Genomic DNA, 63,923 nt, shown 5'->3' with positions numbered 1-63,923 from the left:
TCTTAAAAAGCCATCATTTTTCATCTTTGTACAACTTACTACATTCCTGTACGCCTTTGTCCGCGATATTTCTTCGTTTCCGCCATATTTAAAGCTGACATGAATTCTTAACAAGTTTGGCTTTCCAGAAAGCCTGAAATGTCATCTCTTTGGTATCAATAATGTCAAAGAAATAAAACAGAAAGGAAGATATTTTAATGCAATGTATATATGGATTATTACGCCTGAAGTTCCCAAATGACTTATTCAGCAAACTCCACAGTAAAGTACGCAGTTTCTTTTTGCCGCAGTATAATATGGGAAGCATGGACGTCTGCGAGAGCACCCAAGGCTATTTTTGGTGAAATTTTATTCTAGCGATCTTTGTGGTTCTGGGTGTTTACAATTTACTTTAATTCAAATACTTTCCTTGAACTGTATTTTCTTAACACAATACGGAATTATCAACAATAATTATAATTCATTTAAAAGCAGCTAATCATTAAAGTTTGACAGGAATTAATTTAATAAATCCAATTACAGACTAAAAAATTAACATAAAATTAGCGTTGACCACTCTTCATTCATTTTTTTTGCAGAATCTAATTGTGATTTTGTTCTTTGTGCGAGAACCAGTTTTCCCTTCCTGTCAACAAATCTATATATAGAAATCACGTCATTGTCAATTCTCCTTGTGTGGCTTACCCATTTAATAAGGCATAGTATTGAGGATCAATATATATACGACACACCAAAACTAGAGATATTTATAAGCATCGTACTTCTTTTCTAAATTTTCCTTGGCTTTCAAATAGGCCTAAACCGAAAGTAGGTCACACACTCCTAAGCTAGTTCTTCTAAAAGAAAACCAGTTTGCAGGCTACTTGGATCTCGGTAAAACATCGCGGACTCCCGAAAGATTAATGGAGGCTTACACTAGGACTTCACTTCCGGCATACAATCTTAATGTGTCATCTCCCGAGGGAGATGACAAAAACGCAACATTTTCATCTATGTACGACTTGTTTCATACCAACTATAGCCGTATTCCGCTATATTTCTTTCAGATACCTTGTCTCATTGTAACGATATATACCCCAAAGCGCTCGTTACAGTTGAATGATTTTTAGCTCACCTGAGCCGAAGGCTCAAGTGAGCTTTTCTGATCACATTTTGTCCGTCGTCCGTCTGTCTAGCTGTCCGTCTGTCCGTCCGTCCGTCTGTAAACTTTTCACATTTTCGACTTCTTCTCAAGAACCACTGGGCCAATTTTGACCAAACTTGGTACAAAGCATCCTTGGGTGAAGGGGAATTTAAATTGTTAAAACGAAGGGACATATCCCCTCGCAAGGGGAGATAATCAAAAAAAGACAAAAATAGGGTTGGGTCATTAAAAAATCTTCTCAAGAACCACTGGGCCAGTAAAGCTGAAACTTATGTTGAATCATCCTGGGGTAGTGTAGATTTTAAATTGTTCAAATCATAACCCCCGTTTGTAGGGCGGGGCCACAATAGGGAATCCAAGTTTTACATAGAAATATATAGAACAAATCTTTAAAAATCTTCTTCTCAAGAACCACTGAGCTAGAGAAGATGAAACTTATTTGGAAGCATCCTGGGGTAGTGTAGATTCTAAATTGTTCAAATCATGACCCCCGGGGGTGGGCGGGGCCACAATGGGGAATCAGTGTTTTACATAGAAATATATAGAAAAAATCTGAAAATCAAAGCTGAAACTTATGTGGAAGCATCCTGTGGTAGTGTAGATTCTAAATTGTTCAAATCATGACTCCCGGGGGTAGGCGGGGCCACAATAGGGAATCCAAGTTTTAGATTGAAATATATAGGGAAAAATTTTAAAATCTCCTACTAAAGAACCACTGGGTCAGAAAAGTTGAAACTTATGTGGAAGCATCCTAGGGTAGTGTAGATTCTAAATTGTTCAAATCATGACCCCCGGGGGTAGGGCGGGGCCACAATGGGGAATCAGTGTTTTTCATAGAAATATATAGGAAAAATCTTTGAAAATCTTCTTCGCAAGAACCACTGGGTCAGAAAAGCTGAAACTTATGTGGAATCATTCTAGGGTAGTGTAAATTCTAAATTGTTCAAATCATGACCCCCGGGGGTAGGGCGGGGCCACAATGGGGAATCAAAGTTTTACATAGAAATATATAGGAAAAATCTTTGAAAATCTTCTTCTCAAGAGCCACTGAGCCAGAGAAGATGAAATTTATTTGGAAGCATCCTGGGGGTAGTGTAGATTCTAAATTGTTCAAATCATGACCCCCGGGGGTGGGCGGGGCCACAATGGGGAATCGATGTTTTACATAGAAATATATAGAAAAAATCTGAAAATCAAAGCTGAAACTTATTTGGAAGCATACTGGGGTAGTGTAGATTTCAAATTGTTTGAATTATGATAAGTGGGGTAGGGTGGGGTCACAATATGGCCAAAGCTTCTCAGGTGAGCGATGTGGCCCATGGGCCTCTTGTTTGGTTTGGGTATAGACTTGTGCACATCTCCGGTGGTAAAGCATATGAGAACACAAGACATTTCAAAACCACAATAAACAACATAATAATCATATTTCTGAATAATTATTGATTTGAATCAAAAGAAAAAAATGCAAGTTTGGTGAGAAATTTAGATGCACGTCACGCGTATGTATTTTTACAGTGCGCCAATTTATGCAGAATAAACTTGAAATAAAAAGCAGTAAAATCTGCAAACATATTTTGAAATTATATCATCTGAATGGAACAAAACAACCAACGTCTTTGATTTGCACCCCTATGCAATTGGTGCATATCGAGAAAACGCCTCGAACGCTGTAAACGTACCCATACCTGGTAATAAGATACTGCATCGGTTCGAAGATGTGCACAAGTCAAGTGATATACACCCTGAATTCCATTTATTGAAATATGCATCACAAAAAAAATAAACTCCGTAAAAGCTCAAAAATAAACACACTGTCATTACTCCCTACAGACTAGCAGGCCGATACACTTAGTCCGTGCTGATCAGATTTTGGTCAGGGAAAATATCACAAGTGGAAAGAGAAGTTATTTGGTATTTGCGCGGCTGAAAGGGGGGTGGTATTATAAATGATGTTCATATGCTATAATTGTGAAATGTCTATCTACATGTAGTTCTAATATACATTCTATACAAAGTCATGTACAAAATGTATGTAGTCTGTAGTTGGTTTGCGTCGCAAAATTCATTTGTCAATTATAACTGATTATTTTAGAACTAATCTCAAATCTAAACCAAGTAATTTGATGTACGGTAAATATTCACTTCAAATCTTAAAAGCAATTAACCAGAATACAATTTTTTCTATACGTTCTTTAATACACAAACACACGAAGAAATGCCATCCCCTGTTCAGATTGACATCTAGGCATTTGATTTTTAGACGGGGGGGGGGGGGAGCGTGCAAAAATAATTGACATGGCCGTTATCTAAATATTTTTGGAAGACAGACATCTCTGCCGAATTCAATTTTGAATTTTTTTTTAAATGTGTCACTCCTACCGCAAAGTATGTGCATTTTGAGGAATGTATAAATGTTTTATAATTATGTTGTTATAGAGAGTCTATCGAGATTTCAGTATCCCTGCCTGATAGTCTCGCTATTTTTTTTAATATAAAAATAATTTCTGTAGGAGTATTTAGGAGATAATTTTTTAAAGCTAGGGTAGGGATTCTTAACACTGGTTGAATACGAATAATTTTTATTTACTCTTTTGTATATTGAACTAACTCTCTCTCTCTCCCTCTCTCTCACACTCTGTAACCATGCATCCCTTAGGGCAATAATAGGTATAAGATCCTACGCACTTTCTGCTGTACCATTTATTCAGCCTTAGGACAGATCAAGGATTTTTTTTCAGGCGGGATGTCGAAACTTCATAAATTAAATAATAATTTAAATTTGGACAAGAAGTTAACCCAAACGGCCAAATTGAAAGAGAAACTAGAGGTATTGTGAGCAATGAGCTCACTAAATGATACCCCCGCCTCCCATATGGTTATAATGGCAAAGTCCATATTTTGCTGTTGTCGCTAAACCCAAAATACGTGTCGGATCAAAAAGTAAAATAGGAGGTGCACAATGGTAATATGTTATAAACCTAAGATTCTGTTAAAGTTTTAGTAAATTTCACTAAGTGGTTTAAGAGGATTTGCGGATAAGAGATTTGTATCCCAAAGCGTAACAGACCGACAGACGGACATAACTATTACTATATACCCTCCCACTTTTCAAGCGGGGGATATAATAAACGTGAAATATACATCACAGGAATGGGTACATTGGGAACTTTCTCAAATACCTTCTCAAACGCATTGGCGTCGGAAGCAATTTGAAAGTGGGGGTGGGGGGGGGGCTAAGTGCAAAGAATTTTTTTTATACATTCGAAAAATCTGAGAAGCTTAAAAAAAGGGGAAATGTCCTTTTCCAAAACACGAATATCATATCTCGTGTGGGGGAAAGGGGGGAAGGTAGGTTCGAACTTCAATAACAAAATTTTTCTCCTTACACCAACATTTTCCTCTTTTTTAACCTATACTGCGACTTGTCTGTGGAAAGTGGGGGGGGGGGCTAAACTTACGCAGCAATGTTCAATGTCTATACTAAGTATATATTTGTAAAAAAAAACCATCCCCCGGTTCCGACACCTATGCTCAAACGTACGAGTCGAACCTGAACCTGGACAACAGACAAGAGAATTTTTTAAAAGCTAATTTTAGGTAGAATGTGAAATTCTCTCGGGGGGTGTGGGTGCTCTCTCTTTCTATCTGCTTTTTCTAGTAAACATTAATTATTTATGTCTAGAAATTTAATTCACATTAAATTCTGGTCAGCGCAACTTCTTATAAACCACTGAACAGAGTTTTGTCAAACTTTCGAGATATTTATAGGAGTCAATGTGTGTTTAGATTTGCACATCACCAGAAAATTACGAATTATATATTTTTTCGGGAATTTCCACACTTTTACATTTAGATTTTGGCCATATCTTGAATATAAAAATGAGCAGTTTGTCAGCGCAATTCCTCATAAACTGCTGCACACAATTTCGTTAAACTTTGCAGATATTTAGGACACAATGTGCATAGATGTGCATATAACAAGAAAATTACGATTCCTTTTTTGTTTTCTGGAATTTCAGCACTTCGACTTTTGGGGGAGCGTGGGGTATGTTTTCATTCATTGTGCATAAAATTATAAATAACTTTAAATCAAATTATATTAGGTCTAATAAAGCCATACACTGTGCAGTATTTATTTGATAATAATTAATCATAAAGAAATCAATCTATTTCAGACGTTTTCTTAAATTATTTTTGTGAGAGTGTTAATATGCATGTTTTATTACACCACTCACAGGAAAATATCTTCAAAAGGTGAATGATTCGTAATAATGCATGCTTTATTATAAATTTAATGAAGTTAAACCATGTCCGTCCGAGCATCTTTTACTGTTGAGTTAGCAATGGATTACTGAGATGCATTTTTCATTAAAAGTAAAATAGGACAATTCTTTCGACATGTGCATATCCCTGTAACGATAGCAGTATATTCATGTAAATGTTTTATCACTGCGTTTGACGCGTTTTCTTGACCTGCATGGATTTTTGCTGTACATGAATGTATTCCGTGTAAGTGTATTTTCTATATTGCAGCAAATGCATTCAAAAATAATTTAATTCTCGGTATAGTTCTATTGTTTGGTTGAATTCTTACTTTTCAAACATGTATTTTGTCAGTTTATTCAGTTTACGGACATGTAAAAACTATGCTATCGGAGATGTGTACATGTCGAGAGCCAGGCTAGAAAATCACTCAAGTGAAACAATTCCACAAGGCTATATATAGCAGGTGGCCAAAAATCTTCGATTATATGGCGGAATTGAAGAAATATGGCGGACAAGGGCGTACAGGAATGTAGTAAGTCGTACAAAGATGAAAACTGATGCCTTTTTAAGAGTTCATGTCAGCTTTAATTGAAAATTTTTGGTCACCTGTACCTGCTATATATAGCCTTGTACGATTGCTTCACTTGAGTGATTTTCTAGCCTGACTGTCGACATGTACACATCTCCGATAACAAAGTTTTTAGAAGTCCACAAACTGACCAAATACATGTTTGAAAAGTAAAAATTCAACAGAAAATAGAACTATACTGAGAATTAAATTATTTTTGAATGCATTTGCTGCAATATAGAAAATAAACTAACACGGAATACATACATGTACATCAAACACCCATGCAGGTCGAGAAAACGCGCCAAACGCAGTGATAAAAACATTTACCTGACTACTGCTATCGTTACAGGGATGTGCACATGTCGAAAGAATTGTCCTATTTTACTTTTATTGAAAAATGCATCTCAGAAGTCATGTAATCCATTGCTAACACGTGGCCCATGCCGATCATTTTATTTGGTCAGGGAAAATATCAAAGGTTGAAAGCTCAGTGGGGTTGATTGAAAAAAAAATGCAAGTAATTTTTTCAAAAATAAACATTACTCTTGTCTGTACATGTTGTAAATAAAATTACGATTAAGTACATGGTTTAACTTCATCAAATTCATAAAAAGAAAGCAGGCATTATTACGAATCATTCACCTTTTGAAGAAATTTTCCCGTGATATGGGGGGGGGGGGGTTGTTGTAATAAAACATGCATAACACTCTCATAAAAATTATAAAAGAAAAACGTCTGAAAAAGATTGGATTTCTTTATGATAAATTATTATCAAATAAATACTGTGTATTGGCTTTATTAGGCCTAATATAATTTGATTTAAAGTTATTTATAATTTTATGCACTATGAAAGAAAAAGTGAGCACTTTCACATACCCCACGCACACCCAAAAGTCGAAGTGCTGAAATTCCCAGAAAAAAAAATAAAGGAATCGTAATTTCCTTGTAATATGCACATCTATGCATATTGTGTCCTAAATATCTGCAAAGTTTGACGAAATTGGAGCATTGGTTTATGAGGAGTTGCGCTGACAAACTGCTCACCTCTATATTCAAGATATGGCCAAAATCTAACTGTAAAAGTGCGGAAATTCCCAAAAATAAAGAATTCGGAATTTCCTGGTGATGTGCAAATATACATACACATCGTCTCCTATAAATATCTGCAAAGTTCGACAAAACTCTGTACAGTGGTTTATGAGAAGTTTGCGCCAACCAAAAAAAAAAAAAAGACTGACTGACGGTTCAAAAAGATTATACCTCACGCGTGGGGTATAATAAACGAGTTTTCTTTGGTACAATGATAATGAAAAGAGAATTTAATGTGAATTAAATTTCTAGACATAAATAATTAATGATTATTAGAAAAAGCATATAAGAAGAGAGAGTAATCTCCTCGTGAGAATTCCACATTCTACCTAAAACTAGCTTTTTAAAAATTCTCTTCTGTTGTTCAAGTTCGACGCATATACGTTTGAGAAGGTATTCGAGAAAGTTTCCAATGTTCCCATTCCTGTGATTTATATTTCACGTTTATTATATCCCCCGCCTGATAAGTGGGAGGTAATCGCTATATCCGTTCGTCTGTCTGTTACGCTTTGGGGTAACCATCTTACACCACTTAGAGAAATTTAATGAAACTTTCAAAGAATCCTAAGTTTATTACATATTACCATTATGCACCTGCTATTTTTCTTTTTGATCTGACACATATGGGTTTAGCGAAATGTGGACTTTGCCATTATAACCATATGGGAGGCAGGGGGTATCATTTAGTGAGTTCATTGCTCATAATACATGTACGTCTAGTTTCTCTTTCAATTTTGGCGATTGGGTTAATTTCCTGTCCAAAGTAAAATTATTATTCAATTTATGAAGTTTCGACATCCCGTCTGAAAAAAAACTCCTTGATCCGTCCTAAGGCATACAGGGTTCTCCATCATTTGAAATGTTACTGTGTTGCGGACTTAACGCGAAGAACTAAAATTTCGCGGTATTTTCGCGATCAAATTCTCAACTGAATCACTATTTGTGAAAATTGCAAAAGAATATATGCACACACTTATTAAAAAATCACTAATTAGTTATACAAATGATATGGTCGTACATATTGGTAAAAGTAAAAAACACGTTCTGAACGGCAGAGGAAATTCTGACCGATACAGTCGTACAACTTAACTGTTAACATTTTTGAAAGTAAAATTGCCGTGATTATTTATCAGTTTTCTTGATCGAGTTATTGCATTACATAAAAAAAGAAACTTCAGAACAGTAAAATATTTTAAGACTGTACGTTGAACATGTTCAAAATTTTAAGTAATTCATTTACATCAATTAAATGACTGATGAAATCAATACAATGTTATGTCTGACTTATAGTGCTAAAATTATTCTAGAGCCGTGGCTTAATAGAAAAGACATATTTAAATGTTGTTTTTTTTTTACATAATACAGTGTATTTTATTGCAACTACCAATTAACCCTTATATGGAAGTGCAAAAACAAATTATTTGTGCTTGTTCCGTCATGCGTAAAGTCCGGCGAGGGTCTAGGAGAGAATTGATTTTGCAAGGCTGGTTTAAGTGCTCTAACTTTTATAATTGAAAGACGATATAATTGTTTGATTTAGTTTCAGTTAGAGAGAATTTGTGTGTTTAGATTTTCTAATTATCACAGATCTTATACTGTGTCGGCAAAATTTTACTGTGTTGCATGCATAAAATTTGAATCGTTACTGTGTCGGAGAAAATTTTACTGTGTCGGGAGCAACACAGTAAAACAGCTCATGGAGAACCCTGGCATAATAAATGGTACAGCTCAAAGTGCGTAGGATTTTATACCTATCATTGCCCCAACGGGTGGTTACAGAGAGAGAGAGAGAGAGAGAGAGAGAGAGAGAGAGAGAGAGAGAGAGAGAGAGAGAGAGAGAGAGAGAGAGAGAGAGAGAGAATATACAAAAGAATAAGTAATAATTATCCGTATTCAACCAGTGTCAAGTATCCCTACCCTAGCTTTTAAAATCATCTCCCAAATTCACCTACAGAAATTATTTATATATATATATATATATATATATATATATATATATATAAAGCACAAATTACAACAACTCTTAAACTAATATAACTGCCCTAAGTGAAGGAATATTATTATAGAAAGCACAGAGAAATTCACTTTTACAAGGATACTCACTTCCGCCCCAGCCCGGGGTTGAACTCTCGACCTACGGAATCTGTCTCCTAGCAGTACAGAACAGCGCGTTAGACCGCTCGGCTATCTAGGCAAGTTAAAAAACTTGCTTTCGATGCCGATGGAATTCTCACAACGCTGCCCTACACTACACGGTCATTGAGAATGGAAGTGAGATACAGTTATTTGGACATTAGTTTTTAGAGGATCGTTACCAATACATGTTGTGATGAAATTAATTTTTATTTATAAAGCACAAATTACAACAACTCTTAAACTAATATAACTGCCCTAAGTGAAGGAATATTATTATAGAAAGCACAGAAAAATTCACTTTTACAAGGATACTCACTTCCGCCCCAGCCCGGGGTTGAACTCTCGACCTACGGAATCTGTCTCCTAGCAGTACAGAACAGCGCGTTAGACCGCTCGGCTATCTAGGCAAGTTAAAAAACTTGCTTTCGATGCCGATGGAATTCTCACAACGCTGCCCTACACTACACGGTCATTGAGAATGGAAGTGAGATACAGTTATTTGGACATTAGTTTTTAGAGGATCGTTACCAATACATGTTGTGATGAAATTAATTTTTATTTATAAAGCACAAATTACAACAACTCTTAAACTAATATAACTGCCCTAAGTGAAGGAATATTATTATAGAAAGCACAGAAAAATTCACTTTTACAAGGATACTCACTTCCGCCCCAGCCCGGGGTTGAACTCTCGACCTACGGAATCTGTCTCCTAGCAGTACAGAACAGCGCGTTAGACCGCTCGGCTATCTAGGCAAGTTAAAAAACTTGCTTTCGATGCCGATGGAATTCTCACAACGCTGCCCTACACTACACGGTCATTGAGAATGGAAGTGAGATACAGTTATTTGGACATTAGTTTTTAGAGGATCGTTACCAATACATGTTGTGATGAAATTAATTTTTATTTATAAAGCACAAATTACAACAACTCTTAAACTAATATAACTGCCCTAAGTGAAGGAATATTATTATAGAAAGCACAGAGAAATTCACTTTTACAAGTGCTGCTAGGAGACAGATTCCGTAGGTCGAGAGTTCAACCCCGGGCTGGGGCGGAAGTGAGTCTTTTGTTAAAAGTGTGGGTTTTCTGTACATAACCCACACTTTTCTATAACTCCGCCCATCGAGTCGGGACAAAAGAACTATTTATAAAACGACCATGCACGGTTTTTAAATGAAACAATCATACGGGCTTGTTAAAAGGAGCCTCTAAAAATTTTCAATTGTATACATCATTTTGTAATAAATAACAGTTAAAAACGGCCATTAATACTTTAATTATAGTTCAAAGTTAAGAAAAAAAAACTTCAGAAATCGCTTGATTTTTTAAACATTTTTTTAAATAGTGTAATGACCAGGGTGACGTTAGCTTAGTAGATTCCAATATATCGTTCTCGTGAGACAGGATTTTTTGATATTTTCACTCGTGCTTCGCACTCGTGAAAATATCAAAAATCCTGTCCCTCTCGGGAAATAAATTCCATATTCAACTACAAAACATTGAATATCCTCTATATATACTTGACGTAAAAACAAGTGTACACTACTGTACTTAAATAACCTTTTCGATTGCGGATGTAGCCGATCAAAGATCTAATTTTCATTAAATTGAAATATACATAATCCATAAAAAAAAAACATTTCAATCAACGTACCACTGTGCACGGCAAAGTTTGTATCAGGTTTACAAAAATTTAATTTAAACCAAGTTTACTAGTATGTAATTTTGACGATTGAAATTTACGAGAAAAAAATCATATCAAATTAGCATTATATCATTGAAACAAAACTCGTTATTTTTTCAATTACATAAATCAAACTTTTTAAACGGCCTAGATATGTTTAATTTTTATGTCGCTTGCGTGGCCCAGTGGTAAACCCTGCCCTAGAGTCACGAAGTAAGGAGTTGAATCCCACTGTGGGACGTAGAGACCTATAAAGTATAAACAGAGGTGTTGACAGTAAGAAGATCCCTCACTGCTCAATGACCCTACTTGGCGAGTATAGGGCAAAATTTGAAGCAAAATTTGAAAAGTATTGTATACAAATCACTTACCCTATATTCGATGGACATGGTCAGAAGGACAGGAAGGAGCGTAAAGTCATATAAAATCCAAATGCATCTTTGAAACCAAACACTTAATGTTTCAATCGCGAACTAGTCCGACCGATTCCTAAGCTGACTTACATATGAATGATTTTTGAAAACTATGGTACAAGTCATTTACCCCATATCACACTGTTGATTATGTGTAGATACCCGATGGGCGTGGTCATAATGACAACTCGGGAGCTACGCTCCCTCGTGTCATTATGACCACGCCCAGCGGGTATCTACACATAACCAACAGTATGATATGGGGTAACTACTACAAAGTGAATTTCTCTGTGCTTTCTATATATATATATATATATATATATATATATATATATATATATATATATATATATATATATATATATATATATATATATATATATAATACCTAGACTATCAGGCAGGGTTACTGAAATCTCGAAATACTTCCTGTAACAACATAATTATAAAACAGTAACATTCCTCATAATGCACAGACTTTGTGGTCGGAGTGACACATTTTAAAAAAATCTCAAAACTGAATTCGGCAGAAATGTGTGTCTTCCGAGAATATTTAAATAACTGTTTTGTCAATTATTTTTGTATGCCCCCCCCCGTCCAAAAAATCAAATGCTTAAATGTCAATCTGAACAGGGGATGGCCTTTCTCCGTGTGTGTATGTGTTAAATAATGTATAGATGTACACATAAAAATTTGTATTCTGGTTCATTGCTTTTAAGATTTGAAGTAAATTATAGCCGTACATAAAATTACTTTCTTTAGATTTGAGATTAGTACTAAAATAATCAGTTATAATTATATAATTAAAATGAATTTTGCGACGAAAAGCAGCTGCAGACTATATACATGACTTGGTATAGAATGTGTATTAGAACTACATGTAGATAAACAATTCACAATTATAGCTTATGAACATCAGTTATAATATCCCCCCCCCCTTTCAGCCGCGCAAATACAAAGTAACTTCTCTTTTCACTTGTGATATTTTCCCTGACCAAAATCTGATCAGCACGGACTAAGTGTATCGTCTTGCTAGTGTGTACGGAGTAATGACAGTGTGTTTACTATTGAGCTTTTATGGAGTTTATTTCTTTTTTGTGATTTTAATAAATGGAATTCAGGGTGTATTTCACTTGACTTGTGCACATCTTCGAACCGATGCAGTAACCTTATTACCAGGTATGGGTACGTTTACAGCGTTCGAGGCGTTTTCTCGATATGCATCAGTTGCATGGGACCTGCAAATCAAAGACGTTGGTTGTTTTGTTCCATTCAAATGATAATAATTTCAAAATGTGTTCGCAAATTTTACTGCTTTTTATTTGAAGTTTATTCTGTATAAATTTTCGCACTGTAAAAATACGTATTCATGCATCTAAATTTCTCTTCCAAACTTTTTTTTCTTTTGATTCAAATCAATAATCATTCAAAAATATGATTATTATGTTGTTTATTTTGTTTTTGAAATGTCTTGATCACCTTATGTGTTCTCATATGCTTTACCATCGGAGATGTGAACAAGTCGATACCCAATCCAAAAAATCATTCAAGTGTAACGAGCGCATATGAATATACATCGTTACAATGAGACAAGGTATCTGAAAGAAATATGGCGGAATACGGCTCTAGTTGGTATGAAACAAGTCGTGCATAGATGAAAATGTTGCGTTTTTAAGAATTCATGTGAGCTTTAAGTTAAAAAAAATGTCTTAGATGCTGAATTTTTTAGAGGTTAAGCAGCCCGAAATGAAAATGCTTTCCGGTTTTGTATCATCAAACTGCTGTCATATGCAAATTAAGAGTTTCCTTTAACAAGTTTTTAAGATTTTATAGATGTTAGAAATTTTGACTTAAGTTTAAGTCTGTTACATGATCCTGGGGCCAGAGATATACTCCCTGGGACCACTCCCTCATGAATATTTATTAGTAATTTTAACCAATCAAAGTGTTCAGTGGGCGGAGCGTTCAAGGAATCGCGAGTCTGTGACGTCATGTTATTAGCAATGTAACTATGACGTCAAAACATTTCGACATGCGATGTCAAATCATACTTGAATTCTAGCAAAATAAAGACAACGATAATTCTTCGAAATGTAAGTGAAAATACTTTTTAAAAATAACTGAACTGTTCTGTTTTAGAACACGATGGATTACTTATCATACAAGCTGTAATTTCACAGCATGCATTTGTAATCATGCATACGTTTATAGTGTTTTTTAATGTCGAAATATCTCATAAAATTAAATCGCCTATGATTGTTTCTGTATAATAAAACAGTTATGGAATGGGAACTCGGGAAATAGCAAATTTATGGTGCTTCGCCGCCTCAGGAAATAGTTTCCTTCCTCGGGGAACCATAAATTTGCTATTTCCTTCGTACCCATTCCGTTATACATATATCATATGACTTCCAGGGTTACATACCAGAATATTTGCCCCTCGGTGACAGGAAAGCCCTGGAGTGTTATGTCACCCGATGCCGGAGGCAGAGGGTGACATAACACTCCAGGGCTTTCCTGTCACCGAGGGGCAAATATTCTGGTAAAGTCGCCCGAGAAGCCACGTGGTATATGTTATATATGACATTTTTAAAATTAAAAGAAAATTTAAAATCATTCAAAATCGACAAAATTTACACAAATAATCCAAAAATGCCTCCTTGTCGTTAAGAAATACACTGTGCTGTTTACTTTTGCTAAGCAACCGACGTCATAGAATCTCGAACCCGAACTAAAATGCGTAACGTAAAAACACGTGAAGGTGATCGAAAGGCTGACATAACTGTTTCCGTCGGGGGTGACATAACTGTTTCCGACGCGACATAACTGTTTCCGGTGTGACTCAGCATTTTTCAGGGTTTATAGCGAAGCTTATTACATTTGTGATATAATAAGAAAACTTATTCAAAAATGTTATATTATACATATATCACATGGCTTCCAGGATGACATACCAGAATATTTGCCCCTCGGTGACAGGAAAGCCCTGGAGTGTTATGTCACCCGATGCCGGAGGCAGAGGGTGTCATAACACTCCAGGGCTTTCCTGTCACCGAGGGGCAAATATTCTGGTATAGTCGCCCGAGAAGCCATGTGGTATATGTTATATATGACATTTTTAAAATTAAAAGAAAATTTAAAATCATTCAAAATCGACAAAATTTACATAAATAATCCAAAAATGCCTTCTTGACGTTAAGAAATACACTGTGCTGTTTACTTTTGCTTAGCAACCGACTTCATAGAATCTCGAACCCGAACTAAAATGCGTAACGTAAAAACACGTGAAGGTGATCGAAAGGCTGACATAACTGTTTCCGTCGGGGGTGACATAACTGTTTCCGACGTGACATAACTGTTTCCGGTGTGACTCAGCATTTTTCAGGGTTTATAGCGAAACTTATTACATTTGTGATATAATAAGAAAACTTATTCAAAAATGTTATACAACTGTATATTACAGCAGGTCTAGAGGGTAACATATACCTTGACAACATGGATAAAAGAATTGAAAAATTAATATTTAGATCTCGGTAAGTTATTGCATTTAGATCCAGCTTGTTTTGAAGATGGAGAAATTAAAAATCCCTCCCACGATAAAAATCCCTCCCTGCTCAAAGGCCGTAAGTGCCGAGCATAGGCCTAAATTTGCAGCCCTTCACCGGCAATGGTGACGTCTCCATATCAGTGGTATATTCTGGAGAGGGACGTTAAACAGTATACAATCAAGCAGGCAAACTGTTGGCATGAATGTAATGAGCATTGAGTCCTCTACTTAAATTGTGAAATTCATGGCCCCAGGGTCCGGGGTTCTAGTGCTAGGGCGGTGCTATATAGATTATATAGTGAAAATGCATGATTTCTTTGAAAATCTTCTTCTCTGCTCCTGGGTATTAAATTAACTAACCAAGCACATAGTTATGATGAGTATGAGTGCCTCTTCCAAAATTATGAATTTTATGACCCCAGGGTCAGGGGTTCTGGTGTTAGGGCGGGGCTCTATTGGTTATGTAGTGAAAATGCTTTTATTCTTTGAAAATCTTCTCTACTTCTTAGTATTAAAAAAAACTAAAGAAGTACATAGTTATGATAAGCAAGAGTGCCTCTTCCAAAATTGTGAATTTTATGACCCCAGGGTCAGGGATTCTGGTGTTAGGGCGGGGCTCTATTGGTTATATAGTGAAAATGCATTTATTCTTTGAAAATCTTCTTCTCTGCTTCTGGGTATTAAATAAACTAACTAAGCACATAGTTATGATGAGCAAGAGTGCCTCTTCCAAAATTGTGAATTTTGTGGCCCCAGGGTCAGGGGTTCTGATGTTAAGGTGGGACACTTTTGATTATATACTAGTATTGAAAATGCATTAATTCTTTGAAAATCTTCTTGTCTGCTTCTGGGTATTAAATAAACTATGTAAGCAAATAGTTATGTTGATCAAAAGTGCCTCTGTCAAAATTGTGAATTTAAAGCCCCAGGGTAAGGGCTTCTGGTGTTAGGGCGGGGCTCTATTGATCATATAGTGAAAATGCATTAATTCTTTGAAAATCTTCTTCTCTGCTTCTGGGTATTAAATAAACTTAGTACATAGTTATGATAAGCAAGAGTGCCTTTTCCAAAATTGTGAATTTTATGGCCCCAGGTTCAGGGGTTCTGGTGTTAGGACGGGGCTTTATTGATTATATAGTGAAAATACATTAATTCTTTGAAAATCTTTCTTTTGTTCCTGGGTTTTATGCCAATGATCCGAATATATATATTTATGCTGAAGAAATGTGCACCTAGCAAAATGGTTATTTTTTATGCCCCCCCCCCTTTCTTGGGTCGGGGGTGAGGGGGGGGGGTACAAAATCTGAAAATAAATTAATGCTTTGAAATCTGCTCTTTGGTGCTAATCAACCATTTTCTGATAAAACTTGCAAAATTTTGAAATATGTGGCCCAGGATCAGTGGTTCCTTTGGGATGAAGTGCACAACTGGATATAAAGTGGAAGTGCATTTTCTCTTAATATTACTCTGATCTACCTCTGGGTATTAAGTAAATAGAGTAAGCATGCTAAGTCTATAATTATGATAAGCAATGGTACCTCTTTCAAAATTGTGAATTGCGAATTTCATGGTCTCTGGTTTAAAACATGAACCAAATTTAATTGTTTGAAAGTTGTTGCACAATACTCAGGTGACCTATAAGGCCCGTGGGCCCCTTGTATATGAAAGTCAATACTTGCACAAGTTTTGTCTGAGAGTAATGTTTTCGAACATCTAAGTAGTTAGATACCTTAAAATCAAAACAAATAAACTCATCTAAATCAAGAGAGAGAGAGAGAGAGAGAGAGAGAGAGAGAGAGAGAGAGAGAGAGTACTCAAAAAATACCTGTAAGAGTCAGTGCTTGTAATTCAAGAGAGAGTGTTTGTGTGTTACCATGATTGGTCTACTTCTTTGCATCTCTTCTTGTTTTTGTAGATGATGATTACAGTGTTTCCAACAGTAAGTGATAATACTGTTACTAATGCGGCAAAGTACTAAATAATGCTCTACAACGATTGTCGAATGATAAACCAACAATTAACAAAAATTCGCAGAAAAACAAAGGTTTTGGGAGACATGGTGTCTTTGAAAACGGAAGAATATACAAAAATATTCTGGAATTAGATAAGATAAAGCTTAAAATCATACTAGTATGTCAATGGAAAAATTGAACAAAGAAAATCATTCCAGTTTCATAGCAAGACTAGAGAATAGCATTCTTAGGTTAGAGAACGAGCTGTTAAGAATGAAACAAAGCTTCCATTATATGAAAATTGAAAATGACAAAAACTCAACGAAAATACTTAGAACTAGACAAATCACTGAAAGTTACTCTATACAGAAACTAAATCACGACCAACGTCTGACAGAACAACAGCAAACAATTATGAAACTGTCAGAGAAGTTACAAAACCAATCAAACCTAATAGATAAATTAAAGAATCGGTCCGAGGGTCTTGATGACCAACACAGAATTTTGTATGCGATGGTCATGAACCAAATTGTTTTGATATCACAAATTATGGCAAAAGTACAATCTCTCACTGAACAAACTCTACAACAACATGAAACAGCAGAAAAAATGAAGCAAAAGTTAGAAATTGGTTAAGAAGACGTCAGAGAATTTAAAAAAAGTCAGGCAAGTCAGTAGGGCTGGGTATTGGCCAGAGATTTCGTATTGCGATGTATTGCAATATTCTAACTGTATTGCGATATGTATTGCAATATTTTCTATAAAAATTACAATGGCATTTTCTTATTATATTAACTTTAATTTTCATCCAGAATGTACATAACTATGAAAAGTTGCCAAGAGGAGAAAGATCTCGTTGATTTTATTAAAGTTATGCCTGAAATACTTCCATAAAACAGCTTTTATCTTACTGTTTGGCCTAATAACAAACCTTCCTTGATTTAATTTTCATATTTGATGATAAAAGTCCTTAGTCTAAGCATTTTCCCGATATATCGATATTACAAAAACGTATTGCAATACGATATATTTTGTCAGTATATTGCAGTATACCTAAATATTGATATTTTTGCCCAGCCCTTCAAATCAGGGACTGGTAGATTCACCAGCCACAAACTCAAAAGAATCATATCTTGATGATCTCTCAAACCAACTGCTACAGCAACTAGACGATCTAGTGTCAGATAAAAAACTAGAAAGCGGTGAAATAATTGAACAATCGTCTTTTGTTGGACAACTAAAAGACCAAGACGATGAAATCGATGAACAGTTAAAGGAGTATTTACATTACACCTCAATCACATCATCTGTCAAACTTCAGGAATGGTGTGACTCTAGTGCACATTGTTTCAAGGGCTTTATTATTATATCCGAGTGTGCACCGTACTCACCTTTTATTTTTGCTAATTGTGAATCAGAAAGCCTGATGTCATACTCTGAATCTGACAATGAACCGGAAAGTTTAGAAATCATTACAAAAATTGAACGAAAGGAATCAAACAAAACAAAAGATTCTGAAACATCACAAAATGTACAGCCGCCTGATCCTGATGATGGGACGAGTGTTCAAAAGGAAGACAAAAATATCCTCCATGTTGACCAATACAATAAAACCATAGAAGAGGAGGTTTTAAAGGCTATGGAAAAGACAATAGAAGAACTTGATATAAAGCAAACTTTAACAGCAAAAAATGTGCAAAACGAAGAAAACGGTATGACAAAAGAACAAAAAAATATGAATGCATGGAAATCTGACTCTGGTAAAGAAAGCGATGACAATATCAATAAAATGAAAAGCGAGGTACACCCAAATTCTGTCGCAAAGCATCTGATAGAAGATACAAAGGGTAGAAACGAAAGTGATAACAGCGGTTCACATAAGAACGAAAAATATGTAGATGATTCTGGTAATGAAGCCAAGTTACAAGAATTACAGAAGACGAAGAATAAAGAAAGCAGTAATGAAAGTACGAATCTAGAAAATAGAGAGCATAAAACTGATATAGCAAAAGGAAAAAAACACATCAATAAAGTATCTTGCAGATGGACAAAGTGACTCGAAAGGTCTGTATCAAATTATGATACTAGTTTAATCAGATTATGCATGTTCATCAACGTAACTTGTATTTATCTTCTGTATTTTTTCAACTTTTTTTTTACAGATTGTTGCGATTACTTTCTCAAAGGAAACATGAGAAATGGGGTCTATAAGATTCGACCATATGGTACCAACAGACTAATTCAAGTATATTGCGACATGAAGAAGGGTGGTTGGACGTTGATTCAGAAGCGACAGGATGGCACCACCAATTTCTATAGGGACTGGGAGGATTACAGAGAGGGATTCGGAGGTACGCCGTACAATCCATTGTCATTATAAAATCTCACTACACAGTAAACAGTAACCGGTCGAAAAGGAGGGCTTACTCAAAAGTAGCTGATACCACCTTTGGTTTCCCATGTCGTTGCTTTTTCACGATTGGTTTTATAAATGTCTTTGCCTGTTCACAGTTTGTTTGATGAATGTCTTTGCCTGTTCACAAATTGTTTGATGAATGACTTTGTCTGTTTACGATTCGTAATGTCAATGTCTTTGTCTGTTCACGGTTTGTTTTGTCCATGTCTTTGTTTTTTTCAAGTTTTGTTTTGTCCACGTCTTTGTCTGTTCGTGATTTGTTTTATTCATGTCTTTGCCTGTTCACGATTTCTTTTATCCATCTCTTTGTTCACTATTGGTCTAGTCCATGTCTTTGTCTAATCACAATTTGTTTTATTCATGTCTTTTCCTGTTCACGATTTGTTTTGTCCATGTCTTTGCCTTTTCACGATTTGTTTTATTCATGTCTTTTTCTGTTCACAATTCGTTTTATTCATGTCTTTTCCTGTTCACGATTTGTTTTGTCCATGTCTTTGCCTGTTCACGATTTGTTTTATTCATGTCTTTGTCTGTTCACAATTTGTTTTATTCATGTCTTTTCTTGTTCACGATTTGTTTTGTCCATGTCTTTGCCTGTTCACAATTTGTTTTATTCATGTCTTTGTCTGTTCACAATTCGTTTTATTCATGTCTTTTCCTGTTCACGATTTGTTTTGTCCATGTCTTTGCCTGTTCACGATTTGTTTTATTCATGTCTTTGTTCACAATTCGTTTTATTCATGTCTTTTCCTGTTCACGATTTGTTTTGTCCATGTCTTTGCCTGTTCACAATTCGTTTTATTCATGTCTTTTCCTGTTTACGATTTGTTTTATTCATGTCTGTGTCTGTTCACGATTTGTTTTGTCCATGTCTTTGTCTGTTCACGATTCGTTTTGTTCAGGATTTTTTTTTTATCCATGTCTTTGTTCACTATTGGTCTTGTCCATGTCTTTATCTGTTCACGATTTGTTTTGTACATGTCTTTGTCTGTTCATAATTCGTTTTGTCCATTTCTTTGTCTGTTCACAATTCGTTTTATTCATGTTTTTTCCTATTCACGATTCGTTTTGACCATGCCTTTGCCTGTTCACAATTTGTTTTGTTCATGTCTTTGTCTGTCCAAGATTTGTTTTATTCATGTCTGTGTCTGTTCACGATTTGTTTTGTCCATGGCTTTTTTTGTTCACGATTTATTTTGTCCATTTTTTTGTCTGTTCACAATTCGTTCTGTCCATGTCTTTGTCTGTTCATAATTCGTTTCGTCCATTTCTTTGTCTGTTCACAATTCGTTTTATTCATGTTTTTTCCTATTCACGATTCGTTTTGACCATGCCTTTGCCTGTTCACAATTTGTTTTGTTCATGTCTTTGTCTGTTCCAAGATTTGTTTTATTCATGTCTGTGTCTGTTCACGATTTGTTTTGTCCATGGCTTTTTCTGTTCACTATTTATTTTGTCCATTTTTTTGTCTGTTCACAATTCGTTCTGTCCATGTCTTTATCTGTTTAAGATCTGTTTTATCTATGTCTTTTGTCTGTTCACGGTTGATTTTATCCATATATTTGTTCACGATTCTTTTTGTCCACGTCTTTATCTGTTCACGATTTGTTTTGTCCATGTCTTTCTTTTTTCACTATTGGTCTTGACCATGTCTTTATCTGTTCACGATTCGTTTTGTTTACGTCTATGTTTGTTCATAATTCGTTTTGTCCATTTCTTTGTCTGTTCACAATTTGTTTTATTCATGTCTTTTTCTGTTCACGATTTGTAATTTCAATGTCTTTGTCTGTTCATGATTTGTTTTGTCCATGTCTTTGCCTGTCCAAGGTTTGTTTTATTCATGTTTGTCTGTTCACGATTTGTTTTGTTCATGTCTTTGTCTGTTCACGATTTGTTTTGTTCATGTCTTTGTCTGTTCACGATTCGTTTTATCCATGTCTTTGTTTGATCACTGTTGGTCTTGTCTATTTCTTTATCTGTTCACGATTTGTTTGTTTACGTCTTTTTCCGTTCGCGATTTTAATCCATGTCTTTGTTCATAATTCGTTTTGTCCATTTCTTTGTCTGTTCACAATTTGTTTTATTCATGTTTTTTCCTATTCACGATTCGTTTTGTCCATGTCTTTGCCTATTTACGGTTTGTTTTGTCCATGTCTTTGTCTGTCCAAGATTTGTTTTATTCATGTCTGTGTCTGTTCATGATTAGTTTTGTTCATGGCTTTTTTTGTTCACGATTTATTTTGTTCACGTCTTTGTCTGTTCACGATTCGTTCTGTCCATGTCTTTATCTGTTTAAGATCTGTTTTATCCATGTCTTTTGTCTGTTTACGGTTGATTTTATCCATATATTTGTCTGTTCACAATTTTTTTTGTCCACGTCTTAATCTGTTCACGTTTTTGTTTCATGTCTTTGTCTGTTCACGATTCGTTTTATCCATGTCTTTGTTTGTTCACTATTGGACTTGTCCATGTTTTTATCTGTTCACGATTTGTTTTGTCCACGTCTTTGTCTGTTCACGATTTGTTTTGTCCATGTCTTTATCCGTTCACGATTCGTTTTATCCATGTCTTTGTTCACTATTAGACTTGTCCATATCTTTATCTGTTCACGATTTGTTTTGTCCACGTCTTTGTCTGTTCGCGATTTGTTTTGTCCATGTCTTTGCCTGTTCACAATTTGATTTTTCCACGTCTTTGCTTGTTCACAATTTGATTATGTCTTTTTTTTTCTGTTCCAAAAATTGCTTTCTTTATTGGATTTATGAGATAGAACATAGTTTGTTATCATCACCTTCTACAAACTAGTACGCCATATGAAAACTGGGAGTGTATAAATAAATATCAATTTTGTCTGTCAATTCCCTGCTTTATAATATTTTTTGAATTATATTATGGAGGAAATTTTCAAATGGCTTTTGTGTTTTGTTTTTCAAACTATTCAGGTCAAAGATGTATTTAAAGTAATTGTTTTGTTTAACTCTTCGAATATTATTTTGTAGGAGTATATGGAGAACATTGGCTCGGGAACAACGTGATACACCGACTCACAAATCAGGATCACTACACACTTAGAGTTGAGATGACGGACTGGGATAAAAACCATAAATACGCTGAATATAACACGTTTGTAGTTGATGATGAAGATGAAGGTTATAAATTACATATCGGGGGTTACGAGGGAGACGCCGGTGATGGAATGATTAAACATAACAATAAAAAATTCTCCACTCGAGATGTTGACAATGATCAAGTTGTAAAGGAATTTGGAGGAAGTTGCGCAAAGAGATTCCACGCAGCATGGTGGTTTTATAAGTGCTATCAGAGCAATTTAAATGGAAAATATTATAGAAATGGGAAAATTGACGATAAAAAATATGATGGTGTAACATGGAAACCCTGGACTGGCACAAACTATTCACTTAAACATGTGGAGATGAAAATAAGACCGAATTTAGAGCGTAAAATGACATAAATATCAGAAAGTATTACAACATTCAATAAAAGAACTATCCACATTGCATAACAGTTTTTAATTTCATATCAACGTTTCATGAAATGCTCAAGTTATAAATACATGTATATATCACCTAAGATTTGGTCCGATAATCCATATGAACAATAAGAATTTATTTTATGGAGTGAAACATATGGAGATACCAAACAGTACATGTATTAAATATTTAAAATCCATAAAACAATACTCAATAGGAGCAGATCAAACATAGACCTCTAAAAAATCGGAGTTGGAGTAGGTGCTATGGAGAGTGATCATACCCTGCCGATCGATCGGTCACACCTGCTGTGTGCTCCTAGCCGCTCCTAGATCGGGAAATAACGGAAAAATTCGAACTTACGGACGGAAGACTTTATACGAGACTGCTTATATTCTTATTTCAGCAATTTATCAATAATTACCTCGTTTTAGAGATTGGTCATACATAAAACACTCTCTTGCACATCGAATCAACTGGGAGACATAAACTTGGAAAATAAAGCTTGGTAGTTACACAACCATTGTCATTTTCAAGTTTAATATCTAAATATGAAAAAAGACTCCGTGATATCTTTTATTTCAAGCTCACCGAAATATGTTATATCAACATAAGAATGGAAATAAGCATTGTTAATTGATATACTTTGTCGATACATATAAATGTTGAGTTGAAGGCAACAGAAGTGTTTTTTATGTTTTCAACCCGACAATTAGATATACTGACGAACAATTTTAACTTAACAATAGTTATAGTTCCATTCATATATATGTTGACATGATATATCACTGTGAGCTTCAAATTAAAGGTATAACAGAGTCTATTTCATATTTAGATATTTTACTTGAAAAATACGTAAATGTTAACCCAGTAACTAAGCTTTACGATAAACCTCACAATTGAAACTTTTCAATTGTCAACCTACCTTACTTACTAGTTTGTTAATGTAGCAACATGCCCCTTTTACCTGTGTACGGAGTTTATATTTCACAGTTGATCAGATATGCAGGAGCATGCTTCGTATACGTATGAATAATTTTTAAAACAGGATAAGTTATTGACAAACAAGTTGATGAAACAAGAATACCAACAGTCTCGTTTAAAGTCTATTTGTAAGTTCCAAGGTCGATGGATATAATGAAATTTTAAACAAATACAATCACCTTTAATTAAAATGCTGAATGATGTTTTTCATACTTAATGTTAGGTCATTATTAATGTACTGAAATTTTGTAAACATATTTCTTTTTATTTTCGGATATGACAAGGAGCACATGGTGGGTGTGACTGGTCGGTAGGGTATGGTCATTCATCAATGGCACTTAATTCCATCTCAGATGTCTTAGCATTCTAATAATTGTTTGCTCTTCTTCTATTTGTATTGTTTGAATGGAATTTTAAACTTAAATGCTGTTTGTTATCTCCATACATTTCATTTATTAGAATTTTTTGAAGGACGTTTTACAGTGAAATCTTGTAATGTGAAGCTCTTATGTAGGTAGCCTATTACTGATACATAATGAAACATTCTTCTAGAGATCCACTGATAATCATCCTAGGTGATTTAAGAGTTCTACTGATGAAATCTTCCACCCACCGATTTCTGTAGTATCCAATCCATAAAGATGCTGTCAAATAGCAGTATTAAGAAATCATATTTGATATGTAAATTGAGTGTTTAAATTTACTTCTCATTATCAAAATTTATGAAATTATGAGAAAAAAAAATTCTGAGAAAAATTTCTTTTGATAATGTCATTTATAAAAATATTAGAAGGTATACATGGGATTTAAATTCCTGCAATAAAATACTGAAGTATCATGATGATACTGCTTTGAGACTAACGCGCTAACCCCAATGCTACATTGCTCATGATGACTAGGGGCATTTAAGGATATCCGATCCTCAGCCAGGAAATGAAAATGAAGCTTGAAAATGAATTTTTTTCATGAAACAATTTTTATTATATTCATCTTTATAAGATTCAAGGTTTTTGGAAGTCTTAGAAAAGGTTTTATAAAGGTTGACATTTGTACTCTAATAAAAGGAAAAAAAATTAATACAGTTTTGGAGAAATAAGATTTTCTTGAATCCAGCCTTAGATACCAATGATTATTTACATGATATGAACTAAGAAGTTATTTGTGGTGTCTTGCAATGATAGCAAACGCCTTTTACACTATGTATTATAGAATACATGACAGAAATAGAAGTCAAAAAATACCAAATACGTATAAAAAGTATGACAATTTCTCTGAATGCCTGGATACCTATCATTTGTTAACCTAAAATATATTTGTTGATCAGTTTGCAATTAGAAAATGCATAGCTGATATTCCTATTAATTCGCTTTTTCTGCAAAAATATTGGAGATTTGACGATTTTTCCTATATAATATGATTAAACTTAATCTTGAACTTTAAAGAAACACTGTGGATAAATTTACATAACTTTGTGGATTCAGAGATACATTTATGAGTACTTTTGATTACTTAACTGCTAATTTAATAAACCTGAGGATCAGACTACCTTAAATCATGTTTGTGATATGACCCTTGACTTACTGAACTTAAAGTATTTCTCAGAAAGGTGCGAATTTTTTGTCATAAAAGTGTACTTTTAAGGTATAGTAGGTCTTCGCGCCATTTTTTTGTAAACCAAAAATTATTTATTTTATCGCAATCTTTTGGGATTATCTTTCATGAAAAAAAAATGTTAAAGTATGAAAAAAATGATCGTTTATGTTCTTTTAAGTCTGTGTATGCTTTTTCATAGGCAAACAGTTTCAGTCTTTGTGAGATTTTTGTTATTATAGAGATTTTACATAAAGTATACCTAAATATTAGATGAAATATCACATAAAATTTGGATATAATTGAGTTAAACTTTTCACTTCACATATGTCTCGCAATTGGTATTCTGTCCACCTTATCCCCCACTCTTCTTTGCTTAGGAGATGCACTCAAATCTTGACTAAGTGAAATGGAATATTTGTATTGGAGGCAGATCCAATGTAAATTTGCGGCCTCATGAAATTAAAAACGAGACAGTTTATCGTTTAAAGTTAATTTTCAATATTTGCTTTGTTTGACCAAAATTTGATGGGTTATTAAAATGGTACCCCTACTCTTCCAAATTAAAATTCTCTTTTGGGTAAAAGTAGTACGTTATCCATTAGGGTATACATATCAGTGATTTAAGTGAAATTCAGGCATTTATTTTTTTTATTTACTGGGGACCGTATGACACTACATCCTTTTGGGCTTACTCGTCACTCAGTTTCATTGAGCAGTGACGAATCTTTACTGTGTCAAAGACTCGGATCTTTGAAGTCTTATCTGATTGACCCCTTTTCTTTTTTAAGAAATGGTGTAAATCAGATGTGGATACTCTAGGAAAAACCCAAGCGATACTTAAAAATTTCCTTTTAAAGGTGCATAGACACAAATTTGAAGTTATATATTTTCTGTATAATATCACGACTTATATATTGTAATAGCATTTCACACAAAAATAAATGAAAAATCTTTCTTAATCTTAAATTTATTGAAACTTATTATGAATATTAAATTAAGTTATGATAATAATAGTAATAATAAGTTTAAATAAGTTTTTTTTTACCACTTCTTTAAGAGCATCAAGTTATGAAACGTCAAAAAACACACTATTACGATGTCAATCTACCTATCACTTAAATAACGTTTTTAAAATCATTTATTCGAAATTGTAATAAAAATTTTCATCCTCTTATTTCTCAACTTTGTTTAGTTGTATTAATTAAGTGAAAAAGTTGCTTTAAAATAGCAAATACGTTTCATTTTACTATAATGCTCGAAATTTTGCGCAGTGGAAACCCCAGTCGGCTTCCTTAAATTTGCAAAATTTTGCCAAAACCAATGACATCAAATTGTTTGACATTTCAATTTTTTTTTACAACCATTCCCTAAGAAAAATAAATTCAAGTTCAGGCTTTTGAAGTCATAGACAAATGTAATGAATGGAAAAAGAAACGCATAGGGACATAAAATGCGTCATTTTTATTTTTACTATGTGGTCGAGAATTATGAAAATTGGTTAGTTGTGTATTAAAGTTATTTTTTTCACTAAAATCGCTTGTCAAAACTACTAAACCATGAAATGCATGGTGTCACGTAGGGAAAGTAAAAAAAAAGCCAAGAACACGCGCATATTGATGACGACAATTTTGTAATCAAATTTTGTAGTGCTTACTGATGCATTAGAGTTCTAGACATCGTTTTTGCATATTTGCAGTCAGAAAAAAATTCTTGCAATCATGGTATGGCTGATGGAAGTTACTGTATAGTGGGTTATTTTAGCGGGGTGTTAATTTTGGCTAATTTTAAGGTTTTGATGGTAGCCCGCTAAACTTACAATCGCTTAAATATTCAATACTCCTCTTAGTTTTCATTTGCAAAGGACTGAAACTCTGTGTCCACTAAAACAAATTACGGCAAAATTATTTGCATACGTTTAAGGAGGCAAAACGCTAAATTTTACACCCGCCAAGAAAACCTGTTATACGTTACATTGGGTCTAGTAATTGAATTGCATTTTAAGGGAATAAAAAGGCAAAAATATGTTGCAGTGCAAATTGTTTTTAAATTTCAACTAAATTTTTTTTCTTCGGTCGTCAGAGAGTAACTTAAAAGGTTTCCAACGTACCATGACGGTGACGTTGGCGCGTAACAACGTCACAAGAAGATAGGTTTTTCATCATGCCACCTCGGTTATCGTCAATGCATTACTAGTGAAATCGATATTTAAACAACAGACAATCATACTAAAATTTTTCACCATAAAACTGACAGAAACTCTCTGCTCTAATTTGGCCCGAGACCTTGGCAACTTGACGTCGAGTCTCACACGTGCACATACGCATCGTGTTCTTTTATGCTTTTATTATGTTCACACTGGAAAAATGTAGCCAGTGTTTGCCGAGACTTTCGTACAAATATTCAAGTGGAAAAAAAGAAGCTTGATTTTGTAAATTCTATCTTAAAACGATAATTCGCTGGATTCATTGGGAGGGGGATTTGTTGGCTTTGGAATGTTACTGTTACTTTCAACCATTAAGACTAACGCCGGAGAGGTTGAATAATTCTAGGAGAAATATAAATGCTCTGATGAAGTCAATGCTCAGGAGAATCAATTTTGTTACTGATGCGCAAGGTAGATGAGAATTTTTTATTTTATTTGGGGTTGGGGTATCGACATATCAATTTCAATAACTCATGAATTATCCGTCAAAATCACACAAGATTTTGCTAACCTGTTGAATAAAGATGAAATAAAATATTTGATAACAATACTGGAAAACATTTTCGAAATGATAGTTTAAATTTGATTCCAAAGTTTACTTTGCGTTTCTTTTAAGCTCACCTACTCAAGTGAGCTTGTCTGATCAAAATTTGTCCGTTGTCTTTCGTTGTCGTAGTGGTTGTCGTTGTCGTCGTCGTCGTCGTACACTTTTCACATTTTCATCTTCTTCTCAAGAACCACTGGGCCAATTTCAACCAAACTTGCTATAAAGTATCCTTGGGTAAAGGGGATTCAAGTTTGTTCAAATGAAAGGCTACTTTCAAGGGGAAAAAATTATGAATTACAGAAAAATTAATGGCATTTTAAAAACTCTATTCAAGAACCACTGGGCCAGGAAAGATGAAACTCATGTGGAATTATCCTCAGGTAGTGTAGATTCAATTTTGTTCAAATCATGACCCCCAGAAAGGGTGGGGCCAAAATGGCCAACCCAAGTTTTACATAGGAATATATAGGAAAAATCTTTAAAAATCTTCTTCTCAAGAACCACTGGACCAAAAAAGATGAAACTCACGTGGAATCATCCACAGGAAGTGTAGATTCAAGTTTGTTCAAATCATGACCCCCAGGGCTAGGGTGGGGCCAAAATGGCCGACCCAAGTTTTACATAGGAACATATAGGAAATTTTTTTAAAAACCCTCTTCTCAAAAACCACTGGGCCAGAGAAGATAAAACTCATATGGAATCATCCTCAGGTAGTGTAGATTTAAGTTTGTTCAAATCATGACCCCCAGGGCTAGGGTGGGGCCAAAATGGCCGACCCAAGTTTTACATAGGAATATATAGGAAAAATCTTTAAAAAACTTCTTCTCAAGAACCACTGGGCCAGGAAAGATGAAACTCATGTGGAATCGTCCTCAGGTAGTGTACATTCAAATTTGTTCAAATCATGACCCCCGGAACTAGGGTGGGGCCAAAATGGCCGACCCGAGATTTACATAGGGATAGAAAGGGATACATTTTAAAATCTTCTTTTCAAGTACTTCAAAGCCAAAGTGATTCTGATTAGTGATATTTATATGGAATCATCCCCAGGAAGTGTAGATTCTAGTTTGTTTAAATTATGAACCGCTTGGCGGGGGATGTTAAAATTCAAGCCCCCCCCCCTTCAGTAAACTTTCAGTTCTGATCTGATGTGTGCTTTTTCCTAGCCGATGTGCTCAGGTGAGCGCTGTGTCCCCTGGGCCTTTTGTTTTCTTTTCAGCTTACTTAAAGAGAAGGAATCCCAAAATGTTATTACCTGGTCATTGGTCATTTTATCTTTTAGGAAAGTTGGAAATAAACATTTTTTTGTTATATCAAGTTAATGTTGAAAAAAAAAATGCTAATTTTTGCATTCATATTGTACACAATTATTTCAAAATACATAAAAAGAAGTACATGTATCTTCGACTAAACTTATATGCTGAAGTCATCTGAAAGTAGAAGGTACAGTTTCAATACAAAGTAAGCCCGATATTTTTCTCAAATATAAAAGTGATATATAAGAAAACAAAATTCATTCTTTCTTAATCATAGAAATTCCCTGCAGCAAGATTATACAAATTGTTTTTCTCATATGACCTCCTTAATACTAATTGTGACGTCATTAACTTGTGCATTTTCCCGTATTTTCTTAAAAAGTTGCAGAAGACATCAATTTTCAGTAGAATTTTCTTTCAGAATGTGATTTTTCATAACAGTTTACATAATATATCCAAAAATTAAAGTGGGCGACGGTGGCAGAAACTATTTTCTAAAGGAAAGTTAGTACAGAAATGAGTCATTTTGAGGCTTTTCTGCATTTAACTTAGAAATGCACCAAATTAATGACGTCATACTACCAGAAAGGTCCTCATTCATGCCATATTTTTTCATGATTTATCATATTCATCTACACAACTATTGTTAAAGTCATAACTTTTTAAGAACATTCAATTTTTAGGGCACATTAAAGCTCAAACTGTACCTTCTTCTTTTAATATTTATTTTAAGGACCCTCTCTACACAAGTGCAAATATTTTTTTGGACATTGAGAAAAATATATTGTATAAAGGAGTTAATATTAAACTTATTTATTTAATTTTCACTATATGGTGCGTGGCATTTGCCCCCAGGAAAAATGTTTAAAGACAAGACAGTATCAGTGAATAGAAATCACTGTAAATTACTTCAGTAGAGAAAATACATGAAAATAACACGTTCACTTAATTTATCTTAGACTTTTGAATGTTAAGAATACATTAATTAATTACAAATTGAGTAATATATTGTAAATACCTATTTTTTAGAATTTAGATCTAAGGGCACATCACTCTAACTACAGAAAAATACCTTAGAATCAAACTCTTTAGTGTGCAGTGTAGAGAGGATTCTTAATATTCCTACGTTGATTTGATATATCCATATGAATTTGAAATGAAAGTTTCATAGTGTTTGACAAATTGATATGATATTCGGATACTTTTTACTAGGAGAAAAATAACTTATAAACAACAGAAATGGGGTTTAAAGTGTTAAGAATTATGTTTTCCTGTCAAGAAAGCTGTAGACACTAACAGAATGCATATTGAGACTTTTTCATTCATGTAGAACGTGCCTTATTTGCGCAGAAAAAAATGTTCAAAGGCTATGTGAGCAGAAATCACTGTTTACTTACATTGGGAAAATTAATGCAAATAATTATTTAAATTTCTTAATTTTGGTATTATATAATAATAAACAAATTTTGATCTATTATAAATTATGTAATTAACGGTAAAAAACAATTTCTAATCTTACATCTAAGGCCAGATCACTCTAACTGCATAAAACTACCCAATGAATAGAATTATTTAGTGTGCAGTGTTTAGATCGTCCTTAAAGTTTCCAGGAAAAAAAAACAGTAGAGCATTGTTTATAGCAAATATTTTTCCTATAAAACAGAAGAGCAGGACAATCTACTGTGCTAAATGCAAATCGCAGTCAGGGATATTGAAACAAACTTTTTCTATATATTTAGTTATCTCTTGTGCTGTACATTTTTAAGGGTAAGTTTTTAGAATTATATCTTCTATAACACCTTTTTGAAGATTATTTAAAAGAGTTTTTTTTTTAAAAAAAAAAAATACATTTTAAGGCATATAAGTTTTAAAAGTTTAAATTTTATTATATTTTTTCTTTACTTAATAAACATAGAACTCATATATGAGCGAATATCCATAATTTTTGCGCGTTAGATTTACGAAGCCATCATGTATAAAATCTGTTTTGGAAATGCTGCAGAATCTCTTTTTTAAAAAAATCTAAGAAGTTTGAGAAATGTCGTTATACAATGGAAACACTATACTCTGAGATTTCAACTTCTTGATTGAAGTTAATATTTTTGTTGATTTATCGTTTAAAGATTTCCCTACAAGAGTGCTATTTTTGTTCTATCATTAAATTTAACTAGACATGTACATAATTTTCAAATTAACCATGTGTGTATTTTTTAAAATAAATAAAAAAAGTTCAAAAAATTTCGTCTTTTCTCTCCTATCTGTTAAGATTTATTAACAGTTCAAATGCGCCTCTTTTAAGGTGAACACATTTTACATATGATTAGGGTTGGGTGAGGATGGTGGTGAGTAAATTTTGTACGTAAACAATTCTGTATCCTGGTGCAAAATTGATGTCAGCTAGCTGATAAATAACTTTCAGTAAATTTACTTCTGATATATTTTTAACCATGTAAACGAGTGGCCAATCTCCAATAGTTCTGTATGTCAAGCCTTTCTACTATTTATTCGAAACATAACAAATCTTTCAGTATGAGAGATACCTCTATAGCTTGTAGAGATATCTTTATACATGCCTTAGAGAGATATTTCTTTGACTGATAGAGATATCTTAATACCGTAGAGAGATTTCTCTTTCAACAAAAGATTTACATAAAAATAATGGAGAGAGATGTTTTTAAAATAAAAAGATATCTCTTTTTGCATGAGAGGTATCTCTTTCCGACACTTTTGATTTTTCCTTTACACTGAGAGATATCTCTTTAACTGAAAAGATATCTCTCGAAGTAAAATAGACAAATCTCTCTAGGTTAAAGAGATATCTCTTTTATCTTCAGTGATATCTCTTTTCATGAAAGGGATATCTCCCAAGGAGAAAGAGATATCTGTTTAAGTAAAAGAGATCTCTGTTTAAGTGAAAGAGATATCTCTCTATGAAAAATAGATATCTCACTAAGTATAAGAGATATCTCTCTAAGTTTAAGACATATCTTCCTCTCAAAGAGATATCTCTTTAAGTTGTAAGATATCTTTATTTCTAAAGTGAGATCTTTCTAAAATGAAAGATATCTCTGTAATTTTAAATTTTATTTTCCGAATAAATAGCAAAAGGGCTTGCCATAAATATATGACATTATTAATGCTGCAATGCCAATATTTTTCGCAGTTCTGATTTGAAATTGTTGATAAAATATAGTATTGTCGATTTCGTTAAAATATCATACTGATATACATGCAGACAGTGAGTGCAGTAGAACGTATCGCAAAAATTACTTTCACACACCAAAATCAAAATTTGCACACATTTAACACCTGTTAGTAAAAATCACTGATTTTAATGAGAAAAGGACTGCGGCAGTTAACGGTTTGCCATATATTGGTGATACTCACTGACGAAGGTTAGTGGATTCATAAACACAAATGTACAAATAATATACATTTTATTAAAGGTCTCTAGTGAACAAGTAATGGAAATGTGCTTACTAAGTTATTAGAATTCTTTTCCCCTACCCCCTACCAGGAAACAACCTGCATCTTATTAAGAATTAGACACTGTTCTGCTTCACCGAATGCATCATAGTGGCTCTTATGGATAATCTCATCGTTAAAAACAGTGGGCCTTATACGGAAACACTTCTTTGTGACAAAGATTCATCATATACATAGAAATAGACAATGACAACTTATTAAAGGTACTATGGTGAATATCTCTATATTTTAACTCTTACTTTCAGATTTTGAAATGGGTTTATCATCCCTGGTTATTGTTCTGTTAATTGTCTTGGACACTGTAATTGGTAAGTAAAATGTTATATGTTAAAATCAGACTAATTTTTATAGGTGGATTGACATACAAAAAGATGACAAAACAGTCTCTTTAAATACTCTGTGGTTCAGAAATTCTAGAAGGGAGTGAGGAAATATCTTTTCTGCTCATAAGGTCCTGTAGTGTGAGTCACAAATAATTAAGTAGAGAGACTAATTATTAACTCATATTGCATAAACATACTTAGTGCTTTAATATTGGCTTAAAGGTAAATGTCCCCAGAAGCCGTCTAAAGTGGATAAATTTTGCTTTATTTATAAATCAATCGTGTAATTAGAATGATTTCCTTATCTGTCTTATAGTAAAGAAACCGGAATTTGATGGAAATCTTCTATTTATAATTTATAAATGTAATATGTACATGTATTTTTTTTCCAAAGCCGCCCTTTATTTTATTTTGCTTTATTTAGGATTGAAATGCTCTAAATGTACTCACGTGGCTATAACTGACGCCCCTTCAATTCTCGGTCCAATTCTCAAAAACATTCCATTGACCGAAAGTCCTCAATGTGCCAGCACCCCTCCAGGACAAGCAGCCGATGGCGTGAGTTTGGTTGAGTGCCCCAGTAATCAAAAGTCAGGACAAGTGTACAAGTGTGTGACATACACCGGCACTGTCACCGTGGATATTAACGTACTCATCACCACAGGTAAAATTGTCTGGATGAATTTATAGATTATGAATTATTATGCTAAAAATATGATTTGCAAAATTTTATGAGCTATATCGCAAATTCTCTACTCTACATTAAAAATCATATTGAACCCAAAGTAAGAAATGTTTTATTTAAAAGAATTAGTAAATGCATTCGGTTGAATATACCTTGCAATATAGTTAAGCTGTTTTATTTAATTCATTGACTTTTTAATAGTCCATGGACAGAGCACCTCGAGTTGGAAAAATCGGTCACCAACGAACACACCTTATGGATTCTTTTTCCCCTTTTACCCTACTAATTCCATCGCAGCTATTTTTTTTTTAAAATTATTACTGCAAAACATATAATTATGTCAAGAATAAAACTTAGAGCATCTCTCTGTCCTTTGTGTCCAAGATCTACCCCCAATAATATTGTACTTTTTTCAAAGTATCACCACTATATATTGAGTTCATGATGATGAACAGTACTTATCTGTGTTTCGTTACAGCTAGTTTCAAAGCTGAAATAGCTGACCGTGACTGTGTGCTGATGGACCCAGCAGTCCCTGCTTCATGCACCCCACAGGACAACATTCCTGCTGATAACGCTGAATTGAAATCCGTGTTCTCTAGTCTATCTGGTCTCAATGCTGTCACCTTCGTCGGTACCAAATGCGTGGTAGACGAGAAGTCAACAGCAACACATCTGAGTGAAACCAACATTGTCCTTTGCACGTTCATGCTTCTAATCTCTAACTATTTAAATCATCTTTGATTATAAGAATCGATCATACTTAATTACCCTTTTATACATGGGATACACTAGTAATCTACATAATTATTAGAATAGATTATAGTTAGACCATCATCCAGGAGATATCATTCACTGAATAATTTGTTTCATATTTCCCGCTTTGATTTTCGTTGATATATAATCAGGTGTCATGATATTACACTACTTTTTCAGGCGTTTTCATACATATGACCAAACTGCAAAACATTTTTAGAAACGATTTTCCAATGTAGTTCTATTTCAAACTTTATGTCATATAAATATGATCAATCATGGCTTTGCCACTTTTGAGAAGATTTTTTTTCTCTCTAATCAAATAAAATTACTGAACTAACAGTTCTTCTGTTCTCATTTCCTAATGCGCTATGTTCAGTGGCGGAACAACTCAGACAGTTTTACAAGGTTAAAATAAAACCAATGGAAAGGGAACTGTGTTTAAAATAATTACAAGAAGTCATGTTATTTAACATATTTTATTGTAATAAATATAAACAATGAAATTCGGTCATGTTTTTGAAGTAAGCATATTTTATTATAATAAACATAAATAATGAAATCGGGCATATACAGTACTTGGCCATAAGTGAGTCATAATTTTATTTTTCCACTATATATTTCATTGAAAAACACATTTTTCTAAAATATTATTGCAGTGTCATTTGTTGTTTCTTTTTAATGTCTAAAACACCATAAAATGCAGAATTTGTTGTAGTTTCTTCACATTATTTCAAAATAGTTTTATCTTTATGCATTATCGTGAAATCACAGGTCAAGTGCAAAACAAAATTTTTAAGACTTCAATTTGTTAAGAAATCATAGTAATTTGAGGTTAGAAAATTTTGTCTTGACAATATTTTATAATTTATTCTCAATAGTTTAAGTTTCATTTTGTTTATCATTTAAGATAAGAAAATTTGAATAATTCTGCATGTTTCAGTGAAAAAATCATGAAAATTGAGCTAAAATTGACTTTACAACAAGTTTTTATAAAAATAGGTTTTTCAATGAAATATATAGTGTAAAAATGCAATTAAGACTCACTTATGGCCAGGTACTGTGTATATTTAAAACTCAATTCTTTGTCTTCATACAGTGTCATGAAAAAAATCTATACATTTAAATTATCAAATATGAAATAACCTAAATAACAGGGATTACTGCTTGAACTATTGTATCAAACAACATAATAACACTGGTACTGAGTGATTAGTATTTTATTTGGCTTAATGGGCCACGACCGCTTCAAAGCAGGAGCCGATACATCAATATACTGGCTTTTGTAATGGCATCATTAGACAAGTGGCCCAAGGGCATTGAATCGCTCTTATGATAAATTATACAATCTATCCTAAGACCCAAGATGCATCAACTGACATTTGATGATTCTTAGCAAGTTAGGACTGAAGATATTTCAATCTTACTATAAAATACTATAAGTAGGTCATGGTGACATACTTTTTAATTGCAATTTTCTGAGGACACAAGATACATTAATTGACAATGATAGATGATTCTAAGCCAATACGTACTTGAGATATTCAAAAGTAGGTACAGTGACCTACTTATTGGTTAACATTCTCTGAAAACCCAAGGTGCATCAACCATGTCAACTGACAAATTTTAACAGTTCTAAGCAATAAGTATCTGAGAATTTTTAAATATAGCCACAAAATGTTACAAGTAGGTCACCGTGACCTACTTTTCGATCATCATTTTCTCTAAAAATCCAAGATGATTCAATAAACAAAGTTTGATGATTCTAAGCCAATAAGTACCCAAGATAGCTAAATATAGCCATAAAATGTCAAAAGAAATACATAAGGAATATAAAAGAAAATTCTTTAAAAATCTTCTACTCAAGAACAACAAAGCCATGATTGTTCATATTTATAAGGAAGCATCCTCAGGTTGTGTAGATTCAAGTTTGTTCAAATCATGACCCCCCGGGGATAGGGTGGGGCATAAATGAAAGAACAGACTTGTAGGGAAAAGCCACAGTAAGCCAAAGAAATATGTAAGCATCCTTTGTAGATTCAAGTTAAGTCAAATCATCCTTCCTTCTGTGTAGTGGTAGGTTGGGACCACATACATTTTAAGTTTTTCAAACTGGATTGATTTTTGCTTTTTTTCCCTAGCCACAGTGCTCAGGTGTGCGATGTGGTTCACGGGCCTCTTGTTACTTTGTATATTAAAACAAGATTATGGGTCTTACATGTATTATGGTTTCCTTTTTGTGACAGGACTGGTGTTAGTTTACTGGATATCACTCCTACTGGCCAAATTGACGACTGTTCGAATTGTCCAGGTACCAACAGAATTTCCAAATCCACACGTATCAAGCAACAACTTGCAAATCCATCTAAAAATATAAAACATTGGAACACCGAGTTATCAAAATGATGGCTAATTAAAAACAAACAAACAATCTAATTATATATATAACCAGCAAATAATTTTTTGATATAGCTTAATGACATAGTCCTACAATGTATAAGATATAACTACAAAATTCCTTTCATATAATGATATTATGCTATCTGAATTTGTTAAGAAGATTATTGTTCTATCATATTACTCGACGACAAAATATCCTTCTCCTGGAATTGTATGGTCAAAGGTTCTCTCCCCTTGTTCCCTATTCCCAGACACGCTTGATCCTGTACATGTGTAGTTTACTGTACTCAAAGACTGAGAGGTCGAATTACCACCAGACGGACATCTCTAGAAGGTACTCATCAACTCGGTAATCAGGGTACCTATCAACCTATCAACGCTGAAGTGAAACCATTCTCCATACGATATCTCCATCCCAACTTGAATAACTGCAAATCTATAAATTTATAAATATAAATTACTTTCTGTTGAAATAAACAAAGTACTGAAGTTTCCACAGTATCTTTGCCTGTTCACGATTTGTTTGTCCACGTCTTTGTCTGTTCACGATTTGTTTTGTCCATGTTTTTGTCTCTGTTCACGATTTGTTTTTTTTTCTACGTCTTTGCCTGTTCACAATTTGATTTTTCCATGTTTTGCCTGTTCAGGATTTGATTTGTTTACTGGAATTTTGAGATTGAACATTGTTTGTCAACTTCACATTTTACATACTAGTACGTCAAAGGAAAATTGGGGGTACGAAAAGAATATCAATCATGTCTATTATTTTCCTACTTTATTATTTTCTTTTTTACATTATATTATGCAAGAAATTTTCAAATTGCAAAGTAATATCACTCTAAAATAGCAAATTGTACTTTGCCTTTCAAGCTATTCGCACCATAGAGATATAGTTTTTTTGTTTAACTCTTCATTTATTATTTAATATTTACATCCGCTCAATATTTTCTCCTTTATTTCTTAAGAAAACCCATTGCGTTAATCACTGCATGAACTACAGTTGGCATGTCACCTGTACAGATTTTTTGATCAGTGGCTGTTCCATCAATGAAACGTATGAAGACGTTCGTATCATTAATACAACAACAATTTTTAGAATAATAATTGTATTTATGTATTGAATGCGATAACTTAGTTGGAGGTTTCCCGGAGGATTAATTTTAGTAAATTGTGAAAATTCTTAGATCCACGCCTTGGTTGATGGATAACATGTAAAAGAAGGTGTAAGGTCACGTGGTCAGCTCAGCGAGTCATTCAGTTGTATTGTGATAACCCGCATGCTGACCACGCTAACATCAGGCACCTTTATTTTGAAGACCCTCCTCCACCCCTGCACTCCTACCCCTGAAAATGGGTATTAATGTGTCATGTTACTCATATATACATTACATATTTGATTGTTCTGACTCGACTTGTTTAAACTGTTTTTATGTGCATGTATTGCCTATTTTGTTTTGATGTGCCATCTTTTTGCTAACTTTTTCATATGATGTTTTGATTGTCTTGTCTTACAGATACTTTTTTCTAGTCAGTTTTGGGGGATCAGACATTATCATATATTACGTAACTGCTAATCAAAGCTTGTGAATCTGATCCCTTTCTTGTTTGTTAAATTGTTTACATTTATACCGTCATTTTAATAAATGACATTATTCATCTCTATGAAAGTGTTTTATTTGACTTATACAAAAGTAGCAAAAACAAGCTGCGGTGAGCTTGCCTGTAAGCATAAGAATACATAAAATAATTTATTTTTTTAATCCTACTTTAAATGATTATTTATTCAGATATAAATATAAACTGTGAAAATTGGCGACATCAATCAACCAAACTTGTAAGAGATTTATTAGGACCCGACACTCCAAACCACACTTCTAGTAGATATGAATTTTTGCATATTTGATTTGAATTATGCAAGTAGTTGTAGAGTGTTTCGGCTATTAAGAAGCCTCATCAGGGGTCACGGACATAAATCATGGTGTTTGTTTTAGATGAGATCGGATTATCTCGTCACCTATATTCTTGTGTTTGTTGTAAGCTATGATTGGTTGAGAATTAAATAAAGTTTTGCATTCTTGATTTCTAAGAATGGTGTCCCAGTATTTCAGAATTCGTTTTTTCAGTCCTTTAACGCAAGGGTTAAATTTAGAAACCAGTACTGTAGGGTTACGTAATGACTGTTCTTGAGTCTTTTTGATGATGAGTTTTGATCAGTAAAAATGTCTTTCTTTGTTTGTTATAACTGGAATTAATGGAAGCAGTTACTGCAGAAAAAATTACATAACCCGCGTATTTTTTCTGCAACAGTTGCTTCCGTTAATTCCAGTTATAACAAACAAAGAAAGCATTTTAGTGTTTAAGTAGGAATATATGGAGAACACTGACTCGGGAACAACGTGATACACCGACTCACAAATCAGGATTACTACACACTTAAAATTAACATGACGGACTGGGATAAAAACCATAAATACGCTGAATATAGCACGTTTGTAGTTGATGATGAAGATGAAGGGTACAAATTGCATATCGGAGGTTACGAGGGAGACGCCAGTGATGGAATGATTAAACATAACAATAAAAAAATTCTCCACCTGAGATGTTGACAATGATCAAGTTGTGAAGGAATTTGGTGGAAGTTGCGCAAAGAGATTCCACGCAGCATGGTGGTTTTAAAAGTGCTACCAGAGCAATTTAAATGGAAAATATTATAGAAATGGGAAATTTGACGATAAAAAATATGATGGTGTAGCATGGAAACCGTGGACTGGCACAAAATATTCACTTAAACATGTGGAGATGAAAATAAGACCGAATTTAGAGCGTAAAATGACATAAATATCAGAAAATATTACTGCATTAAATGAAAGAACTATCTACATTTATATAAACAGAGAATCATAATTCATGACAGGAGATAAAATATCCTAATTCATGCATATTTATGCCTCCTATAAGACAATTTAGTGTGAAAAAGCAGTAAAGAATAACCAACACTGTTATGAAGTTTTGTTGATTACGTCGTTTATTTAAATGACATGTGAATTTTTGAGTGAAAATATAACAAACCATTTAGGGGGTAGTCCAAAGAAACAACACAGAATGAAGCATTACAGATCCCCTGGGAATGACTAGAAAATTACATGCAGTAAAAATACAAACGGATGAATTAGAGTACATATTTAAGTGCATAAAATAGAACAAGAATGAGTGGATACTTGGAGGCATCCAAACAATTGCGTCATAAGCCCATAGCAGCGAGGGATTGATTCCAAACAAGTACAAAAATCGAAGAAAAAAAAGAACATTTTGCTAAAATTATACAATTTCATTCTTTTTCATCATGTTTTTATACTCTAAACTTTGAACGAACTTATTGTTATATTCAAGTGTTTTATTTTAATAATGACTAATAAGATAGGGTATTTGCAACTGTAAATCACATCAAAACGCTACAATACCTTTTTAGATTTAGCTGATTCTTTTTTCTTTAGAAATATTCTTAAAGAGAAGTTAGAAATAATTAAGTTGTAACCATCTCAAGATGGGCTCTACAAGATCAATGGCCATTTTTATTTTACATTGAATATCTCCTGTAACCGGGACTCTTGCGTCCTGTGGTGGCGCCAATGCATGATGTCCTTCAGGGGTATAATGCAACAATATAATATTTAAAAAGTGGCATCAATCAGATTTAAGTTCTTAAAAATTCCCAGATAAAGTTTTGGAAAATTTCTCATCACAAAACTTTACTAAAATTTAAAAAACTTCTGTGACGTCACCCATTGTTATTAGTCTACGTATATTTTACCGATTCAACCAGCACTAGTTGGATATTCAAAATATCCAACTGGCCATCGGTTGGATATTCAAAATATCCAACTGCCTACCGGTTGGATATTTAAATACCAAACCAAGGTGCAGAAAGCATAAAACAATGAACAAAAGAGATAAAACAATTTTAAAATGTATTTCCAATGCATATGAAAATAATTACTCCAAATTGCCACACTATTAGAATTAATTTAAGGCTAGATAGAGGACATTTCTATACCTACATATGTTCAAAGAACTTTCAATTACATTAAGGTTTATAAATTCTCTGTTCACTCATATAAAATGTTGCTTGAACCTTAAGGATTTTCTAAAAAGAAATGTATTTGTAAGTAGAATACAAGTAATAAGACAAAAAGACACTTCAACTTGCAAATATATATAGGAATAATATACATTTCAGAGTCATTCAGTATTATCTCTCTTATCAGAGTATCAATGAAACTTAACATACATGAAATGTAATTTTATGTAAAGATTTCAATTTGAAGCTTCAATTACTTATATGAACTTATAATTTTGAGTGAATACATAATTTCTGTTTCTTGTACAAAACTTTGACTTCCAGATACACAAGAATAAATTTTTACAATATAAAATAAATTTAAGTACAATCATAAATTATACTCATCTGATCAAACACTATTATTAACATGTTCTATACATCTCTTGGTTATTAGCAATAGGACAAATGAACTGAACCACACCTACCAGAATGGACATTTAAGTCCTCTTTGTTTTTGTTTTTTTTGTTTTTTTTTTTTGAGAAGTTTATTTTAACTTTCACACAAATTACACAAATATGAAAGAGACGTATACATAAATACATATACAAATAAAGCAAAAAACAGAAACAAAAAAATAATAATAAAAACTAGTGTGAAAGTTTATGTGGAAAGAGAGAGGGAGAGAAAGGGGGAAAGAAAGAAAGTGAGCGAGAGAGAGATGAGGGGGCACACACTTTATTGAACAGCTAGCGAAAAGAAAATTTTAAAGTTTTTCAAATACTTCCTGCCAGTGTCTTTCAAATTCATCATATTTACAATTTTTTAACAAAAGATATTTTTCTACTCTAATTCTTTCAGTAATAACATTTTTCAAAGTCTCAATGTTTAATTTTATAGTTTTGGCATACTTACTAGCAAAAATATATTGTTTTATGATCAGAATAAGTAGATTTTCTAACTTGTAGGAGTTTCTGTTTAAAAATTTACCAAATAAAATTGATTGTCTATCAAAACAAACAGACTTGTTCACTTTTTGCAAGATCCATTCTTCAATCTCTAACCATATTTCTTTTACAGCAGAACATTCAACAAAAAAGTGATCAATAGTTTCAATATCCTTCTCACAGAAATAGCATAATGGTGAATCAATAAGTCTTAATTTAAACAGATGGCAATTAGTTTGAATTATTCTATGTAAGATTTGGAATTGTAACCATTGAAGTTTTGATTCTTGGGTTGTTTTGAAAGGTAGCTCAAAAATTTTTTCCCAGTATTTTTCACTAAATTCTTCCCCATTTTCACTCCATTTTATAACTGAAGTTATATTGCCCTTTTTATTTCTAATAAGAACATTATACATATCGTTACACCCTTTTTTACTCTTTAAGAAAATTTCAAGGCTGGATGGAAGCATCGGTCTAGGCATTGGCTTTATTTCATAATTCTTAAAACATGATAGTCTCTTTCTAATTGCTGTTCCTAGTCCGGCATATTCAACATAGTTTGTATTTACCTTCAAGTTGTTATGAATAAAATCAAAACTGTAAAAGTTTCCATTTAAATCTAAAAAATCATTGATAAAAACAAAGCCCGAATTAAAGTAACTTTTGATGAAAATTGACTGGCCACCAATGGTAACTCCTGGATTATGCCATATGTGTTCTTGGAGAGGACTTAAATCAGCTACAGCTTTAGCCTGATTTACTTTACACCAGCTAGAGAAAACATCTTTCCAAAACTTATTTTTCGTGGTACTACTCAGATTCTTAATAAAGTCAATTCCAAACAGCCAAAGATGATTTATACTTATTCCCAATTCTGCTTCAAGTAATTTAACCCATTTTGCACTTGAGCACATAACCCGCCTTACCCAACTAGATTTCAATGAAGTACCAAAATTTTGATAGTCTATCATTTTCAAGCCCCCAAATTTATGCTCTTTGGTTTTGACTAAAGGTGATTTGTCCAAACCTTGATTTTAAAACGCAGCTTTGGAAGTCTTCAGACAAATCCTTCAATGAAAGTTTTGCAGTCCGTCTCTCCTGAGTAAAGATATCTGAAAAAAAACATTGCTCCAAAAGTTTCAAATTCAGATTGTGATTTAAATCTGCTTAATTATTCCCAAAACATTTTCTAAACGCTTAGAATCCAACGGAGCTTGAGCCTTTAAAAAGCACTGTTACAATATGGCCTTCTTTACAGAATAATCAAGTCAATGCTATATTAGTAGTTAAGCTATTAAAATATAAATACGTACGTACAGCAGTTTCGCTTTGTCAATTGCAAATTTCATTATTACGTCTGCAAATACATCTCAAAACAATTTGCAGTATACGTTTGTATATCTTTTGAAGTTTATGTGCTTGTATTTAAAACGAGTTTCCAGCTTCAGTTAGATACTATAATTTTTTAAATGTTGAAAAGGCATGAAAGCAACTATATCTAAGGTCATGCCAACTTCTTTGATAAGATACATATTGATTTAAAAGAGACTATGTGAATAATACATCCTCTCTCTGAATATATAAGGCCTCATTCTCCCAGGCCATACCAACATAATAAAGATATTCACAGATTATGAATAGCTCATGTGTCAGATATATGTCAGTTCTCGCCAACTTCATAAAATACTTCCAAATTCCCGGAAAAAAAGAATCAATATACTTATAGGTCTTGTCAAGGTCTTTGGCTAAATATACTAAATATACTAAATTTCAAAATTGCAAACTTTGTCGCAAATAAGAAAATCTCAAAAAAGACTTGTATAAACAATGTACATAATGTACCATTCCAGCTTCAAGCTACTTACAGAATATGAAAGAGTCTTGCTTGCATTATACTACAACTCAGACCATGCCAGCTTCTTCAAGCTACTTACAGAAATTAAAAAGGGCCTTGTCTAAATCTTACAACATCTCAGACCATGCCAGCTTCTTCAAGCTACTTACAGAACTTGATAAGGGTCTTGTCTACATCATACAACATCTCAGACCATGCCAGCTTCTTCAAGCTACTTACAGAACTTGAAAAGGGCCTTGTCTACATCATACAACATCTCAGACCATGCCAACTTCTTCAAGCTACTTACAGAACTTGAAAAGGACCTTGCCTGCATCATACAACATCTCAGACCATGCCAGCTTCTTCAAGCTACTTACAGAACTTGAAAACGGCCTTGTCTGCATCTTACAACATCTCAGACCTTGCCAGCTTTTTCAAGCTACTTACAGAACTTGATAAGGGTCTTGTCTACATCATACAACATCTCAGACCATACCATGCAGTTTCAACAAGCTAATTACATGTACTGACTTTGGTATATGGCTTTGTCTGCATTACATCAGTAGTACTAGGTCTTGCAAAAATCATCAAAATATTAAATTTTTTGAGACATATTTTCTTCATAACAGATAGAAAACACTAAATTAGGTCATGCCATCTGCATAATGAAGGCTGTCTTAAAAACTCTCTTAAACCAATCCTCGTAAAAAGAATGATCTGAACCGAATCAAGCTATCATATTTATCAGCATCGGAATATTTTGGAGCATCAATACCATGCATTTACTCTATGTACTTCATTTCTACTTTTTGAAACAACGTCTATAAATAGGAGAATAAAAACCACTGTGGCTAAAAAAAGTTTTAATCGAATAAGAATTTAAATAAAATTTTATAAAACGACGTTTCATCACTTTGCGAGTTAATATCAGGAAATATATATTCAATTACATAATTTCCAAGATTTGAAAACAGCCTCAGAACAATGAACAAGCTACATACAGTTCTACATGCATCAGTGTGTCACATTTGAATTGTAAAATTTTAGAACTGTTCAAACCATATAATGAAATTCAAATACATTTAGTTTCAAAAAAAGTGTGTCTCGTAACTACGAATTAGAAACATTGGAACTTTGTTCATAATTGCTACCAAATTCGAATCATATAGATATAAAATTATATATACATGTACCATGTACAGGTACATACGTGTATTAATTACTACCATGACTTTACCAGAATTAAACTCATTCTCAAGTTGCACATGTATTTTTTTTTTACAGAGCTAAATTCAAGCTGAAAAGCGGACATTTATCTTTGTCCAAATGCTTACCAGATTTTCTGTTCTGTGCGTGCCTCTATCTGCTGATATAGTCGTAGTCGTAGCTTAGTAATAATGAAAGAAACAATACTGGCAGAAGATGAGACGTTGAAAAACGGTTCAATCACTCAAGCTTTCAGAAATTACAATTAACAGAATGTGAAAAACACAAAGGATGCATATATAGTCCCCTTTACATTATCGTAAATAATCGAATAAACAGTGTTATAAATTCAACAAATATTACTTTTATACAGTCGTTTCTTTCTTTGAGAAAGTCGCAAAAAAACGAAATTACCAGTGTGTATAGCTGCAAATGTCTTCAAATTTCCCCAACATTGGACCAAACGTGTCAGAGATGTCCGGGACCTCGGCTCTGTTTGTTTGTACATATATAGACCTAATCAGCAACTGTTTCTGCATGACTTCATGAGTAGAAAACTAGGCTCGTCTAGTATAGACTGATTTCTATCTCCGATCTAAGTGAACATTAGTCTGTGGCAATGTCGCACCGAACCTCGAATGACTTTATACACCCGAAAATCTACCTTAAACGTGACTGAATCATGCGTAGCACGGATTCAACCTATTCACCCGTAAACAAATGAACAACCAATTGATCTCCTTTACCGATGAACTTAATCTGCATACATAACAAACACACGTGTTTTACCATAACTTTTATAAATATATTTATAGTGTTAAATATTATGTTTCCCCGTTAAAGTTGAAAGTCTGAAATAGAAAGTTAAGTATTGTTGAGAGTTAAAAAAATCATTAATGTCTTGTTTACAGGAAATATTTTCTAGATAAAACAGAAGAGCAGGACAGTCTGATGTTCTAGATGTAATTTGCAGACAGATATATTGGTACAAAACACTTTTAATTTGGTTATCTCTTGTGTTTAAGAGTTAAAAAAGAAAAAAAAAGAAAAACCATCATGTATAATTTCTATTATTGAAATGCTGCAGATTTTACCTTTGAAAATCTAGAAGTTTGAGAAATTTCGTTATACAGTGGAAATACTATACTCTCTATTATTAACTTCTTGATTGAAGTGAATATTTTTTATTTATCTTAAAAACATGTTCCTACTAAAGCGCTAATTTTGTTCTATCATTAAATTTAACTAGATATATACACGATCTTCAAATAAACCATGCAGATCTACGCATTTTTTCTATAAAATTAGAAAAAAAAATTTAAACGAGATAAATTCAGTTAAATTTCTTGTTCTCTCCTATCTGTTAAGATCTATTAACCGTTCACATGTGCCTTTTTCTCAAGATGAACAAATTTTTACATATGATTCAGTTTAATTTAGCGCAGAGTGAGGATGGTCGTGAGTAAATTTTCTTCCTACTGGTGCAAAATTTATGTATTATCCAGCTAGCTGAAAATTCTGAAATTTTGAAATACATGTAGTTGATAAAATATAGTATTATCAATTTCATTAAAATATGCTCTTTTTATATTAGAAAGAACCATGGTAATCCATTGTTTATTAAGTCAAGTTGACTTGTCATTTAAACAAGAAATATAATTTTTCCTGATGCATCATAGAAGGATCACTAAGATGATGAACAACTATAGAAAGCCCAAAGAATAAAAAAAATGCTTTAAAAGTTCAAACATCACATTGATATACTGCAGACAGTGAGTGCATTTGGGCACATTGCAAAAATTAACATTCACACACCAACAGTAAAAATTTGCATTGCATCTAAAAGTTACACCTGTAGGTAAATAAACACATGTGGGAAGAGGGCTACTAGTTAACAATTTGCCGTATTTCGGTGATACTCACTGACGAAGGTTAGTGGATTCATAGCATATGTATAATTTATAATTTACCTAAGGGTCCTAAAGTAAACAGGTAAAGGAGACATGATTAACAAAGTATACAGAAATGTACAGGAATGCTGTCCCCCTACCCCCTACCAGGAAACAACCTGCATCTTAAAAGAATTAGACACTGTTCTGCTTTACTGAATGCACTGTAGTGGCTCTCATGGATAATCCCATCGTACAAAACACTGTGGGCCTTATACGGAAAACACTTTTTCATTGTGATAATGACTCATCATATACATAGAAGTGGACAGCGACAACTTATTTGAGATACGATGGTGAATATATCTCTTTATATTAACTCTTACTTTCAGATTTTATAATGGATTTATCAACCCTGGTTATTCTGTTAACTGTCTTGAACACAACAGTAGGTAAGTAAAATGCGTTTCTGACTAATTTTCTATGAGTGGTTTGACATACAGAAATACAGACGACAAATCAGTCTCTGTAAATACTCTGTGGTTCAGAAATTCTAGAAGGGAGTGACTAAATATCTTGTATGCAACTAAATCCTGCAATTAATGTGAGTCACTAATAGTAGAGAGACATGTTGGCTTATTCATCAATTACACACATAAACTTGAACACTTATGTGAACCATGATCACTGTATATTTTATTTGGTCGGAACTAGTTAATATATAGATGCAAAGTCATGGATTGATGCATGAAAAAAAAAGAAAACGTTTATGCAGCATTTAATTTTTTCAGGGGAAGCGAAATTTTAAAGGGAATCTTCTTGTTCTGAAGCGAAACATACTCAAAACGTTTCACACCTAGTTGTTTACCCCAGTAAATACATTAAAACCCTAGTAGTTGCATAAAACATGAATCCTCTTGCAACTGAAATTGTTGTATATTAAAATGTCAGGTTTGTTCTCCACTCAGCTTAAAGTGCGAAAGAGTGCCTTTGAAATGAGTTGCGGGGCATCTATAATGCCGGTTTTGTTTATGTAAACCTTTTTAAAGGTATCAATTAAACGTTTCCTTGTGAATGTAAGCCTACAATTAGTAGTGTCTCGGGACAAGCCCTCAGAAAATAATGTCGAAAATGTGTGTATTTTTTAGTCTAAAACTGAAGTGTAGAATCAATCAAAAATTTTATCTAGAAATACCGGCTATACCCTTAAAGATATGTATGCCGTGTTAAACAGTATTTTTGCACAGCTGAAACCGAACAAAAATTTCTGGAGTATGATAAGCTACCAAAAATGAAGCATTCTTGCAAATTCGACGAAATTTTATTCGGTATTAACAAAGTACTGGTCAGGAAAAGAACACGATATTCTCATGCATATTATTTATAAAGGATTGACGTTTATCCTGGATCTGCGCATGTGCGCGGGAAAAGCATTGCGAGAATCATCAGGTCGAGGAAAATATATTTTGTGACGTCTGTTCAGTGAGGGACACAAATAGACCAATCAGCTCAATGAGTTGCATTTAATGCATTTATGGGTTACTACATAAAATACTACATGTGTTTTTCAAAAAAGCTAGTTTTTTAAATCGCTCTCAGAAAGACTTGATGCATTATGTACATTATTATCTAATAATCCCATGATCATATTTGCATACAAATGATTAACAGTGATGAAAATTAAAGTTTCCCCCACTCCATTGTACAGGTCCGTTTGTTTAGAGTTTCCCCGTGCTGTACTGCTAGTGGACATTTTCGGTTGGGTGAACATTTACGGATCTTCAGTATGGAGTGCATTATGCGCAAAAAATATTTTATGTCAAGTACAATGTATGGAAAGTAATTTAAACTGCTATGTTTACACCCTGAATGGGATATCGTCAATTATCCCTTTTGGTTTTTTAATATGAACTACATAACATATGTAGATGAAACTTACATACCATACATCTTGCCTTCTTAAAAATATAGTTGGGCTAATAAAATAAAATTGATCAAGGAATTCAAGGCCTCTAAAAACTATTCCAGTTCGAGGGCACAACCAAGCATTTCGATTAACACCTTTAAGAAAAATTAATTCAGGTAGGTAGCATCGGGGTTTTTTTTAAGTGGGTGGGGGAATAGATTAATTGATTGATTGTTTAACGTCCCTCTCGAGAATTTTTTACTCATATGGAGACGCCACCATTTGCCGGTGGAGAGCTGCAAATTTTGTCCTATACTCGGCACTCAGGGCCATTGAGCAGGGAGGGATTTTTTTCGTGCCAGCACCTACTGCGACACGGGGCCTCGGTTTATACGGTCTCATCCGAGGGGTGGGGGATATTTATGTGCAGATTTATACATGATATTCTTTGGAATACTTTTTGTTGTTTTGAACCATTAAGAAATGCAGAATCGAATGTATCTAATAACCATTTTGATTGATCAAATTATATCATTTGTTTGTATTAGTTATTTCATTTTGGCACAACATGGTTTCCACACTTCTTTATCCATAGTCGCTGACATCTGTAGAAGTTCACCCAACCGAAAATGCCCATTGAAAAGACAATTGCACGTGATTATTCCTCGGTACAAAAAGTAACCAACTCTGAGGTGCTCTCAATATTGACAATCCCTAACTCACGTGTTTGTAGTAATATCGTAGTAGACCATCATGCTTTTCGGTTCATTCACGAGATTGGACCATTGTTTGCTGTAAACATGCGAGACAACGTGATCATGAATATTTCAATAAGAGGCGGTTTTTTATCCGACACGGAGAGAAAATAATTTTTACCAAATAATATTCCATAACTTTTAAAAGTGATGGAGGGGAATTGTCTTATTTGCAGAAAGTATATAACTTATATAACTTGATGAGACACCACATATATTTATTACTTTTAAAATAAAACACTAATACGGCATATATATATATATATATATATATATATATATATATATATATATATATATATATATATATATATATATATATATATATATATATATATATATATATATACATACCGAACTAGGTTTTTTAAATTTTGAAAACTTTTTTTTTAAAGTAAATTTATTTTGAAAGTCAATATATACTTACACAAATTTTAGCTGAGAGTCAGGTTTTTCGAACATCTAAGTAGTTAGATAGCCTAAAATCAAAACAAATGAACTCATCTAAATCAAAAGCGTTCAAAACATATACTTTAAGGAGTCAGTGGTTGTAAATACAAGAGAGAGAGAGAGAGAGAGAGAGAGAGAGAGAGAGAGAGAGAGAGAGAGAGAGAGAGAGAGAGAGAGTTACCATGAATGGTCTACTTCCTTGTATTTCTTCTTGTTTGTATTATGTATATTGTATATATATATTTGATAAATCTTAGTATGATAAATCTTTTATTGGTGATAAGAAAATACCCATTTTCTTTTTTCACCTAGTGCTTCAAGCCTCAAATCTCTGTTCCATCTCTTTAATTGAGATGCATTCGGAGCTCCTCAGGTGGATCGTACCTCGCAAACTAACCTCGGACGTCAAAGACGTTCTACCACCTTGCTGAGTCAGTCATCTGATTTTATTTGGATTTCATTCAAATGTTAAACTTTAGTAATCCGAGTTATTTTGTTGCACACTCAACACTGCTTTCAAAGACTACTAACATATGGTTGTAATTAACATGAGGAATTACACAAATAAACAAACCTTTTCGAAGAACTTGAGGCAAAGCGAAATATGAAATGAGTGACAATGCAGTTTCCGGCGGAAAAATGTGTCGACTTGATGCGTATTACTCCACCTATCACATACGAGGTTTGAATGGAGCGGAGCGGAGTCAGCCGAGAATTGCCGATAGATTGTGATGGGCAGGCCTCTACATGACTGTATAGATATACTTGGTATATCTATTTTTTTTTAAATAAATAAATTATAAATAAATAAATACACTACCACGTCACCCAGCCGAGGAGACAGAAGCAATCAATTTTTTGGTGGCAAGCCATGCACTTAACAAGTTACATACCGAACTAGGTTGTTTTAAACCAACTTTGGCTGGTATCTACAAAAAATAATTAAAGAAAAATGTTAAAAAATTGTGACAACTTTTTTTAACGAATTTCTTTTGAAAGTCAATATTGACTTACACAAGTTTTGGCTGAGAGTCACGTTTACGAACATCTATGTCGTTAGATAGCCTTAATTCAAAAAAACGAATTCATCTAAATGAAGAGCAGTCAAAGATAGATTTTAAGCAATCTGAGCTTGAGAGAGAGAGAGAAAGAGAGAGTTACCAGGAATGGTCTTCTTTGTATTTCTTCTTGTTTTTACAGACGAGAAATAAAATGATTCCAGCAGTAAGTCCCAATGCTGTTACTAATGCTGCCAATTTGAACTCATTGAGTTTACAAGTTCGATCATTAAGCTCATCAAATCAATCAAACAGGAATATTAAATGGGTCAGTTTCACATTCGTTAATGTTTGTAAAAGACGAGAAATGTAAATTTGCATATAATTACCTGAATAGAATGAATATTAAGATCTTTCCCCTAATCTAAATTGAGATATAGTCAGACATTACTGATTAGCAGCAGCAATCATGTAAACCATAGTTACGACCTGGGCAGGATGGGCATAGACAATGCATTTATACTGAAGTTGAATGATAGGTCTTCTTTAGCCTTCCAAACATAGTCAAAGAGATGATATTTATCATTAATATCAGATATGATTTTTGGAGATGAAATTGATTTAAGCTATTGCTGACACCTATGGTGGGCTTTGATATCCTTTACCAGTTGTGCATATATTTTTTTATAAGAGCTAAAATTCAAGATAAAAAAAATATTTGGTGAAAATTATTTCGAACGTTTCCAAAGTTCTCAAAACATAAAATAATTAGTTACGTACCACTATGGACAGAAAGGACATAGAACAGATTAATAGATAACTTCAGATCCACTTTAACTAAAGCAGACACAGTACCTACCAATCTCACAGTTATATCCTTCAAAGCCAGCAGCGCATGCGCATTGGTAGAGGTTTATCTGATCCACACATGAGCCTTCATTAAGACACGGAAAACTTGCACACTCGTTTATGTCTAGAAAATTTGACCGAATAACAAGTAAAATATGTAAAATCCAAAGAAACCATAATATAATCTGAAACTGATAAATACCCCTTCCATTCATTGAAACAGTTAAAGTTACCTTAAAAAAGAGAAAAAAAAACCCTCTCAGATAAGCTGGTATTTACCTGTTTCACAATTACCGCCAGTAGATCCAGGATGACTGAAGCAAGAAAACGAATTAACAAAATATGTACATATCCCATTATCCAGGCCTGGTTGACTTGCACACTTGTCAATTTCTAGAAAAGTAATACCGGTATGTATATATGTATATAGAGGATTAAAACAAATTGAACCTTGCAATATTTAAAAGAACGTACGTTTGATTGCTAGCGATGTAAAATGAGATGTGTAACGTTTGTCCCATCAAAACGTTAAAAATGGTACCCTCTGGAGGAGTGTTATTGACAGAAACAGGTCGCTCCTCACAACAACCATACAAATTAGCGGTCCTGACAAGAAACTGGAAAATTCACATTAAATTCATTAAGAACTGAAAATCCTTCAAAGTTTGAATTAAAAAAAAAATGGAATACATCTTGGTTTGATTTTTTTTAAGTTCACCTAGAGATGAATTGGCGTCATGGGGTCAAAAGGAGAATACGTCGTCCCACCAATAGTAATATTTGAGCGGGGAAAGTCTTCCCAGTTACGGCTACAGCATATGTACCATTCACGGTGTGATTTGATGGAAAGGATATCGTGCATGTTTTCTATGAAAACATTAAAAAATCTATTCATAAAAATCAAATTCAAGTAAGAATTGCTTAGTTTTGATTTTAAGTGGAAAAGTATCATTGTGGGATGACAAAATTTTATACTTAATTATAATGATATGGTATCTAGCAAATATTGAATTAATCTATCTAAGCTGGCGTAAGGGAGAGCGGAACAGACAGAGACACACTCTGACCCCGTGGACCAACGAGATCTTAAAATATCATCATCAGCATCTGCTACTGGAATTTGTGAGGCAAGCCTTAAGGCAAGCATTCTGTAGTCTGAAAAGTTCGACTGAAACCTTAAAAATGTTCATATTGAAGACATTTTCTACAATTTTTATTGTAATGCTTTTGGCGTTCATTAAACATTGAAAATTAAAATACATAGCTCGTTCATCATCAGTTTTTGTTTACTTCTGGATATGTTTTTAATTTAATTTAAATTAATTTAACTTCACATCACCTCTAATGAACATTTGATTTATTTTATTTATAGTTTTTCTGGTGAGTTTAATTGTTTACCTGCAAAACTTTATAATTTTGTATTTTTTCATGTGCTATAACCTGATTTAAAAAAAATAATTTTCTCTCTCTTACAGTTTTTGATAAAGATACTTAAAAAATATTAAATCAACATTTTCTAAGGATACACTGTTAAAATGAAAATAAATAAATTGTTAAGAGAAAAAAATTATACAAGGGCCCTTTTTTGACACATAAATAATGACCTGAGCTCTATGATATATAACATACAAATCTTATGATATTAAGCTTGATTTTCTCTCATTATTGAAGCTCTAATGAATTGATTACAGTTTATGCCACCACTTTTCATCACGTATTTTTATTGTGAGAAGCCCAAAAACAAGGGCTATTCGAGACACTGCATTAAAATGAATGGTAAAGAATCAGTAACTAGAGTGAATTAAAAGCTTCATTTAAGCTGCTGTTTAAATTGTAATGAATCCGAAGGAATTTATTCACTGAAATTTGTGAAATTTACAACAACCAATATCTGTTTTATAGACACATGAGCAGGTGGAATTCAATGAACAAAAATGATATGATGGGCATCAAAAATGGGTACCGTCCTTGACGACAAGGGCTTACAAGAACCAATGTACATGTACTGTTTCCAAAAAATCAATAAAGTATCGCTGATTATATCTGACTGGCGACTAGACATTAATTTGGGGGTAGTTTAATCTGTTTTAAAGAAACATTTGACAGTTAAAAAGCTAAATACTCAATGGTAACCCTATGTTTTGAAAAATGGGTGAAAACGACGCAGTGTAAGAATATCTGAACAATTATTTAAAAAACAAACATTGTACTTATCCACGTTTGTCTGAAATTCAAACAGACAATGAAACTTGACATTTACAAATTTACAATAAAATGCACTTGACAAGAACAGCAAAGAGTTTAGAAAAGCAAAGAATTGTAAAAGCACAAAAAAGTTTTATATGCTATTTTCTTAAATATTAGTGGTCTTGTTTTTCAAATTCTTATTCGGGAAGGCAGTTGAATATCTGAAGGAGTCTAGAAAGCAACAACAACAAAAATCGAAAGGTTTGTGAGAGAAAGGAACCAGAAACAGGATTCCATCACATTGAATTTCTTCATGACAGCGTCGAAACCCACAGGCCGTGAAGAGTCAAGGAGTTTGGGGATAAGCAGAAAGAAAATGTTTTATCACACCAATAATATTCGCCAGATCTTTCTACCTTTGACTTCATTTCCTAAACTCGTAAAAACACCTTTCAGGAAGAAGAAACAAGCACAAAAACATCATACGATCTGCCATATTCCAGTATACGAAAGACCATACTCAAAAATATGTTTTAAAACAATCAAAAATTGGATGAAATGTTACAGACATGTATTTTAATTAAAAGATAATATTTAAGCGAAATCATTAAGAATAATTCATTGAAAAGCGTTATTTTTTTCGTTTCTTTCCGAGCACCGTGGACATTATTTATTGAACAGCCCTCGTGAAAGGTCTACAGTAACAGTAACATCCAGACTTTGGTCAAATATCTTATCAGCTCATTTTAGATCAAGTTTTATTAACTCACCTGAACTGAAAGCTCAATTGAGATATTCTAATCACAATTTTTCTGTAGTCCGTCTGTCTGTCCGTCCGTCTGTAAACTTTTAACATTTTCGACTTCTTCTCCAGAACAACTGGGCCAATTTCAACTAAACTTGCCACAAAGCATCCTTAGGGGAAGAGAATTTAATTTTGTGCAAATAAAGGGCCATGCTTTTATCCAAGGAGAGATAATTATGACATAGTGTAAATCTGGAGGCATGTTTTAAAAATCTTCTTCTCAGGAACCACTGGGTAGGGAAAGATGAAACTAATGAGGAAGCATCATCAGGTGTTGTAGATTGAAGTTTGTTCAAATCATGACCCCGGGGTAAGGCGAGACCACAATGGTCGACCAAAGTTTTAAATAGGAATATATAGGAAAATTCTTTAAAAATCTTTTCAAGAACAACAAAGCCATGGTTGTTCATATTTATTATAGAAGCATCCTCAAGTAGTGTAGTTTAAAGTTTATTCGAATCATGACCCCGGGGTAGGGTAGGGCCACAGCGGGGTATCAAAGTTTAACATAGGAATACATAGGAAAAATCTTTAAAAATATTCTTTTTAAGAACAAAAAAGGGAGGATTGGTCATATTTATAAGGAAGCATCATCAGGTAGTGTAGATTGAAGTTTGTTAAAATCATGACCCCTTGGGATAGGGTGGGGCATAAATAAAAGAACAGACTTGTAGGGAAAAAAGCCACAGCAAGCCTAAGAAATATGTAAGCATCCTTTGTATGTTCATATTAACTCAAATCACCCTTCCTTCTGCCTTTTAGGGGTAGGTTGGAACCACATGCATATAAGTTTTTTAAAACTGGACTGATTTTTGCTTTTTTCATAGCCACAGTGCTCATGTGTGCGATGTGGTTCACGGGCCTCTTGTTACTTTGTATATTAAAACAAGATGATGGGTCTTACATGTACATAGTTTACCTGTTGTGACAGGACTGGTGTTAGGTTGCTGGATATCACTCCTAGATGCCAAATTGAAGACCTTTCGAATTGACCAGGATCCAGCAGAATTTCCATGGTCCAAACGTATCCAGCAACAACTTGCAAATCTATTTAAAAAACATTGAAACATTGAGTTCTCAAAATGATGGCTAGGTAAAAACGAACAGATAATTTAACAAGCAAATATTTTTTTAGATATAGCTTAATGACATAGAACAACAATATACAAGATATAACTTCGAATTCCTTTTATATAATGATATTATGCTATCTGAATTTGCCAAGAAGTGTAGTGTTCTCTATCATCTTACTCAACGACGAAAGGACCTTCTCCTGGAATTGTATAGTCAAAGGTCCTCTCCCCTTGTTCCCTATTCTCAGACATGCTTACTTCTATACATATATAGTTTATTGCACTCAAAGACTGAAAGGTCGAATTACAACCAGACGTACATCTCCAGAAGGTACTTTTCATCCCGGTAACCAAGGAACCTATCAACGCTGGTGTGTAACCAGGCCCCGTACGATATCGCAATCCCATAGTGAATGAGAACTGGGCCTGCAAATTGTTTAGGAAAACTTCAATTTATAAATATAAATTACCTTCTGTTTTAATAAACAAAGTACTGAAGTTTCCATACTTTCGTTGTCTGTTCACGATTGGTTTTGTACATATATTTGCCTGTTCACTAGTTGTTTTACCCATGTCTTTGCCTGTTCAAGATTTGTTTTGTCCATGTCTTTGCCTATTCATGAGTTGTTTTATCCATGTCTTTGCCTGTTCATGATTTGTTTTTTCCACGTCTTTGTCTGATCACAATTGGATTTTTCCACGTCATTGCCTGTTCACAATTTGATTTTTCCATGTTTTGATTGGTCACGATTTGCTTTGTTTACTGGATTTATGAGATTGAACATTGTTAGTTATCTTCACATTTTACATACTAGTACGTCAAAGGATAATTGGGAGTACATAAATAAATATCAATCATGTCTATCATTTCCCTACTTTATTATTTTTTTTTACATTATATTACGAAAGAAATTTTCAAATTGCAAAGAAATATCATTCTCGCATAGCAATTTGTGTTTTGCCTTTCAAGCTATTCGCACCATAAAGATATTTAAAGTAGTTGTTTTATTTAATTCTTCGTTTATTATTTTGTAGGAGTATATGGAGAACATTGGGTCGGGAACAACGTGATACACCGACTCACAAATCAGGATCACTACACGCTTAGAGTTGAGATGACGGACTGGGATAAAAACCATAAATACGCTGAATATAGCACGTTTGTAGTTGGTGATGAAGAGGGAGGGTACAAATTGCATATCGGAGGTTACGAGGGGGACGCCGGTGATGGAATGATTAAACATAACAATAAAAAATTCTCCACACGAGATTTTGACAATAATCAAGTTGTGAAGGAATTTGGGGGAAGTTGCGCAAAGAGATTCCACGCAGCATGGTGGTTTTATAAGTACTATCAGAGCAATTTAAATGGAAAATATTATAGAAATGGGAAAATTGACGATAAAAAATATGATGGTGTAACGGAAACCCTGGACTGGCACAAACTATTCACTTAAACACGTGGAGATGGAAATAAAGCCGAATTTAGAGCGTAAAATGACATAAATATCAGAAAGTATTACCGCATTAATGGAAGAACTATCCACATTTATATAAACAGAGAACCATAATTCATGAGACGAGATAAATTATCCTAATTCATGAATATGTATGCCTCAGACAATTTAGTGTGATAAAGCAGTGAAGAATAACCAACACAGTTATAAAGTTTTGTTGATTACGTCGTTTATTGAAATGATATAAGGTGGATTTTTGAATGAAAAAATAACAAACCATTTAGGGGGTAGTCCAAATAAACAACACAGGATGAAGTACAGATCCCCTGGGAATGACATGCAGTGAAAATACAAACAGATGAATTAGAGTACATATAAATGTGCATAAAATAGAACGTAAATGAGTTGATACTTGGAGGCATCCAAATAATTGCGTCACAAGCCTCAAAGCAGCGAGGGATTGATTCCAACCAAATACAAAAATCGAAGGAAAAACATTTTGTCAAAATTACACAATTTCATTCTTTTTCATCATGTTTTACACTCCAAACTTTGAACGAACTCATTGTATACTCAGGTGTTTTATTTTAATAATGACTTATGAGAGAGGCTATTTGAAACTGTAAATCACATCAAAACGCAACAATACCTGTTTAGATTTAGCTAGTTCTTTTTTCTTAAGAAATCTTCAAAAAGAGAAGTTAGAAATAATTTTAAGTTGTAACCCTCTCAAGATGGGTTCAACAAGATCAATGGCCATTTTGATTTTACATTGAATATCTCTTGTAACCGGGACTCTTGCGTACTGTTGTGGCGCCAATGCATGATGTCCTTCAGGAGTATCATGCAACGATATATTTAAAAAGTGGTGTAGATCAGATTTAGGTTCTTAAATATTCCAAGATAAAATTTTGGAAAATTTGCTGTGGCCTTCAATAAAATATTTGGAGATAACGAACACAAAAAAAAAACTCCAAAGTCCATTAAACAATACAAAATTGGAGCAGAGCAAACATGGGCCTCCAAAAAAGTCAGAGGTGGGAATTGTTCATGCGTAGAACATATTCTAATGATCATTTCTTGAGTAAAGCTTGGTTAGTGAGATAAACATTAACGTCTTTTCAAGTAAAATATCGAAAAATGAAACAAGTGTGTCAGACTCCGTGGTATCTTTTATTTCAAGCTCATCGGAATATAGCATATCGACATAAGAATGGAAATAGCCATTGTTAATTGACAAAACGTCGTCAATATATCTAAATGGCGAGTTGAAGACTACAGCAAGTTTAGATATATCGACGACGTTTTGTCAATTAACAATAGTTATTTCCATTCATATGTTCATACGATATATCACAGCGAGCCTCAAATAAAAAGGTATCACAGAGTCTAACATATTTTTTATATGTACAAGTGTTATTATTTGATATCTGTATCGTGACCTAGTATACAAGGAGAGGGTGTACAGAGGCCTTGCCTTATGCCCAATCCTTATTGTATCATTCGATAAAATATGTTACTATTAACAAATGCTAGATGGCGTTTTTTTTATATTCATTGTTAAGTCATTATTTACGTACTGAAATTTTGTCAACAGATTTTCCGATATTTCCTGATCATGACAATGAGCACATGCTGGGTGTGACCGGTTACTATGGTTTTTCTCACTTATCCATGGGACCTGATCCACTTTGATGTTTAAGCGGTCCAGGTTTGCTCTGCTTTTATTTGTATTGTTGAATGAACTTTTGAGCTTAAACACTGTTCGTAATCTCCATATATTTCATTTAGTAGAATATTTTGAAGGATGTTTTAAAGTGGGATCTTGTAATCTGCAGCTCTTATATAGGAAATATAACTACCACTGATACATTCGATGATATGAAGGATGGGGAATTCCTCTCCTAGAGATTCACTGATAATCATCCTAGGTGATTTAAGAGTTCTACTGGATGAAATCTACCAATTTCTGTAGTATCCAATCCTTGAAGATGGTGAAAATGATGAAAGAAGAAATGTTGGGGAGACACACTCTGATCTTTACTAATGAGATGGAAAATGTGCATTGGAGACAGGTCCAAGGCAATGTTTGCGACCTCATGAAACTAAAAACGAGAAGCTCATTGATTAACGTTAAGTTTTCAAGGGGTTTGTTTCAATATTTGTTTTGTTTCTTTACAATTAGTACATGGAGACAATTGTCCACCAATCGTCTTACAAAACTAAAAAAAAATATAGGTGTACAAAAGACCAGGGGCCCGTTTCACAAAGCATACTTAGGACTAAGTTATATCTTAAGAAAGAACTTTTTCCTAAGTTCATTACTTATCCGTTTCACTAACCTCGTCTTATCTTAGGATATTCCTAAGTTATGTCGTAACTTTAGGACAGGTAAATCGATGACTTAGGAAGAAACTAAATATTGTGGCTTCCTGTCCAAGATTTCTTATGGAGAGAAAGAATGTGTTTGGGGAGAGAAAATCCAATGGACTACTAGTATATGGATGACTACGTTCTCTCCAGGTTAAAACATTTTTACTTTGCATGAAATTACTCAGTACTAGGATTTCAATAATTGGCAAACATGTGTCAAAATTAGTCAAAAGTATATAAAAATGTCTGTTCACAAAACTGGAGCTGGCGAAATAGATGTACATATGCTGGAATAATTCTCGATCATTTGAAGAGCACGTCTTCGTAAACAAAAAACTAGCATATGATTTGATCCATTATTATACATGCATGTATATATTATGTTTTTTTTTTATCTACATGTACATGTATATTTCTTTTATATATTACTAGTATTTTAATTAATATTAAATTCGAATTTGAAAAATGATATTTTAGATAAATGGAAACACTTGTTCACTTTCTATAAGTACATGATTTTTGATGAACCACCAACCAAGCTCCGGATATATAAATGTTTCTCCCAAGAATGGTTGCGTCTAATCTCCTCTAGGACGTTATTATTGAGGTAACACAAGCATAACGCAGTTTTGTTTTCTATACATCGGTAAAAAATTTATATCCCCCCCCCTGTGCTCCGTCAGTTCTTCCGACCATGATATTACAACCAGTCTTCCTCTCCGCTTAATACAATGTATAGCTAGCTATGCATGAGATTTCAATAGATTTCCTTTATTAACCTCTTCTTTTAGTATTTTCATATCTGTAGTCACGAATTTGGGATTTTTTTTCTGGCGTGGTATTCTTATTTTATATATTTGAGAAAGCTTTATACAGCACGAATAACTAACGTTGAGTAGTCATTGGCAAATATTTTTTTAAGAATGTCCTCACATGTGCATGTGTTCGCTACGAAGCAATCATTTTTGAATTTCATTTACAATTAGATACCCTATAAAGAGCAAAATAAATTAAACGTATAACACGTAGAACAATTTTTAAAAATACAAATATCGGGTGCCCGGAAGGGAAGAGGGCTTGAAAGGGTGTGTCTGTGAATGCTTAGTTCTACCAGCAAACTTTGCAAAGTTAACGCATACTTCTGTCCAAGTCCTTTGAAAGTGGGGGTAATCTCCAATCCTCCCGCCCCTCCCTTTTTGAAGCTAAAAATATAACCCATACTAGCATACTGAGAGTTGTAGATAGAGCGGAGAGGTATTTCATTAGTCTTTAAATTACGAGTATACACAACTTAAGAAACGACTTAGGAAAAATTTAAGATAAGATTGTTTCGTGAAACAGCTGTGACAAATCTTAGGAACTTCCTAAGTCATAACTTATGTATATCTTAAGTTATGTCTTACGACATATCTTAGGAAACGTTTGTGAAACGGGCCCCAGGTGCTTGGTTTGGGGTTCATCAAGAATCACGTACTTCTCGAAAGTGAATACATGTTTCCATATATCTAAAATTTCATTTTTCAAATTCTAAATTAATATTGATAAATTGTTTTTGCTGACAACGTCATTGTATCGACCATAGAACTTACGAAATGATGACTTTAAACGAGAATGCTGATATTCTTGTTTCATCAACATGTTTGTCAATAATTTACCTCGTTTTAGTAATTATACTTACTAGAGCATGCTCTTGCATGTCGAATCAAATGAGATAACTATACTCCGTATGCAAGTGATGAAGGTATATTGCTGCATAAGTAAGGGAAGTTGACAATAGAAAAGTTAAAGTCATCACGTTTATCATATAGCTTGGTTGTTAGATTACCACTTACGTCTTTTTCAAGTAAAATATCCAAGTATGAAACAGATGTATCAGACTCTGTGGTATTTTTTATCACAAGCTCACCAGGATATATAGTATGGAGGTAGGAATGGAAATAACCATTGTTAATTGACAATACGTCGTCAATATATATTGATATCGAGTTGAAGGCCACATCAAGTGTTTTCTTCTTTTCACGCATAAGATTACTTAAAAAGTAATAAAATGATAATAATTAATTGTTTGAGTCAGCAGTATTTCAGCCAAACTATGGCTGCGTGTAAAAATAAAAGAAAAAAAAAATTATGTTATATATTGTATTGATGATAATTTTATGGTAAATTTTTAACACTACTCAGAAAGAAAAATCAGAATTATTAAAATGAGACATAACATCAACATGTAGTTCATCTTTATGAAGTCATTTTTTGGGTCTGAATGTCAAAAAGAGCAGATTTAAACGTCGGTATCCGATAATATATATAGAATATTATTAAGTAGACAAGCTAAACTAGATACTATGGTGATGACAAACATTATACAAGCTCAAAAATCCAATAAAACAATACAAATCAGGAACAGAGCAAGAACAAACCTCTCAAACATTATTGGAATTTAGTGCCATGTGATGTTGACATGCAATGTAATTAAAGTTGCATTAAACTTATTTTTACAACCAAGGCCTGTGATAAACGTAATGACTTTAACTTTTCAATCGTAAACTTCCCTTACTTATGCAGCAGTATCTCTCAGTTGATGCGATTTGCAAGAGCATGCTCTACGTATGTAAAATTACTAAAACGAGTTAAATTATTGACAAACATGTTGATGAAACAAGAATACATGTTTCAGCAGTCTCGTTTACAGTCATCTTTTCGTGAGTTCTATGGTCTATACAATGGAATTGTCAGCAAATACATTTTATCATTTAGTCAAATATTGACTGACGTTTTTCATACTAATTGTTAGTCCATTAATTACACACTGAATTGACAGCGGATTTTTTGTTCTTTAAGTCAGGGACTGACAAGGGATATCCAGCGGGTGTGACCTGTCGGCATGGGATGCTGATTCGTCCATGACACCTGATCTCACCTCTGATGTTTTAGAGGTCCGTGTTTACTTTGTTCCAATTTTGTATTATTTGATGGACTATTGAGCTTGAATACTGTTCGTTATCTTCATACATTTCATTATATAATCATGTAAGTTAATGTAAAGATGAACTTTAATTGTATGTTAACATGTGAGAATATTATGTAAAAATTCAAGATATGTATGTAAACATGCAAAATAATTATGTCGAGATGCTACTTATTGATGTCAAAATGTAGGATAATGATTTTTAAATAAATAATTTTCTTGATGTAGACATAAATATCCTGAATGTGGAGACACTTTTCCTGCCTGTTGACATAATTTTTCTTGCGGGTAGACGGGTAAAATATGCCACCATATGTTCTAACTATTATTTTCTTCTACTTCCTTGAACTTCTATAGGGAGGCAATGGCGTCCCCTTAAGAATCCTGTCATCCTTTTGTTTGAATAAGGAATTGGCAAGCTCTTTTTCTGAAGAGCAAGATGGTGATTTAAATAAAGAACTTTCTTTTTCATTGTGGCATCATAATCAAATGTGCACAAAAAGTCGCTCTAATCAGTTCACAGATAGACACATGAAAAAAGAAAACGTTTATTTAACATTTAATTTTGTCAGCAGGGGCGACATACTAGTATTTTAAAGTAAAGGAAATCTTTTTTGTCCTGAAGCGAACATACTCAAAACATTTCACACCCAGTAAATACATTAATACCCTAGTAGTTGCATAAAATACGAATCCTCTTGCAACTCAAATTGTAGAATTAGAATGTAAGAATTCTTCTCAACTTAGCTTAATGTGCATTGTGTGAGGTGTGATTTGTTTTAGTCTAAAACTGAAGTGTAGAAAGAAATTTCTTTAAAAAACTTCAAAAATTTCATCTAGAAGACCGAGAGCTAGAAATACCGGATATACCCTTATAAACATACTTAGTGCTTAAGTAGTGACCTAAAGTTAGTTGTCTCCAGAAGGCGTCTTAAGTAAAAAAATTTTACTTTATTTATAAATCAATAGTTTAATGAGGACAAGTGAGGATGATGTCCATATCTGTCTAATTGCAAAAAAAAAAAAAAAAAAATCCAGAAACAAACAAACAAATCAGGATTTAGAGGGAAGTATGCTTGTAATAATCTTTAAATGTAATACTAGTAAAGTATTTTCCGTGTTTTATTTTAATCGCCGTCCTTTATTTTATTTTGCATTATTTGGGATTGGAATGCTCTAAATGTACGCACGTGGTTATAAAGGACGTTCCTTCATTTCTCCA

General features: G+C 33.5%; 3 protein-coding genes and 1 pseudogene across 3 annotated transcripts; 3 read left to right on the top strand and 1 right to left on the bottom strand.

Annotated features, from left to right (window-relative positions):
* Positions 1–14,876: 14,876 nt before the first annotated feature.
* On the top strand, positions 14,877–22,705 carry LOC134241889 (angiopoietin-related protein 7-like). The gene is made up of 5 exons (XM_062723901.1): positions 14,877–14,930; positions 16,783–16,793; positions 17,884–18,773; positions 18,969–19,157; positions 22,222–22,705. The coding sequence occupies exons 1-5, from the start codon at positions 14,877–14,879 to the stop codon at positions 22,692–22,694; spliced, it is 1,617 nt and encodes a 538-aa protein (XP_062579885.1). The 3' UTR covers positions 22,695–22,705.
* Positions 22,706–32,961: 10,256 nt separating this feature from the next.
* LOC134241890 (uncharacterized) lies at positions 32,962–34,739 on the top strand. The gene is made up of 3 exons (XM_062723903.1): positions 32,962–33,090; positions 33,530–33,769; positions 34,269–34,739. The coding sequence occupies exons 1-3, from the start codon at positions 33,036–33,038 to the stop codon at positions 34,532–34,534; spliced, it is 561 nt and encodes a 186-aa protein (XP_062579887.1). The 5' UTR covers positions 32,962–33,035; the 3' UTR covers positions 34,535–34,739.
* Positions 34,740–50,901: 16,162 nt separating this feature from the next.
* Positions 50,902–56,248, bottom strand: LOC134241888 (uncharacterized; annotated as a pseudogene).
* A 773-nt stretch (positions 56,249–57,021) lies between these two features.
* Positions 57,022–57,363, top strand: LOC134241891 (angiopoietin-related protein 7-like). The gene has a single exon (XM_062723904.1). It carries the CDS (start codon positions 57,022–57,024, stop codon positions 57,361–57,363), a length of 342 nt encoding a protein of 113 aa, XP_062579888.1.
* Positions 57,364–63,923: the final 6,560 nt, after the last annotated feature.

The sequence above is a fragment of the Saccostrea cucullata genome, unplaced genomic scaffold, assembly GCF_032062105.1.
Source record: "Saccostrea cucullata isolate Sc308-1 unplaced genomic scaffold, CSIRO_AGI_Scuc_v1 ctg10935, whole genome shotgun sequence".
Classification (NCBI taxonomy): domain Eukaryota; kingdom Metazoa; phylum Mollusca; class Bivalvia; order Ostreida; family Ostreidae; genus Saccostrea; species Saccostrea cuccullata.
The sequence above is the reverse complement of the archived record's forward strand: the minus strand, read 5'-3'. Positions and strand labels throughout refer to the sequence as shown.

Excerpts from the sequence above, each read along its gene's own strand:
- LOC134241889 (XM_062723901.1), top strand. The coding sequence starts at position 14,877 with ATGGAGAAATTAAAAATCCCTCCCACGATAAAAATCCCTCCCTGCTCA. Across the intron at positions 18,774-18,968 it reads TAAAGAAAGCAGTAATGAAA|ATTGTTGCGATTACTTTCTC; the intron begins GTACGAATCTAG and ends TTTTTTTTACAG. Across the intron at positions 19,158-22,221 it reads TTACAGAGAGGGATTCGGAG|GAGTATATGGAGAACATTGG; the intron begins GTACGCCGTACA and ends ATTATTTTGTAG.
- LOC134241890 (XM_062723903.1), top strand. The coding sequence starts at position 33,036 with ATGGGTTTATCATCCCTGGTTATTGTTCTGTTAATTGTCTTGGACACT. Across the intron at positions 33,091-33,529 it reads TGTCTTGGACACTGTAATTG|GATTGAAATGCTCTAAATGT; the intron begins GTAAGTAAAATG and ends TGCTTTATTTAG. Across the intron at positions 33,770-34,268 it reads TAACGTACTCATCACCACAG|CTAGTTTCAAAGCTGAAATA; the intron begins GTAAAATTGTCT and ends GTTTCGTTACAG.
- LOC134241891 (XM_062723904.1), top strand. The coding sequence starts at position 57,022 with ATGACGGACTGGGATAAAAACCATAAATACGCTGAATATAGCACGTTT.